The sequence below is a fragment of the Strigops habroptila genome, chromosome 7 (genome assembly GCF_004027225.2).
Source record: "Strigops habroptila isolate Jane chromosome 7, bStrHab1.2.pri, whole genome shotgun sequence".
In the NCBI taxonomy this organism is placed as follows: Eukaryota; Metazoa; Chordata; class Aves; order Psittaciformes; family Psittacidae; genus Strigops; species Strigops habroptila.
Window position 1 is genome coordinate 1,686,939 of NC_044283.2, and position 70,501 is coordinate 1,757,439.

At 54.8% G+C, this 70,501-nt stretch overlaps 3 protein-coding genes across 5 annotated transcripts in view; 1 reads left to right on the forward strand and 2 right to left on the reverse strand.

Moving 5' to 3' along the window:
- The window catches only part of SFXN5 (sideroflexin 5), a 101,038-nt gene extending 94,258 nt beyond the window's left edge, over positions 1-6,780 (reverse strand). For 2 of the 3 annotated variants that reach the window (XR_003992158.1, XM_030491414.1), the window contains exon 1: positions 6,688-6,780. Coding sequence is in view for 1 of the 3 variants with exons in the window: in XM_030491414.1 (XP_030347274.1) it covers positions 6,688-6,744 (57 nt within the window). In the remaining 2 variants the exon portion in view is untranslated. Of the gene's footprint in view, positions 1-6,250; positions 6,363-6,687 lie in introns of those variants that run through there. The other variant, XM_030491415.1, reaches the window with a different exon arrangement.
- Positions 6,781-14,498: 7,718 nt separating this feature from the next.
- On the reverse strand, positions 14,499-50,312 carry RAB11FIP5 (RAB11 family interacting protein 5). Its single transcript, XM_030491416.1, is given in 7 exon segments — positions 14,499-14,639; positions 14,641-14,808; positions 15,774-15,796; positions 15,799-15,965; positions 32,942-33,647; positions 35,433-35,872; positions 49,786-50,312. Coding segments are annotated over 7 exon segments (1,923 nt in total). The 5' UTR covers positions 50,163-50,312; the 3' UTR covers positions 14,499-14,597.
- Positions 50,313-61,206: 10,894 nt separating this feature from the next.
- Positions 61,207-63,290, forward strand: LOC115610758 (homeobox protein not2-like). The gene is given in 4 exon segments (XM_030492746.1): positions 61,207-61,447; positions 62,588-62,772; positions 63,160-63,243; positions 63,246-63,290. Coding segments are annotated over 4 exon segments (555 nt in total).
- The last annotated feature ends 7,211 nt before the right edge of the window (positions 63,291-70,501 follow it).

The window sequence follows — 70,501 nt, forward strand, 5'->3', positions numbered from 1 at the left end:
AGATGAGCTCTGAGGCAGAAGCTCTTCCCTGTGAGGGTGCTGAGGCGCTGGCACAGGGTGCCCAGAGAAGCTGTGGCTGCCCCATCCCTGGCAGTGTTCAAGGCCAGGTTGGACACAGGGGCTTGGAGCAACCTGCTCTAGTGGAAGGTGTCCCTGCCCGTGGCAGGGGGTTGGAGCTGGAGGAGCTTTAAGGTCCCATCCAACACAAACCAGGCTGGGGTTCTATGATCATCTTCTACTGTACATCATACATGAACTGCTTTCTTTTCCCATACCTCCTTCTGACCCTTTATCCTCCATCCTTTCTCCATCATTCCATGCCCATTATAATTTAGTAAGGGGAAAGCAAGATATTGCCAGCTCCCTACAAGGTTTGAACGAGACACACCAGCTCTGCATCCACCCAGCAAACCAACAGTTGTTAGGACAAGTGAATGGGATGAGATTGTTCCAGTATTTAAAGGGTGGCTACAAAGAAGATGGAGACTCCCTTTCTACAAAGATTCCCATGGGAAAGACGAGGGGTGATGGGCACAAGTTAATCCTGAGGGCATTCCCACTGGACACACGAGGAAAATGTTTCACATTGAGAACACCCATTGGAATAATCTCCCCAGGGAAGTGGTGACTCCCCAACACTGGACACTGTTAAGACTGGGCTGCACAGGGTGCTGGAACATCTAGTCTAGGTCATGCTGTGCCTGGAAAGCTTGGACCAGAACATCCTTGAGGTCCCTTCCAACCTGGGATTCCATGGCTCCGGGAGAGGACCAAGCCCTGGGGCACAGAAACAACCAGGCACCACTCAGTGAGCAGCACAGCAGCAGCTCTGCAGCACGCTGCAGTCAGCAAGACCCAGACTGAAGTGAGAATTCAGGATGGTTCCCTTCCAACAGGATCATTTCCAGCTCTGGCCATCGCCCTCATGCAGGGATGAAGCCTACAAGACACTCAGAACCTTGACCTTCAGCTCCCCACTATCCACCTATGGCCTTTTCACCATTTGATTCCTGCAACATTTGCTGTAGTAAACAGTTATCTGGAAGCCAAGTGAATAACACAAATTCCCTGTGATTAATGGCAGCTATTTTGGGACCACTTCTCATCAGCCTGCAGCAAGATGAAGTCCTGCAAAGCGGTTGGGAATATTAATTCCCTTCCATGGCACAGCAGTTCAGAGCAAGGACGGGAGCTGCACATCACAGACCCAGCTTACTAAAGATGCCAGATCCAGCTGATTCCCAGATAACAACTAGGAAGAAAACTACTCCTTGAAGGCTCAAGAAGTGTGAAGAAGGACAGTGATAGACAGGTAAGTGACTATTAGTAACCATTTGGTTATCACCTTAAAGAGGGTGAGGATTCCTTAAAGGATACCTAAAAGAGGGGAGATTGAGCTGGGATCTCAGGAAGTTGTTCCCTGTGAGGGTGCTGAGGCGCTGGCACAGGGTGCTCAGAGAAGCTGTGGCTGCCCCATCCCTGGCAGTGTTCAAGGCCAGGTTGGACACAGGGGCTTGGAGCAACCTGCTCTAGTGGAAGGTGTCCCTGCCCATGGCAGGGGTTGGAACTGGATCAGCTTTAAGGTCTTTTCCAACCCAAACCAGTCTGGGATCCTCTGATTCCTCAGAAGTGGGCAGCCCTGGGAAGAACAGGAGATACAACTTGCACCAATTTAATTGCAGTGTGATTTCAAACAGCATTTAATTAAGCCAGAGCAAGAGGCAGGCAGATTTTTGGGGTGGTGGTTGGGTTGGGTTTTTTTGAGCTAAAAACTCAGCCTTACGTCAGCTTTAAATTAATTAGGAAGAGATTTAAGCTGAACCAAACAAAAGTAGGAGAATTCAAGCTGCTGAGCAATGGGACTCTGGCAAGGGCCAGGCAGCAGAGCTGTGTAACTGCACACACGCTGCAGTGAGCCCAGTGCAAGCTTAGGTTAAGGCTGTGGACTCTGTTGTTTGATGCTCTCAGTTTGACTTGAAATATCAAAGAGCCTGTGTGGGCTCAGGAGTAGCTGCTGCATCTCAGTACCTTCAGCGACAGGTCTGAGCATGAATGGGAATGCACCAGGAAGCAGCATGGAAACCTTTCACTGGTGTTACACGGGGTTTATGTCTTGTAGGACAAAACACAAAACCAAACTCCTTGTTTAAAATCCAATCCTGGCTGATAGAGATGTAAAAAAGTCAAGGAATGGCTGGTTTTGGCAGGTTCTGTGAAGTTCCCAGATAAACATCAAGCCCAAAGGTGTCTGTATTCCCTTCTCTGCTCTGCAATTCACCTGCAAGCGTGTGTGCAGGACCCAATGGATTGTACAGGATAAACCGGGACAGCACATCTTCAGGGCTGAGAGAGTCATGTTTGGTGAGAGCAAACACCACTTTACACATTCCAACCCCATCTCAAGCTGCTTGTACACACTGGGATGGACTTGCATAGGCAAGAGTTGAAGCACTTATGAACCAAGGTGCTGGAGCGAGGCCAGAGGAGGCCCCGGAGCTGCTGCGAGGGCTGGAGCAGCTCTGCTCTGGAGCCAGGCTGAGAGAGCTGGGCTGGGGCAGCCTGGAGAAGAGAAGGCTCCTGAAGGGGACACCTTAGAGCAGCTCCAGTGCCTAAAGGGGCTCCAGGAAACCTGGAGAGGGGCTTTGGACAAGGGCCTGGAGGGACAGGACAAGGGGAATGGCTTTAACCTGCCCGAGGGGAGATTGAGATGAGCTCTGAGGCAGAAGCTCTTCCCTGTGAGGGTGCTGAGGCGCTGGCACAGGGTGCCCAGAGAAGCTGTGGCTGCCCCAACCCTGGCAGTGTTCAAGGCCAGGTTGGACACAGGGGCTTGGAGCAACCTGCTCTAGTGGAAGGTGTCCCTGCCCGTGGCAGGGGTTGGAGCTGGAGGAGCTTTAAGCTCCCTTCCAACACAAACCAGGCTGGGATTCTATGACAGTGATGACCTTTTAGGAGAGAAGAGTTCCATTCACTTTCTTAAGGTGGAAAATAACCTCACACTGAGCAGCACAAGGAGAAACGTTTGTGTTCCCATTGCAATACAGCTCTGGTTCCTCCTGCTGCCTGTAACTGGGCTTTTGGCAACCACAGTGTGCAAGCTGCAAGGCATTAAGCTCCTGAGAAGTGCATCTAATCAACAACATCTTTATCTGTGTGTTATTGCAAGGGTTATCTTGGACACGGGAGGCACACAGTGGTTTTGATAAGAGGGGTAATAAACCTTGGCTGGGCTTTAAACTCACCAGATTAAAGCATAGGAAGAGCAGGAAACAACAATTTTTAGCACTAACGTCCTCATGAGCCTGTTCTGAGAGGGGCATGTGTGAAGTTCGAGCATTTAAACCCTCTGCAAGGTCAAGCTCTGACAGCAGCACATCCCCACCAATGCTGTTAATGGTGCAGGGAGAGAAACGGCATGTGGGACCAACAGGATCAACCCTCCTGAGCACACCACGTGCTCCATGACTGTTTACAGAGCTGGTCAAGGGATAGAAGATGTTTATGGGGCTGGTTTGGGTTTGTTCCTCTTTATTTCCATCTCCTTCCTCTGAGGGATCTAAGATCTGCGGCTCCTTTTTATGTCCATGAGTTGTGCTTGTTGAGACGATCACCCTCAACCTCAGCTGGGAAGGAGACACCTCACTCTTGTCCTGTGCTTCCAGTCCTCCTGCACTAACCAGGACAACCTCATACTACTTTATAGAGGGCTGACCCCCATAAAAACATCAGAATTTAACCTCCTCCAGCATTTTACCCCCTTGGGTAGCAAACAGCAGCACCCACATCTTATTTACACCCTTGCTGTTAAGGTTTCCTCAAGTCTTCTGATAGAAAATGCATCTATTTTGCCACGGTAAATACCTGGGCTACAGGCAAAGACCCCAGAGCACTGGGAACACACATTGAACTCTGGCTTCAGAAGAAGGAGCACTGAAATCCTTAAGGAAAAAAAGAAGGGGGAAAAAAGTAGGGTATAGCTCACAAATCAGAGCTACTCATCAGAAAATTAAGCCCTTCTCACACATTCTCAAGCCTGAGAGTCCTCATTTCATCTTTCACCTAAAAATAGCCGGTTTCCACTGGGAGAAAGAGGCTCTTTCCAGCAAAGAAATCCAAAATAAAGGTGACTTGGCAGAACCCACTTGCCCAGATATCAAGAAAACCCAGTAAACTGCAAAACAAGGGAGGGGAAAAGAGGATTTCATAAGCTGCTAAGGTGGTGCCAAGGGAAGGAAACCACCCTGAGCTCCTCTGAACCAGATCCGAGTTTGCTCTCCAAGGGTTTTGTTCCTCACACACAACTTCTCCTTGTTTTCCCCCCGCAGGGATCAGCTCCCTGCATCACTTCCAGCCCCAGTTCTAGTCAAACCTTCCCTTAACCAGCCCCAGACCTGCTCCCAGCCAGTGCTGCAGAGGAAAATAAGTGCTGGCATCACACAGGGCTATGGCTGGAATTTAAGCAGCCACCTGAAGCGGCACTAATCCCTTCCAAGACAAGCAAAGCATCCTTTATCAGCCAACACCGAGATCCTAAAACCAGATAAACCCTTGCAAAGAGCCACTGAACAGAATGGGAAAGGCACAGATAGACAAGGATCTGGGTGTTTAAGAGCTGCAGATCCACTGGGCTCACCGTGTTGTTCCCCTGCACTGCGGAGGGAAGTTTGGTGGCAAACCCCAAGGTCAAGATGAGGGAAATCATAGAATCATGGAAAGGTTTTGGTTGGAAAGGACCTTAAGATCATCCAGTTCCAACCCCCTGCCATGGGCAGGGACACCACACACTAACCCATGTCACCCAAAACTCCTCCAACCTGGCCTTGAACACCACCAGGGATGGAGCATTCACAATATCCTTGGGCAACCCATTCCAGTGCCTCCCCAACCTAATAATAATAACTATAACCATCTGCCCTAGAGATGAACAACTTCAGTTCTGTTGGGTCGTGTGATGAGGGCGGGATGTGTCACAGGAAAGGAATAAAACCACTACAGAAGAGAAGGGGAATGATTGCCAATGCTCAGCACAGCCCTTTGGCGATGCACCCCCAAAGGACGCAGTCCCAGGGGTGCTTATGCCAGTGGGTTCCACAGCGGGGTGAGGGTTAATGCACCCAGCTCCTCTCCCAGGGGTGGCAGCGAGGAGGGGACGTCTCAGCTCCCTCACACACACCCCCCCCCATCATTAACATCCTGCCATAGCCCTCGAAACGTTTTCTAAATGTTGCTACAAGTGACAGTCGCTCCTTAATGAACAGAACGCACCGATTCTGTGCCTGACTCGCTGCCAAGTGTGCCTCGAATCATCTGTGGTGTCTAGAAGGGAGTAGCGTCTCCTCCTCCTCCTCCTCATCTCCTTATTAAAAAGCTCCATCTCCCCAGCCTGAGCATCCCTCGGCTCACACAGCCGAGCAGGCTCCTGCCACGGGGAAGTCACCTCTTCCTTGTGTTGCTCCAAGGAGGTTCCCTGCCATGTCCTTCCATACAGGTGGTGGGGAAAAGAGGCACGGAGATCCACCAGCAAAGAGCTGGCCCCTATGGGGAATCAGCAACTGGACTCCCAGCAACCCAAATGGGTGGCTTTGGTCAATTGCGAGCTGCAATTAGCGAGTCAGATGGTTGGCAAATAGTGGTCCTGTGCAGATTTCATGTGGATGGTGGGAAGAGTCTCCTTGGAGACTGCCCCAATAGTCACAGACACATATTAATGAGCAGACTCATTCTTGAGCTGGTAGCTGCAATGGCTCATTCCTCTCCTGAGGAATCCTGCCCAGCTCAAGAGCGACAGAAGGATGGTTTATGGGAATGAAGAGTGGTCCTTGTCAGCTGTGGGGTGGTAGGAACCCTTCAGAGTGCTTACGAACGAGCTGTGGAAGGCGGCAGCAGGGACGAGCACCTCTGAGCCCTGCACCAGCATCTCCTCACCCGGCTGCTGTGCTCCACAGACCTTCCTCACCATGCTCCAGCCTCACACACCGTCCCAAGCCACCTTCCCTCACCTCCAACACCCCACACGATGCCACTCCATGAGCATCAGCCTCTGCCCTGCCACGACCTAGACCCCATGGGGTGGCCAGGTAAACCCTTGGCACCCACAGCCCGTTCTAAGGCGGCCAAAGGGACAACCGGGGACCGGCTCTGGCTCCTTCACCCGTCGGCTCCTTCCTACCACCGGGACCCTGCAGTGGAGGCCCCGCTCCCATCCGGAGGCAGCTCCTCACCTCCCTACAACCCTGTGCTCGCCGCCCCGTACCGGAGTCGGTGGGAAGGCTGCGGCCACGCCGTGCGCCGGGACCCAGCCAACCCCGCTGCCCTTGTCGGCGGCCGCGGGGCTCGAACCCGCGGCTCTGGTGCTCCACGCTCGCCCCCCCCCTCCTCGCTCAGAGCCACAGGGGCACGGCGGGACGCGCCAATCACCGCCCGCCGCTGGAGCCGCCGCGAGGCGGGGGGCGGCGGCTCTGAGTGACACTAGCGCGGACCAATCGCGAGGGGGGGCTGCGAAGCAGCCAGCCAATCAACGCGCAGCCCCGGGGGAGGGCGGGGGCAGGGGAGCGGGGGTCTCTCCTCACCCGGGGTGGGGGGGGGTAGGGGGGGTGCGGGGACACGGAGCCGCGCACGGGGGTTGCGGGGAAGCGCCTCCCGCCGCCGGTCCCTGCCCTTCCCCGCTCCCCTCCCCGCGGCCGGCGGTACCTGCTCGAAGCGCGGCTTCCCCAGCTGGAACGGGGGATAGTCGGCCGGCTCCGCCATCCCCTCCCCGCGCCGCAAGCGCCACTTTAAACGGCCTCCCCCCGCCAGCCGCCGGGCCCGCCCCTCGAGGCGGCGCCGCGCTGATTGGCTGAGACCCACCGCAGCTCCCGCGGGGCACGACGGGAAATGGAGTCCGGCTGCTGGGACAGAGCGGGCACCATCGGCAGCCAATGGGAGGGCGCGGGGGCCGCGGGGCAGCATGGGAAATGGAGTCCGAGGGAGAACGTGAGGGGAGACCCCGAGGGGGGGGATCTCCTCAGGGCAGGAGAAGCGGCACGAACCGTGATAGAGTGTTTTGGGATGAAGGGAGCTTAAAGCTCCTCCAGCCCCAACCCCCTGCCACGGGCAGGGACACCTTCCACTAGAGCAGGTTGCTCCAAGCCCCTGTGTGCAACCTGGCCTTGAACACTGCCAGGGATGGGGCAGCCACAGCTTCTCTGGGCACCCTGTGCCAGCGCCTCAGCACCCTCACAGGGAAGAACTTCTGCCTAAGATCTAAATCTCACTTCAGATAGATTAGGAAGAAACCCCATGGTCAAAAATACAGGAGTGACTTTGGAAAGCTCAGCAAAACATGAGATAACTGCGTGCTGAGAGGAACTTGGTTCATTAGAACACTAAAATCACACCTGCTGAGATAAGGGACCTTTGCCCACAGACATTTAATCACAGGACATGTGCAGTGAAATATACACGGTGTCTTTAAACAGAGATGAGTTGCAGTTCTGGTGTCCTCAGCATCAGAAGGACGTGGAGCTGTTGCAGCGAGTCCAGAGGGGGCCACGAGGATGATCAGGGGCTGGAGCACCCCCATATGAAGACAGGCTGAGAACATTGGGGCTGTTCAGCCTGGAGAAGAGAAGCTGCGTGGAGACCTCAGAGCAGCTTCCAATGGCTGAAGGGGGCTACAAGGATGCTGGAGAGGGACCTTCATCAGGGACTGGAGTGATAGGACAAGGGGTGATGGGTTCAAACTGAAACAGGGCAAGTCTAGGTTAGATAGAAGGAACAAATTCTTCCCTGTGAGGGTGCTGCCACTTCCCCACATCCATTCTCCTTTTTATGAAGAAACAGCTGAATTTAGCAATCAACAGAGATGTCTGAAGCAACCAGGCAACAGAACTCTGTTCTTCCTGCCCTGAGAGCACGTACACCTCGTGGCACACACACACACGCTTCTGACCACTTCATGAGGGACTCACTCCAAAAAGTCCTTCCTCTTTTGAGCACAAACACTGTTTCTCAGTGACACGGCAGTCAGGAGATAGGTGGTGATAGAGGATCCACAGGAACGTGACGTGGAAAGTGGATGTTTGCCTTAAAGCTGGAATTGAGCAAATAATAACACGCAGCAAGGTGAAAGCCTAAAAGCTTCTGAAGAAAAACCCCTTAAATTTCATCGTTTCCTTGTGGAAATACATTGATGGAGCTTAACAATTGCTATTGACCTTTAAAATACGTGATTACAAAGAAAGAATTGGCAATCTGGGAATAAGAAGTTTACTCGGATGCAGATGTGTTTGCCTGTGTCCTCAGTGCTGGGATTTGTGGAGCTAAAGGAGGGGCTGGGGGCAGAAGGGATGTGTGTGAACTGTCTCCGGAATCCTCTTCTCTAGATTAGTGGGATAACAAGTGTCTGACCCTTCAAATGCTGCTGAAATTGTTTGGGGGATTAGGATCAATGCTCTGAGGAAGAGCAAAGGGTCAGTAAATAGAGTGGAGGGGAGGATGGAGCAGGGGAGGATGGAGCAGGGGAGGATGGAGCAGGGGAGGATGGAGCAGGGAAGGCAACCGGGGTGTAAGAGGAAGGATTGGAGCAGCAGCAGCGAAAGCAGCAGGTTACAGAGCAGGGCAGGAACAGATTTTCCATCTAAAGAGGAATTAAACAATAGACCTGAAAAATAAAACCCTCATTTTTTGCTGTACAGGATAAAACATGAACATAACACTTTGCTGTGGGGATGCAGCGGCTCTGCTTTATGGAACGTGGTGCTGATTCTTCTTGATTTCCTGTCTCTTCCCATCTGCAAGAACAGTTTCTGGTTTTAGGCTTATTCAGCACTGATCCCCTTCAATGCATCCCAAACCTCCTGCAGCTCTGGGTAGAAAAGGAGCTCAGAGTGTCCAGCCTGGCCTTGAACACTGCCAGGGATGGGGCAGCCACAGCTTCTCTGGGCACCCTGTGCCAGCGCCTCAGCACCCTCACAGGGAAGAGCTTCTGCCTTATATCCAACCTGAACTTCCCCTGTTTCAATTCAAACCCATCACCCCTTGTCCTATCACTACGGTCCCTGATGAAGAGTCCCTCTCCCTTCCCTCTAGGCAGGGTCTAACACTGCTCAGAGCCCTAAAAGCCATCCTAAAGGGAACAACAAACCCATTGTGCTGTGAGTAACGCTTCACGAGGCAGCTCTCCCTTGTCTAAGGGTTTCATCCTGCACTTCACAGCGCAGCCAAATCTCTCCACTTCCTAAGGATGATATCCCAAACCCCTCCGTCTCCTTGGAGGGGGAATCTCCCTCCCTCCCACCCCAGCCAGAGCCAGGGAACTGATACAATCCCTAATGTTGACACACTAAATGTTTGGTAACAACAGAGGGGAGAGAATCTGTTTATCTCAAACCCCATTTGGAGTGACATAAGACTATCACTTTTTTGGTTAAATACCAGAAAGAATATCAATTCTTTGGCTGATGTCAATCTCACCAGATCCATGGAGACTGACAGCTCATGTTTCCTGGGCTGGGGAAGGAGGAGGAGGAGGGGGAGCTGCTTCCTCACATCAATGACTGGTTGACAATCATGTTTCTTTCCATTTTGGTGGGGAAAAAGCACCCAACCATTGAGTGAGGGGCTCTGGACTGAGGATTGGGTGCAAGGGTTTGGTACCAGGGGGCTGCAGGGGTGGCCTCTGTGAGGAGCTGCTGGACGCTTCCCCCATGTCCAACAGACATGATGCCAACAAGCTCCAAGATGGACCCATCAGCAACAGTGGCAGCTCCTTTGGGATTATGGATTTGAGAAGGAGAAAAGAGCAACTACAGCTGGAGAGCGTAAGAACATGTGAGAGGAGCAGCCCTGCAGAGCCCAAGGGCAGGGCAGGAGAAGGCAGGAGGTGCTCCAGGGGTTCCCCTGCAGCCCATGTTGGTCCATGCAGAGCAGGGTGCAGGGAAGCCCACGCTAACCATGACCTTCCTGCTGCCTTGTCTTTGGATAGTCTTTCAGAGGATCACAGTTCAGTGCGTTGATCCCATGGAGCAGCATTCCCAGCATTCCCATCCGGCCTCATGGGGTTTACATGATCCACCCAGACAGGTGCTGAGCTCCTGATCCAGCTAGAGGAAAAATAACCCGGGATTAGAGCTGACAAAACGCTCCTGTTGGAGCAGCACAAGTGATTTAGGGAAGCTTAAAGGGTTCATTTGTCTGAAGGAAAAGGCATGAAGAAAGGAAGCTGCAGCCTGGAGAAGGGGAAAAGGTGGGATTAGGGCAGAGCAGCTGGAGATGCAGGGCTGAAGATCAGGGAGAACCCTCAGCACTTCATGCCCTCGAGGAGCAGGTACAAGTGCGTGTTCCATGAGTGCTGGTACTGATGGAGCTGGTTTCCTCACCAGGCACCTGAGGCTGCTCTCTCTGGTGGCTACAACACAGGATGAGGTCTCTCTCCATCTCTGGCAGTGTTCAAGGCCAGGTTGGACACAGGGGCTTGGAGCAACCTGCTCTAGTGGAAGGTGTCCCTGCCCGTGGCAGGGGGTTGGAACTGCATGAGCTTTAAGGTCCCTTCCAGCCCAAACCACTCTGGGGTCCTATGATTCATCCTCCTGCACACTGCAGTGGGTCTCCTTCCTCTCTTCAGCTGCTGATTTTCCACAAATCCTTAGGAATGTGATACCTGCTCCTGCTACACAGGGGCAAAATCAAGAGCATTAAGGGAGCCCCAGGCAGACCTGATCCTGCAGGAATCCTGAGCCAAGCTCCTGCGGTTCTCAGCACCCACCATCACAGAGTGGTTTGGGTTGAAGGGACCTTAAAGCTCCTCCAGTCCCAACCCCCTGCCACGGGCAGGGACACCTTCCACTAGAGCAGGTTGCTCCAAGCCCCTGTGTCCAACCTGGCCTTGAACACTGCCAGGGATGGGGCAGCCACAGCTTCTCTGGGCACCCTGTGCCAGCGCCTCAGCACCCTCACAGGGAAGAGCTTCCTCCTCGTTCCCATGTACTCCCTGTCCAAGCGCCATCAGCACAGACGCTGTTGTCAATAACTCACAAGTTTCTAGGAACAGCTTGAACAACTTTTATTTTTTCTTTAAAGTGCTTCAAACAGAAGAACAAGCTCTTTAGAAACATTAGTTGCAACTACTAAAACATGAACCACTCAGAACCCGCTTCCTGCCTCCATCAAGTACAGGGAAACCAATGAATCCAACCCCCCCGACGCTTCTCCCTCCCGTTTGGGGGTGCTTTTCCACCCCACATTTACAACACGGAACACACGGAGGTTTCTTCCCAGACACGGCCTAAGGCCGAGTCCACACGTTGCTTCAGCACCCACATCCCTTCAGGTTTGTTCCAGTTGAAGGATATTCCTTGGCGGTTCTTCTGGCCCCTGATTCCAGGCTGGAAGGGCCAGTCAAGGCATAAAGAAATCACTTGGCCAGAGTGTTTTAAGAGCAAAAGAACCACTCAGTTATGTGGTGGCAGCAGAAGCAGAGCTATGAGCAAGAGCTCCCTACCCAAGGCCTCGTGGAACAGCTTGAGCATGGGAAGAGAAAGACCAAGAGGCAAAACCATAGAGTGATGTTATGGTTGTGCTTAAAATGGAACCAGGGAGAAGCTGCTACTGGGCCACCCAAACCCTGCTGGGGTCAGTGAGGAGCAGCAGAGCTGGAGTGTTCCCTCCATGGGTTTGCGAAGAACATGAGGAGATCTGGGACATGAGCAACTTGGGAACGTTTCCCTGCTCCTTTCCCTCTACAAGGAAACATCCAAGTCCTAAAACCATTTCCCTCTGGTAACTTAGAGGTTTTAACGAAGAGATTATAGACTCTGGCTTCAGTGCTGTTGTGTGTAGCCACTTACGTATGCTCTTATGCAGAGAGTAAACTGTGTGGTGGGGGGAAAGAAACCTGTTTGCAGGACAGCGGAGTGGAGAAACAGAGAACGAAGACAGGAACAGCTTCAAGACACCTTTTCCCAAGCAGAAGTGCCAAGGTCCCCGCACAGGGCCCCATGGTGGCCTCTGGAGATGCTCTGCTGCCACCAAGCCATGTGAGAGTGCTTGAGCCTCCTCCAGGATGGCAGCAGAAGGCAGGTTGGGGACCGTGCTGCTCAGAGGCAGGTGTCAGGTATTGCTGACAGGGCCCGATCCAGCCCTGCTGAGAGGAACTTTGTATATTCAAGTGCAAAACATTCAAGCTTTGGAGGAGAGAAAAGGCCGAGCTAAGGCAGAAGGGGAACGTGCTGAAGAGGAGGGGGAGAAGGTGCAGTGAGCTCCTTATCAACATTGGCACTTGTGTGGGGGGAGCACCTACAATGCAGAAGTCTCGGGAAGCAGATGTTTGGGGGGGGAGCAGGGAAGCCAGTGTGAGAATCCAGCTCTGGTTTCCCCTTCCTCATTCCCAACTGACATAATCCTTCTCCATGCAGCATCCTTGCCCCTTCTGCCAGCCCTCCTGCCCATGCCATGCTGTTCTCCTGGTGCTGGGCTGGATTCTATCTATCCATGACTCCTCTTTGCCTGCTTTCAGGTCAAAGAGGGAGCTTCTCCAGGAGAGGAACTCCCAGAAAGGGGATCTGGTTCTCAGGCCACGGGTCCTCTTGATGATACAGGCAGAGAGAAGTTTCTGGTGCTTTCTACATTGGGAGAAACATCTTCCCTTGGACCCTCACATCTTAAACCAGAAGCAAAGTCTGCACAAGGGCAGAAGGAGCATAAAAACAGGGGTGAAGTGCAAAAGCCCCAATTGCCTCCTCCTAGGGGCAAAGGCCGGGAGGAATCAGGTAGGAATCAGGTAGGAATGAGGCTCATGGCCAGTATCTTCCCAGGTGACACATCCTCCTCCTTGTATGATGGGCTACAAGCTAGATATGACCATGATAGTGACACCAAACCTCCTTTCTCCTGCTAGTTCTCATCCCAACAGCCTGTTTCTCCCACCTCAGACTTCGAGCATGACCCAACACTGTCTTTATCCAGCAACAGTTCGTCTTGGAATGCTTGGCCTCCTCTTCCCCCAGTGTCATCTCTTACTACCTGCTGTCCATGCAGAACTCCTGCCAAAGTGACCCACGCACAGGGGTGGGAAGGCTCCACTGTCTGCACTTCAAATAAGCTCACCTTGCTCAGATGAGCCAGTAGCAGAGGGCAAGCTGCCCGAGATGGGAAATATTGGAATGAGAATGGGATCTCAGAGCCTTTTCTTGATAGGGAATTGCTACTGTCCTACTGCAAAAGGCACAGTTTTTCCATGTCCTCGTATAACTTGAAGGAATTAAGGAGGAAAGAACATGAAGGGTTTGAAAGAATCCAGTAACTCTGGGAGATGTGCAGGAGGGAGAAGATGCCTCATATGTCAATCTTGAGATCCACACCACTGACCCTCTGCCTGCATGGGCACCTTCTCCACCCTGGCAGAACAAGAGGAGCAACATCCTCTCTACACCTTTCCCCAGCATCTCCAAGCCAAAAGCTGCCCTGTCCTCCAGTGCAGCCAGGAGCATTGCTCACCAGCCTCAGGCCACCGTCCGTATGGCTGTTACACCACCTAAACCAGAGGCTTTGGGATGGTCACTCAACAGTCAGCAGCAAGAAGCATTCAACTCCCAAGAGAACTGGCCTACAGTATCTCCAGGTGAGCCCAGGCCACCACAGACCTGACACCAGAGCGTGGATGTGGTAAAACTCGAGGTGTTTGGTGCCATCACCGGCTTGAAGGAGGTCTGTGGTGATGACTGACCTGCCAGCTCTGACAGCGAGGGCTGGATGCACACCTAACCTAGCAGGGTGCCACACACAGAGGTGGTGGGTGCTCAGACACCCATCTCCACACACGAGCTTCAGTCCTGATGGTGTTTCCTGCTGCACTGAGGAAGACAACACCAAGTCAGTGGTGGGGGCAGCACTGGAAGGGGATTCCTGTGGACACAGGAGAGTTTTGAGCTGAGGAACTGAGGCAGCATCACGACTGTGCACACAGCAAAGGAACCAACACCACTCATGGTTGGGCAGTGACCTTGGCTTGAGTTCTTTATGGCCTCCAACTCCAGCAGCATCTCCCATATGGTCGGGTAGTGGCACAGTGGAGCCAGCTCTTCAGATGGAGACCCTTCATTTGGGGGCACAACAGGAAGGGAACGAGGTGTCCAACAGTAGCTCCTTCCCTTAGTTACCTTCATGCTGGTAGAGCCTGAGTTGAAGCATCCCTGATGTCTACCACTTGAACCCCATCCATCAGCCAGCGTACACCACTTCAGAGAAGAGATATGGAAGAGTGTGGGGCAGAAGAGCAGCAGCAGCAGGATGAAGACATGGGCAAGGTGGTTGCTTTCCAGCTCTCAAACGCCCATGGACCACTTAAAGCATTGGCAGATGAGCGCCTGAGAAGATGTTGCTCGGTCACGACAGGAACCTAAGGAGGCATTTGCCTCATGGGGAGGGCTCTGCTCCTCCCCATAGGGTGGGTGACAGCCCATCACCCTACAGCTCCCTGGAGCCAGAGCTGGGATAAGCTTGGGCTGGGAAGGAGCAGATAACCTTTGGCAAACAGAAGCCACTGGAGCCCTCTTGGAAGAGGAGGGGGAGTGCAGGGGTGTTTGCAGCGTGTTTGTTGGAGAAGTGCTGGTCTCTGGGAGAGGTTACTTGCTCTTGTTTTCTCCCAGTGGGATCTGGAGGAGTGTTTGGAGACTGTTCCATGATGCGGACCAGCAGCTGGTCAATGTAGTTCTCCAGTTCTTGGATGTGCTCCTCCTTCTTGCTCAGCTCCTTCTCCTTCTGCAGCAGGAGCTCGATGAGTTCATCGTGGGTCAAGTGATAATACTTGGCTGCCTGGTCCAGAACGGTGGGATCCTGGGGTAGAAACCGAGAGGAACATTCAGTGAGCCACAGAATCGTATCATGGAATGGTTTGGGTTGGAAGGGACCTGAAGTCAAATGAAAGCCCCTGTCCCCCAATAGATAAAGCTAAAGGTGGGGGCACAACAGAGCCCATTCACCTGCCAGCAGCTACCCCCCTTTCTGGGGCTTCCACTTTCCTCAGTCCTCCAGCAGCAGCAGAGAATTAAGAGCTGAAATCCCTTCAGGAGCTCCCAGAGGATGAGAGCTCTGAGGGATTCAGGTCTTCAGGTCTCCAAACAGGCTGGAGCAGCACAGGGGAGCAGGACCCAGGCAGATCCCACCCCAGGTAAGGTGAAATGCTCAGAACCCACAACATGAACTACCCGTGGAACCACAAAGGGCTTTCTGGGCACAGCAGGTTGTACTTGTCCTTCCACCCAGGTGAATCCCAGCAGCAGCGTTTTACAGGGCAGGTTGGAAGGCAAACAGAGCAGCAGTAGAGGAGGAGATGAGGAGGAGGAGACAAGGAGGAGAAGGAACCCCCATGACACCATGCCCACAGACATCTCACATGGGTGTTTTGCTTGCCTCAACACGCCAGCATTTGGAATACAGCCCAGTAAGAGGCATGAACAAGGCTCCAGGAAGCACTTTCCCCTCTGCCTTCAGGCCTTCCATCAGGCACTTATCCCATCCCATCCTCTCATCTCTGTGGGTAACCAGGCACTGGCACAACAAAACCCCCAAAACAAAGCAAGCAATGGGAGAACAACAGGGTGAGAAGGTCCAGAGACCAGGTCATGGAGGAAGAGCAACCAGGACTGAGGATGTGTGGGTTAACACACATGGTTCTGCTCACACTGTGGCAGGACCCTGTTCCACCTCCTCCCACACCAGCTTCCTCCTCCTCTGCCACCAGCTACGGAACATCTGGAGGAGGTGGGAACGCAGCTCTCCCCTCAGAGGGACGTTCCTACCTTTAACTTCTTGGAGTCCTGTCTTCTCCAGGTGAGCGGATGGGGGCCACAGGCTGGACACTGCTCGTGGTGACTGTCTTCAGCTTCTCCAGCCCATTGCTCAGAGCAGTCGTCAGGCTGGACCTGTGCTGCTGCTTCTTCTCACTGGAGACCTCCTGCACCGCAGCGCTGATGGGTTTCACTGGGTGAGGACTAAGGAGAACAAGGAGGTGGGACAGTTAAAAACCCTCCTGAGCTAGGGAGCAACACCCTGATACATCTCCCTAGGGTTCTCATAGGTTTGGGTTGGAAGGGACCTTAAAGCTCACCCAGTTCCAAGCCCCTGCCATGGGCAGGGACACCTTCCACTAGAGCAGGTTGCTCCAAGCCCCTGTGTCCAACCTGGCCTTGAACACTGCCAGGGATGGGGCAGGCCACAGCTTTTTATGGGGATGGGACCCACTTATCACATTTAGTCAGCTCCACACACAGCTCAGCTGCTCTGAGGAGGGAGAGGAGAGCCCATGTCCTGCAGAGCAGGGCAGCCCACAGTGCTCCTCTGGCACTATTTCCACCCAGAGGTGAGATAAGGAGCTCCAGGACATGTGTGTTCAGCTGAGATATGGAGCAGATCCCATGTCCTCACCTTGCTGCTCAGTCCACACTGAGGAAGAGTCCTGTGGGGTCAAAACTCCCACTACCAGCCACTGGGGAAGTTCAACCCAGCTGCAATGTCATCTGGGCTGCTACACCACTGCCCAGAGGGGGGGTTTGGGGTCCAGGAGCCCCCAGGTTAGTGTCTGGGGTCACCACTGATGCTTCAGGGATGCTCCTGCACCACTGAGCATCGGTTCCTGAACTGCCTCAGCCCAAGAGCTGCACTCACCTGCCTGGAAAACACCACAGAATTTGTCCCCCTCCACCAGGCAAAGGGAGGGTGAGGAGACTGTGTCTGAGGGCACCTTCTCTGCCACGTGAGGAGGAATTACAGTTTCATTATTTTGGCCTCACTCTTCACCCAAAAGATTGTTTCTGGGCTTAACTTTTGCTTTTCAGTCTGATGGAAAGAGAAGTGACCTGATGCTACTGTCCTGCAAGGAACACACAAGGAATCCTTGGCACCACACTCGGGATGAATCATACAATAGAATCATAGAATCAGCCAGGTTGGAAAAGACCTCTAAGATTATCAAGTCTAACCATGCCCAGCACTACCAAGGCCACCACTGACCCACAGCACTGAGGCCTCGGCTACACGGGGTGTGAACATCCTCAGGGCCGGTGACTCCAGCACTGCCCTGGGCAGCCTGTTCCAATGCCTGAGCACCCTCTGGGGAAGGAATTGTTCCTCAGCTCCATCTAAACCTGCCCTGGGGCAGCTTGAGGCCATTTCCTCTTGTCCCATCCCTTGTTCCTTGGGAGCAGAGACCAGCCCCCTCCTGGCTCCAGCCTCCTGTCAGGCAGTTGCAGAGAGCGATAAGGTCCCCCCTGAGCCTTCTCTTCTCCAGACTAAACCCCCCCAGGTCCCTCAGCCGTTCCTCATCACACTTGTGCTCCAGGCCCTGCTCCAGCTCCGATGTAAATTCCACCAGGAGCTCTCAAAGTCTCTGCTCCCACCAGATGCAGCAGCAAAGGGATAATCCCCAGTGCTGGGCATCCAAACAACGCTGCAGGAGCAGGGGGACCTCAGCAAGGTGGGCAAGCACAGTCTCTCTTTACAAATGGGGACCTCAGGGAGTTGGTAGGATGGGTTGGAGGAGGAGGACTGACACCCACAGTGATGGTGTGAGCTGTTGCTAAGCTGGTTCTGACACCTCTTGAGTCCAGCTTGTGCTTAATGAGCTTTATTTCTGCTTTGAAAGCTTTCAACCCTGCTCCAGGACTGTGATGACACCTTTGTCCCAGCCTCACCCATCACATGAGGCATCAGGTGGGTGGCCCAAGCCCTCAAGGCTGGTGTCTTCGTGCCATGTCAATGGTGACAGGATCAGGACACACCAAGCAGTCTCCTTGTCATGCCGACAAGGCACATCTGAAGTCCTCTTCAACCACAGTGATGCCTTCTGTCATCCATTTGCTAGGAGAGGACAGCAGTGGTAGCCACTGACCAGCTTCAACAAGCCGAAGGATGTCCTTGTCACTCCTTGTCAGAGGTGTCCAACCACATGGACAGACCCCAGGGTTCCTGGGCAGCTCAGAAGGATGGAGAGAGATCCTACAAACCGCTGTAGGAGTTCTCCTGCTCCTCAAAACACAGGGTTGGGGAAGCAGAGCAGCAGGTCAGCTGCTCGTCCCAGCCAGATCTGAAGATAAGCAGCTCCAAATGGCACCGTCAACTCATCACAGAATCCCAGAGTGGTTTGTGTTGGAAGGGACCTTAAAGCTCCTCCAGCTCCAACCCCCTGCCACGGGCAGGGACACCTTCCACTAGAGCAGGTTGCTCCAAGCCCCTGTGTCCAACCTGGCCTTGAACACTGCCAGGGATGGGGCAGCCACAGCTTCTCTGGGCACCCTGTGCCAGCACCTCAGCACCCTCACAGGGAAGAGCTTCTGCCTCAGAGCTCATCTCAATCTCCCCTCTGGCAGGTTAAAGCCATTCCCCTTGGCCTGTCCCTACAGACCCTTGTCCAAAGCCCCTCTCCAGGTTTCCTGGAGTCCCTTTAGGCACTGGAGCTGCTCTAAGGTGTCCCCTTCAGGAGCCTTCTCTTCTCCAGGCTGCCCCAGCCCAGCTCTCTCAGCCTGGCTCCAGAGCAGAGGAAGGCCCAAAGCAGCACGTGCCAATATCACCTCAGCACCTCTGATGTCCCCAATCCTGTCCCCTACAAGTGCCACATCACACCTCAAGTCACACACCAGAGTTGCCATCACTTAAGGAGCTGCCCAAGTGCTCCAAGGCAGTGGAGGCCCCAACGCGCTGTCATGGGCTGTCCTTTAGGTCCCACCAGAGGCACCTTCCCTGCTGGGAAGGCACCATCCCCCCTTCCCCACAGCGCAGAAAGGGGGATCCTCCACACACCCGAGTGTTACAACTGATGCTCCGAGCACCCACCTCACCCCAGCAGCACCAGCTTTGTGGTGAGAGCCCTTCCTCACCGCAGCACCTACAAACACAATCCCAACACGTGCTCTTCCAGAGGCAGAATTCCCTGGCTCCATCTTCAAATGCAGTACACCAGAAGCTGCTCCAGCCTCCTAGCTCCCTGTGAGCAGGTTGTGTCCCATCCAAACCAGGCAGGAGGTGCTGGTGTCACTCAGATATACAAGTCTACCACTTAGCTTCCCATTTTGGACAAGGTGACCAGCACTGAGCCCTCTGGTCACTTGGGAAGAGGACATGGGACCCTGCAGGACTTTCCATCCCTGGCACGTAATCCCAGCACACCAGATTCCCAATAATCCACACCAGCTATCCATACCAATCCGGGTTCCACTGCTCCTTCATCACATGGAAGAGAAAGACACTTTTGTCCCAGCTGAGCCTTAATGTCTGTTCTGAAGTCTTTGCTTTTTCCTTCCACCTTATTTCTACCCCATTTTTCTTTGCCTGCGTGTCACTGACCATCTTATTAAGGAGATGACTCCAGGAAAGGCAAACATGGGGACCTGGAAAAGGGCCCTTCCAGCTTTCCTCTCTCCCCCCATGACAATTATTCCCATCTCCCCAATCTTATGAAGTAGTGCAGAACCTCAGAGTCTTCCACAGAGACCTCAAAACTCTTCCAAGGTATCTCCTCCAAAGGTTCTTCAGTCACAGCAGCAAGATTCCACGTTTTACAGGCAGAGGAACCAGAGCAGAGACGTTCAAGGACTTCTCAGACACGCACCATGACAGGAGCCAGCACTGACATGATGACCAGCTCTTAGGACCAAGCCCCTTTTCCTCCCATGAGCCAGCCTGAAGATGACTGTGAGCATGTACCACCATGTACCATCCACGTGGAGTGTCCCGGGACTACATTCGTCGCCTAAATCCACCCTTTGGGACTGCAGGACACTTCTCTTCCATCTCTACCCACAAATTGTGACCCAGCTTATCTGTTGGAGGATGAATAATCCAATTGGGAATGATTTGAGGATCTGGCCTCCATGAAGGGATAAAACCCCAAACCAGCTCCCAGCCCCATCTCCTGCTGGTCTTTGCTCCCAAGGTCATGTTGGACATCAGACCCTCACTGAAGCCAAGGAGGGATGCCCATGCAGAAGGGCTGGAGCTCAGCTAAGTTCTGCTGTCCCCATCTCCTGCCTCCCTCCCCAGGCCCACGACCAACACTACTCTTGGGCCAGGTGGGATTTTATCATCTCAGTGTCCCCACGAAGCTCCATTTGCCTTCTGAGGTTGATCAAATAAATCCCTGCCAGAAGACTCAGGTCTCCATGTAAACCATAAGAGCTTGATCCTTGATACTCTGGGCAGACAGAGCCCATGACCATCTTCTCCTGCCCAGGCGGACCAGGGCAAGGTGCACCAAGAGAACTCAATGAACTGAAGGACACAAGAGTCCTCACCCTCAACTCAGCATCTTTCTCATGGCATTTCTACAAGCCCAAAGCTGACCTGGGAGGAGAAACAGCCCGTTCTTTCCTTGATGCACCACCACGATACCTCCCCTTCCCATTCCCATTCTCCTTAAGGCTAAATCCCTTGGCTTCATAACCAATGGGCATCTCTGCAGGAGGAAGGGGAGATGAGCATTTTGCCACCACCTTGGTGGCACCGCTTTTGTCTATGGAGAGAAGAAGGTTTTTAGTCCCTGATGGTCCTTTAAAAAGGAAAGAAACCAAAGGTGAATGACAAGGGAAGGGGCAGGAGCTGTGCACATGCCATGAAGGAACTCATGAGAGCATGAACAGCTGGAAGCAATCCTGGCAGACATGGAAAAGGCACCTACTGCAAGCACAGGGAAGATGATGGAGCCAAACTTAGCACCGAGTGCAATGCGGATGCAGTTCTGCTGCGTTTTCAGCTGGGGCAGGTCTTGGATGCATCAAACCATTTACCTTACTTTAGGGCAAGCACAGGACACCAGTGGCCATTCCCCATGATCCAAGAAAGCCAAAGCTTCAAGCTGGTCAAGCCTGGACTCTCTGGGACCACAGGAAGGTGAGGGAAGAGTCCCTGCAGCAACACATGGAGCATCCTCCTTGGTGTCAGCTGCTGAGGGGTCCACTTACCAACCCCGTTGCTAAGAGCAGAAGGGAGACAGGGTTCACCTCTACCAAATACAACATCCCTTCGCCTTCCCCGGAATGCTCACCTGGAAATCTGCTGGAAAAAGGGCTTCTCAGCTGGCTGTGTCTCCCTGGGCAAAACCAGGAGCGCTGAAGCTTGTGTGTCCCCGGGCTGTGGCATAGGGCAGGGCCGGGCGGCTGCGCGGCTGGTGGCGGCAGGGCAGGGGCAAGGGAAGTCAAACTGCTCTGGGTTAGTTGCAGCCACGAGGAAAGGGGTGGAGAAGGCCAAGGGCTGGTGGTCATGCAGGAAGGGTTTGCCTAACACGTCCCCGGGGAGGTTAGTGGGTTGGAAGCTTTGCCCAAGAGCTTCCTCTTGGAGGCTGGAGAAGCTGGAGCCTCCTTGAGCAAACCTTTCGGGTAGGACAGGTTGAACAGGGACAGGGTCTGGTGGCTTCTCCACAAAGGGGTTGGTTGGGGTGTTTGGGCTGAGTGCTGGAGCAAAGGGGTTTCTCGGGGTTGAAGGATCCTGTTTGTGCCTCTCCTCTGCCCCAGGTGGCTTCCAGAAATCAGCCTTCTTGAAGTCTATCCCGGGCTCGCTGCTGGAGGGGCTGCCCTGCTCTGCCTCCCAGGGAGGAACAGCCACTGCCATGGGGTGACACGGCTCACTCTGACCTCCTGATTGCCCCATGGGGCCGGCCACCAGCTCCTGCTGCCCCTCACCATCACCCCGCGCCAGCTCTGGCTGTGGTGGGCTCTCCCCATGCTCTAACCTTTGGGGTCGTGGTGCCGAGCTGAGACCCGCGGGGTGACCGGCTGCTTCCTGCTCTTCCAGAGCTGTCCAGAAGATTTCCTGCTGGGCCAGGTCTAGCTTGGAAGGTGGGTTTAGACTTGACATACTGAGGTCCTCAGGGAATGGCTCCTGTTTGGAGGCCACCTCCCACTCGGTCCCCATCAGAGGGGATAAACCCGACTGGCCTAATCCATCTAGGGAGAACTTTGATGGGCAGGTCTCAAAGTGCTCAGCTGCGTCTGTCTCATTCATCTCTGATGGGTCTTCCCTCAAAGAGGTGTCCTCTTTTGCCAGCTCGTGAGCTCCTGCCTCCAAATGAGCTGTTGAGTCCACAGTGGCAGATTCCACATCCTTGGAGACTGGGAATTCGCTCCCAGCTACATCCAATCCCATTGTGGGTGGGCTGGGAGATGCTGGGACAGAGGGCTCACTGCTTGGCAGCTCCACCTCTGCCTTTGGGCCCTCTATCTCTTCCCATTGCTCCTCACTGCCTCGTTGTGGGTCGCAAGCATCTTCCTCCTCACCTTCCCCTCCACCTCCCATGGCTGCGAACCACCTCGGAGGTTTGGGGTGGTGGCGCGGTGGAGCTGGCCACCATCTCCTCCTTCTCTTGGCTGCCTGCCCATGGGGAGAGGACAACCTGCCTCTCCCGAACGTCAGAGCTGAGCTTCACACGGCTGTCGCTGGCCTCGAGCTTCATGCTGGCCTGGAGCCGGTACACCGACGTCCGGATGTCGAACGCGTCCTCCTCACCAGCAGCACCCTGAGGCTCCATCCCGGGCTCGGGCACCCCAGGGAACCGTCGTGGGGCCACATCTGAGAGCACCCGCGGGGGCACGGCCACCACGTTGCTGCCCGGCAGGGGCTCGGAGGGCAGCTCGGGGCTGAAGGTGCTTCTGGGCAACACGCAAGCGGCGGCGCGAGAGCTGCTCTTGGCCTCGAAGGTGCCCTCGCTGAGGAAGGCTGGACGTGAGCTGAACGTGCTCTCCTGACCCACGTGCTCCTGCCCTGCCACGCTCTGGGTGCTCTCTGATGGGTCAGGAGTGGTTTCGGTGGCTATGGTCATCCAGCCGTTTGTCCCTGCACTAGAGGGTTCCTCCTCATTGCTGTCCCCTTCCTTCCTAACGCTGTTTGGAGCACTCAGTGCTGTCGAAGCCTCTTTCTCCCCTGGGTTTCCCGATGCAAACGTGGTTGTCCAAACTGTAGGAGTGCTGCTTTTCCTCCTCCTTCCCATCGACCCCACAGACACGGGGCTCAGCACATCCTCTATCACGGTGGCTTCCTGGGTTGTGCTCACCAGGTTTGCCCCAACATCTAACCCAGAGAAGTTGGTCCAAGCCCGGAGTGTTGCGGGTATTTCAGTGCTGATCTGTGCATCAGCCTTTTCAAACGCCTTTGTCCCCTTCTCCTGAGGTGGCTCCGCTGCTCTTTCTGTCGGGCTGGCTGCACCAGGATCATCGATGAAAGCCATGCCCTCTGCTGCCACCGAGGCAAAGAAGTTCTCCTTCTTCAGCTCCGGTTTGAGCCTGCTGGTCGCAAAGGCATCGAAGGTCTCGTCCCACTCCGAGAGGGGAGGAGGGACCACGGGTTTCTTGTCCGGTGGAGGAAGGTCTCCTTGGGATGGGGGAGTTGTTTCTGGAACGGGGACACCAACGCTTTGGGCTGGAGACTCTCTCTCTGGGTCTTTATGTCTTAGGGAGGCAGAGGGACTGGAATCCTCAGAGGAATAAAAGCTCCCAGCGACCTCTGGAGAAGCACGCGGCCCAGACGGGAAACTAGAGAGAAAGTGAGTAGGTGAAGGAGAATTTAGTACCTGGTCAGCGAGGAGGTCCTCAAAGAAAGGATTGCTCTGCAGGGAGTTGAGGAATGGGTTGGTAGGGGACAAGCATCCGGATTGACCGTCTCCAAGAGCGGGAGAGAGGTTAGTGCTTGGCATGCTAGCGAGATGGGCTACAGCAGCAGGAGCAAACTGGGCAGGGGAGCAGGGAGGAAAATGAGAAGGAGCATCTGAGCTGGTTTCTACCTGAGGAGACACTTCCAGGCTGTGGAGGGAAGACAAAACAGTCCTCCTGGTTAATGCCGTGACAGAGCTGTAAGCACACACCACACACACTCCAAAGCAATGCAATGATCAAATAACGTTCTCGTCTCTCTGGTTAGGCAGAGCAATGAGTATGGAGTCAAGGCATGGAAAGGGCATGCACGACACACAGAAGAGGGCAGCCCTTCACCTAGACGTCCTCCACACTTCCCCTTCCTACCTTAGCAAGCCCCAAGACTCTGGAGCCAAGAGGTTTTCCCACCTCCTGCAGCCCAAGGGCTGGGCTCAGGGGGCTGGTGTGTACCAGGGGCACGTTGTGCTTGAGGGCTCTTGGATTGGGATTACTTGAGCCAGGAAGAGCACCCAGGAGTGAGTCTTTCCCAGTTTATCCCAGTGCTTTGTTACCTGTCCGCCAGCACATCAGGGTGACAGCAGACCTGATGGTCCCTCTGGCACAGGAGGGAGCACATGGCCGGGATGTGGCCCTGGATCCACTCCTGACTGCCCAGTGTTCCCTCATGCCTTGCATCCCATCACTTCTGGCCTGAAACCCCATGGGGGATCCCAAGGACGAGGAAGGGATCCAGCACACCTCAAATTCACACTGTCAGGCTCCATCTGCACCTCACCCCATGTCAGGCAGCCGGTTCCTTGCTGCCTTTCCAAGAGGGACTACACTGACCTTGCTTTGGGATTCACTGATCTTCCTTTGGGATCTCCTCTGGCAATGTGCATCACCCCTAAGGAACTCACCAGGTTGGGGATGATCGTCTTGGTGGTTTTCACATCCTGGTGTGGACACCCCATGCCCCAACCAGTGCTCCGAGTACCACATTCCCTCCTCCTGAGCCCCCATCCCCTTCACTCACCCCTGCCAGGAGCAATCCCAACCCCAGGATGGGAACACCCAGCACCAGCAATGAGCTGCCCCATAACCGAGTCAATGGGATCACCTCCTTCTGCACCAGCCACCACAGCTGAGCTCCAGAGAGACCCCAACCTTGGTTTGGGAGAAACATGGACATTCATCGGCCAGCACTGGGCATGGCAAAGTTTAATGAGGAATTCATGAAGGAATTGCTTTGCCAATACACATGGGGTACATCCAGCTCTGGGGGTGCACCATGGTATTCCCTGCCTCACCCAAGCTGCTGGTGGGGATCACAGGAAGAGCATGGTCAACGGGCTGTCAAATGGGAAAGTTGCCTGGAAAACTCTTTTCATGTGTTACAAGGATGCACAAAAGCCTCGGGCACGTTTTAAAGCTCAAAAATGCCATCTTGAGGCAGAAGCTGAGGATGGGTGAAGGTGCAGCAGAGAATCATAGGATCATGGAATCAACCAGGTTGGAAAAGAGCTTCAAGATCATCCAGTCCAACCATTCCCAGCAGTGCCAAGGCCACCACTAACCCATGGCACTGAGGCCTCGGCTACACGGGGTGTGAACACTTGCAGGGATGGTGACTCCAGCCCTGCCCTGGGCAGCCTGTTCCAATGCCTGAGCACCCTTTGGGGAAGGAATTGTTCCTCATCTCCATCTAAACCTGCCCTGGGGCAGCTTGAGGCCGTTTCCTCTTGTCCCATCCCTTGTTCCTTGGGAGCAGAGACCAGCCCCCTCCTGGCTCCATCCTCCTGTCAGGCAGTTGCAGAGAGCGAGAAGGTCCCCCCTGAGCCTTCTCTTCTCCAGACTAAACCCCCCCAGGTCCCTCAGCCGTTCCTCATCACACTTGTGCTCCAGGCCCTGCACCAGCTCTGGTGCCCTTCTCTGGCCCCGCTCCAGCACCTCAATGTCTCTCAAAGCGGGCAGGTTCTGTGCTGGCCGTGCCCTGGACCATGAGTGATGCACGGATGGACAGGAGCCCATGCCTACTGCAGCAGGGCTGTAGGACCCGTTTCTCCCTGCTCCTGGCAGCTTCACAGCCCCCCTCACACATATCTTGCAAGCAGCTACCTTCAAAAGTGCCTATTTGTGCAATCAATGCCACCAAAGTCCCTCCATCCCAGGTTTTAGGTAGGTAACACACACTCAGCAAGTGGCAAAGGCTTAACTCCTGCACCCATCAGACACTACACAGATACTTCTGAGCAGAACTAGCAATTCAGGCACAAAAACACCCATAAAAACCTTCATTTCCACCCAAACCTGCAGCACACTTGGTGCTGTGGGCAGAGACAGCTTGTGGGTGCACTCTCCTGCTGTCACTACAGAGCAGTGGTGGCCATGGCCAAATGTCCACCCCAGTCCTCACGGAGTCCAGCCATGTTCTGCTATGTCTCCATGTCCTCTCTGGGCACGTACCTCCACAGAGGGCACCTCTGAGCTGCCCAGCTCTTCCCGGGTGCCTGGAGCTCTCAGTGAGCACAGAACATCTCCAGGAGAAGCGATGGGAGAAGTTGATGGAGAAGGTGATGGATCTTCAGGCACAAACCACAACGGAAAGACCAGCTCTGCTTGGAGCCAACCTGTCCACGCATGCTGTGATGGGCAGGGACACCTTCCACTAGAGCAGGTTGCTCCAAGCCCCCGTGTCCAACCTGGCCTTGAACACTGCCAGGGATGGGGCAGCCACAGCTTCTCTGGGCACCCTGTGCCAGCGCCTCAGCACCCTCACAGGGAAGAGCTTCTGCCTTAGATCCAACCTGAACTTCCCCTGTTTCAGTTTGAACCCATCACCCCTTGCCCTATCACTCCAGTCCCTGATGAAGAGTCCCTGTCCAGCATCCTTGTAGCCCCCTTCAGACACTGGAAGCTGCTCTGAGGTCTCCACGCAGCTTCTCTTCTCCAGGCTGAACAGCCCCAACGTTCTCAGCCTGTCTCCATATAGGAGCTGCTCCAGCCCCTGATCATCCTCGTGGCCTCCTCTGGACTTGCTCCAACAGCTCCATGTCCTTCTGATGCTGAGGACACCAGTTTTCCCTCTCTGCTGGAGGATGCTCAGGGAAACCAGGAGCTGAGGACGGCGAATTCCTCTAGAGGGAAACCTCCGCCTGCAGCAGCCTCGTGGAAGATGATCTTTGCTGCATTGAAACGCTGACTCACCCTCCTCCTCCTCCTTCTCCTCCTCTTCCCATAGCCCAGCACACAGCTCTGCCAGCCAAAATAAATAGCTGGTACCTTTCTGCCCTCATTTATGTGTTTGGCAGCACTTCACAGGCGTGTTTTAGCCTCTCGGCATTGAAAAAAAAAAAGAGAGAAAAGAAATCTTGCTGAGCAACCCCCTGATGGAAAAGTCTATTGGAAACAGCTTGTTCAATGCAGGGGTTTTCCCCTATGGATTGCAGCCTGAATTCCAGGCTGAAGGCAAACACCCCAGCCCTGCAGGCATAGGGCACTGGCCCCAGCCATCGCAGCCCATCTGCAACAGGGTGGGTTAATCTGCACCGTGGAGATAAAGGCAATGTGCTCCAAAAGGCAAGGTTTGGGGAGGGCAAGGCTCAAGTCCAGCTAGAATAAGCTGAGGTTAAGAGCTGCACTGAAGCTCAAGTGGAAAATCCCTTCTAGGAGGGCTGGAGCATAGAATTCCAGCCCGGTTTGGGTTGGAAAGGACCTTAAGATCATCCAGTTCCAACCCCTGGCACAGGCAGGGACACCTCGCACTGGACCATAGCACTCACAAGCTGCTTTTGGCACCATTTCCCTGTGGACCAGCACAGAGCCAGGGCTGGGATGGAAAACCAGCAGGATCAGGGTGCTGGAGGCCCCAGCAGCAGCTTCAAAGCCTGGCAGGGATCAGGAATTTCCTCCTATCGGATTGGTGTGGAAAGGGCTGGGATAGGCTATGGCAGCCCAGGACATTTTTGGACAGGGTGGGAAGGAGTCACAGGATAAAAGCAAACGCTGCCTTCAAACAGGAATTCTGGAGGTGAAAGGAGTGGCTTTAGGTCTTTGTGTAGTAACTGCTTTGCTTTCCCCTTGGTCCTCTCCAGTTACAATGGACACATCCTGCTTTATAGATGTGCCCCCAAAACCACAGGGATAAATATATAGCAGAGATGGGATCTGGGAAGTGGGAGCCCAGGTAGGTGCAAACTGCCAACCCCAAAACCTGCTTTCCATGGAATCCCAGCCTGGTTTGGGTTGGGAGGGACCTTAAAGCTCATCCAGCTCCAACCCCTGCCACGGGCAGGGACACCTTCCACTAGAGCAGGTTGCTCCAAGCCCCTGTGTCCAACCTGGCCTTGAACACTGCCAGGGATGGGGCAGCCACAGCTTCTCTGGGCACCCTGTGCCAGCGCCTCAGCACCCTCACAGGGAGAGCTTCTGCCTCAGAGCTCATCTCAATCTCCCCTCTGGCAGGTTAAAGCCATTCCCCTTGGCCTGTCCCTCCATCCCTTGTCCAAAGCCCCTCTCCAGGTTTCCTGGAGCCCCTTTAGGCACTGGAGCTGCTCTAAGGTGTCCCTTTAAGGAGCCTTCTCTCCTCCAGCTGAACCAGCCCAGCTCTCTCAGCCTGTCAAGAGAATGGTTTTTAACCTGCAAACAGCACCAGTGCTGTTATTTTTACAAGAGAAAGCACAATTTCTCCTTTCTCCTATTGCCAAGCCTGAGATGCGGCCTCCCTTTATCATCCCAATTCACTCCGCAGGAAGCAGGACCTGTGGAGCTCTGATAACATTGGAGGAAACCCTCAAAATAGTTAAACCAATTGTTTTAGCCTCCACTAAACCTGCTGAGCTTCTTCCTTACACACAACCCTGGGCCACACAACCTTAAGAACAACAAACCCCAAAGAGTCTTTTATTCAGGCCTCCAAAGAGCAAACACCATCTTCCTGCTGCTGCCATTGCAGGCAGTATCAAAGCCTGGTGGGTTTAGCAAAGCTCAGCCTTTGGGACCTGCTTCCTTGTGCAGTCAGTGAATAAGCAGCTGTAAATAAGTGCTGCTGATGCAGCAGCAAAAACCTGCCCGTAAGAGAAGAGAAAAGCTCTTTATAAAGCAGAAGTTAAACCAGAACCTTCCTTCTTTTAGAAAGGGTCTGGTTTTGCAAGAGGTTCAAGACGGGCTGTGCCAGACTTGGCTTAGCTGGAGGCTGATTTCAACCTGAGCTTTGTAAAGCAGCTTTCTAATTAGAGAGCTTTTAACTAATGACAGGTTGAGCTCTCTGGCCTTGCAGTGCTGTCTGCTTTTGATGTTCCCTCCATCCATTTGGCTCCGGGTGAAAGTCGACCTATCCAGTGGGCAAAGAGCGGGGGGAATGCTGCTGGCTCAGCAGGTAGGGAGCTGCAGGGCTGAAGGTTCCAGAATCAGGAGAGAAAGAAGGGAAAATCCCTTCTGCAGGTAAGTCACAGACTTAAACTGCTCCATTCAGAGGCTGCTCTCTCTACAAGGCAAAGGTTCATCATGGAATCCTAGAATCCAAGTGCAAGGGACCTCAAGGATGTTCTGGTCCAACCTTTCCAGGCACAGCATGACCTAGACTGGATGTCCCAGCACCCTGTCCAGCCCAATCTTAACAGTGTCCAACGTTGAGGAGTCACCACTTCCCTGGGGAGATTATTCCAATGGTTGTTCTCAATGTGAAACATTTTTCCTCTTATGTCCAGTCGGAATGTCCCCAGCAGTAACTTGTGCCCATCACCCCTCATCTTTCCCATGGGACTCCTTGTCAAAGGCAGTCTCCATCTGCTTTGTAGCCACCCTTTGAACACTGGAACATGGTGACAAGGTCTCCCTGAGCCCTCTCTTCTCCAGGCTGGACAGTCCCAGCTCTCTCAGCCTTTCCTCATCCAGGCTATGATCCATCTCCAGCTCTAGAAGCTCCTGAACAGCTGCTCCAGATGTGGGTGGACATGCACAGAACACCCACTGCTGCGTGTTCAACCACACACCATGGTTCCACACACCCATGGAACATCTGATGGCACCAAACCATATGTTCAACCTGACACCAGCAAGACCTCAAAAGCTCTTCACCAGCTTTGCCTTGAATCAGTGACGTGCTCCACAAGGTCATGCAGTGTAAGGAAGGAGAATAAAACCACAGAAGTTGAGAGTTGTGTAGAATTAGAATGAGTTGTAACTAATGGCCAGAGAAATGAAGGCCCAGGAAAGCCAGAGCAGAGACAGTGCATCTCCCTGGGATGATGGAAAGGCCATTTCTGCATCAAATGAGACTCAGTCACCATCTTCCACTGCCCAGTTTGGGCCATATGAAGGAAAGCATCAAGATCCTGGGTTATTATTGCTCAGGAGTTTTGTAAGTGTAATGAACCAGCCCAACTCGAATTTAAGCTCTTAAGATTCTCCTTCTGGCTTCAGCTGGACACCCCCAAGCATCACTTGGCTTTCTTTTAATCCCAGAGTGGTTTGGGTTGAAGGGACCTTAAAGCTCCTCCAATTCCAACCCCCTGCCACGGGCAGGGACACCTTCTACTAGAGCAGGTTGCTCCAGGTCTTCATAGGGAAGAGCTTCTGCCCAAGAGCTCATCTCAGTCTCCCCTCTGGCAGGTTAAAGCCATTCCCCTTGGCCTGTCCCTCCAGGCCCTTGGCCAAAGCCCCTCTCCAGGTTTCCTGGAGCCCCTTTAGGCACTGGAGCTGCTCTAAGGTGTCCCCTTGAGGAGCCTTCTCTTCTCCAGGCTGCAGTTTAAGCTCATTACTTCCCATTTTCAAACTGCAATTCAAGCCCATTCAGCTGTTTAGAAACACTCCAAAAGGGGCCTCGGTGAATTTGTTCCCTCCAGCCCGAGCTGCTTCAAAGCAATTCCTATTTTTGGGAGAGAAAACCCCAGCTGGAGGAGCTGCTGTCTCACAGCTCATCCAAGTTCCTCCTTTAGAAGACAAGCATCTGCAGGCAGGGTCCTGAGCAAACCGACTCTAAACCAAGCTTAGCTTCAGCTTAGCTTGAAATTACACTGTGAGCACTGAAGTAGGTTAAAAGAGAACAGTGAAAACCCTCTGGGAAAGGAATAACACTGGGAATGGCTCCAGCAGCTGCCATGGAAGGGGATGGTTGTTAGAAACCAGCAGTGTTTGAGGGCACCTCTGTGATTATCTGCTGGGTTGGATGCTACAGGGATGCGGGAGCCCATTTACACCCCTGCCTTGAGGACAGCAGTGTCTGTTGGGATGGAAGTGCTCACATGTGGGGATAGAACACATGGAACACGTCTGCCTCAATCCCAGAGCTGCAAAGCAGGAGGGAACCTGGGGATTCCTCACCCATTTAGCATGGAAAAGGCTCCAGAGGGGGATGCAGAGAGCATCTCCCATCCCATCCCATCACAGGCTCACAGTACCGCAGTGTCTGGCTCAGGCAGCTTGTGCAGTCACTGCCTGAACACAGAAGGGCTTTGATGGGTTTGTGTTTCATACAGGATCTGCTATTCTAGGACTGAAACAGCAGCTTTGTTATCACAAAATGAACTAAAAAGGACTAAAAGAACAATCTCGAGAGGTTATATTCTGTCCTTCAATCACAGCATTCATAGAGTGGTTTGGGTTGGAAGGGACCTTAAACCTCATCCAGTTCCAACCCCCTGCCACGGGCAGGGACACCTTCCACTAGAGCAGGTTGCTCCAAGCCCCTGTGTCCAACCTGGCCTTGAACACTGCCAGGGATGGGGCAGCCACAGCTTCTCTGGGCACCCTGTGCCAGCGCCTCAGCACCCTCACAGGGAAGAGCTTCTGCCTCAGAGCTCATCCAAAGCAGAGATCAGATTCCTTTAGTCTCATCTAGAAACAAACCTCGCACACTGGGATGTGATGCCAAATAACCACCAGGGCTCAAGTCCCCTGGAAATGAAAGATCCATATGTGGGAATGATGCTTCAGCATTCCCAGGACCTCGTGTTCATCCCTCTGCTGCTGGAGCAGCTCAGGGACAGAGCCCACATCCTGCCTGGTCCTTCCTTCCCCATGGCCTCAAGGGAAAGAGCTCCAGGCCCTGGGAGATGGGGTGTGATGGGGAGCAGCTCTGCCCAGGCACTGCAGGACTGAGCCTCCCCAGCCCTTGAGGCTCCTTTTCCATCCTCACACCAACAGCTCATCCTCCTCTCGAGGTACCTCCTGTGCCCCACAGCACAAGGACACGCGTCCTTCTGTCCTTGGGAAGGAGGTGGCAGCATGTTCTTGTCACCCATTGGCTTTAAAGACCCCCCCTATAAGCACATCATCATCTTGTGGGGTGAGAAGACAACAGCTTTGGGGCTGCCCCTGGTCTGAAGCCACACTGAGCCATGTGCTCGCCCTCCCTCAGGTCTGAGCAGCACTTGAAAAGCAGTTGAAGCTGAGGGAATGTGGTTGGGTTGGATAAACCAGGAGTGCTCTCCTCATGAAAGGAGGCTCAGACTGAATTAAACCCCTTCTGCTTAATAAATGAGAGTCAAGTCAGCCCAGATTAGGAAAATCCCAGAATCAATCAACCCTGGAGATTCAACCAGCTCACAACTGTTGGGTCTTTTCTCTGGCTGCTTTAACCCCTTTCCTCCCTCTCACTGAGCAATGACACCACCACATTGGGCTCCCCATTGACCTCTGGACCCCCAGGAGCTATAGGGATGGACACTGGTGACCCACCAACGCGATAAAGCCCACGGAGAAACAGCACCACCACCACGTTTTGTGTGCCATGAATCCAGTGCTGAGGATTTGGGAAGTGATGAATCACCACACAAAGCAAGAACGATTAGAGATTCCTCACAGGAAGAAGAAGGGAAGGTTGGGATGGGATGGGAAGAGGAAGGAGCAAGGATGGGATTAGTTACTTCACAAGTATCATCTTAAGGTACCAAAGTACTGCACCCCCAAACTGGACCAGAAACACAGAGGGGTAGGGGGTTAATCAATGTCATTCCATGTCACTGTGTCCCACATCCTGCACTGACTGATTGCCAGGGAAGCTCTTCTAGCTAAAGGAGAATGATCCTTTACTTTGAGGCCACGGAAACACTTGGCATGAGCACACCGAGCCTCTGCAGAGGGAAACATCTCCCTCTCCATGAAGGGGATCCCTCCCTTTCCCAACACAGCCCAGGAGGGCAAATGGAGGTGGTTTGTGGCAGAAGCCAGGGGAGGATTCACCCTCCCTTTGAGACATTTAAGATCAAGAAGCATTTCCCCCACTATCACCTTGTCTGAGCAATGGGGACCAGTCCCCTGCTGATGCTGGAGGGCATTTACCAGCTCAGTGTTGAAGACACGAGACTGGGGCACCCAGCTCATGACCCAGGCATCAATACACCCATCTCACTGACCTGGGTTTCTGAGGAGACTCCTTTGAACCAAACCAGCTGCTGCTCTTACTCCTCTCATCTCCCCCTGTGTGGATGGATGAGCCATGGGAAGATCCCCCTTTCTCCCCTTGCCCTTTGCTCCCTGTGTCATTCTTATTGCCCCCATGGTGGAAGAGGCCGCCCTTTGCTTTCTTGTCTTCCTTCTTGGTGTCCTCAGCTTGCTTGTCCTTCGTTGTGTCCGTGGAGAAGACCATGGGAGCTGCAGCTTGAGTTGGTTTGTTCTCCAAGCGACTGTTCTCTTCCATCCTGGCTCTGCCCAGATGGTTGCTGAGGGTGACGGCTTTCGTGGAGACCCTGAGCTCCTCCTGCAAGGCTAAGCTGGGAGGAGACGGGATGAACCTGGGCTCGTCTCTCTGCTGTGTCCTCTCAAAGCTGCCGACCCCCCAAGGCACCTCCTGGGGGTCAGGATGGAGGGGAGCAAAGCCAAAGCCCTCCTCCTGCCGCCTGGGAATGCCGGAGCTCTGGGGGACACACACGGGGCTCTTTGGTGCAGGCTCGTCGCTGTAAACGTGGCTCCCGTTGATGCAGAGGGAAGAGCGGGACACGGGATCGTTCTTTGGCTTCAGGCTTTGGATTGCTTTAGGCTCCAGGACTGGGCTCACCTGGGAGACATCGTCACTGAACGCTCTCTTGTGGGTCAGCTTTGGAGATGGCAACAGGTCTTTCACTGGGGGGAAACCAAACACAAGACAGAGGTGAGGCCACCTGAGTAACAGGTAGGACAAACATCCTTATCTTCTACTTGCAAACACTAAAGAGACCTGTGAGATGACACCAGCTTTCTCCCTCCCAGGCTCTCACTGCATAATTAAACTACTAGAAATGCAAATTACAGGTGACAAGTATGTGGCTACACAGGTTGTACAATGTCCTTCCCCAGAACATTACCTCCCACTGCTGGATCCAGAGAGGAGTCTCTGTAAGACAACAAACCCCTTGTCTGAGAGGATCTGAGATGGATAATAAATGCAAGAAACTACCCACAAGCTACTTATGAGATAAGACAAGGGGGAATGGCTTTAACCTGCCAGAGGGGAGATTGAGATGAGCTCTGAGGCAGAAGCTCTTCCCTGTGAGGGTGCTGAGGCGCTGGCACAGGGTGCCCAGAGAAGCTGTGGCTGCCCCATCCCTGGCAGTGTTCAAGGCCAGGTTGGACACAGGGGCTTGGAGCAACCTGCTCTAGTGGAAGGTGTCCCTCCCTGTGGCAGGGGTTGGAGCTGGATGAGATTTAAGGTTTCCAACCCAAACCACTCTGTGACTCTATGAGGGGGTTTTGCTTCCATGTGATTTAAAGTTTTGCATTGAATGAAAGATGAGGAATCTCTGAGCTCTACTCTTGTATCCTGCATGTCCAGCGCCTGCTCCTCCCTCCCCTGTCTGACCCTGTGGCTATTGCAGCACTCAGCAGCTTTTAGGGAAGAGCTTTTGACAAGGATTGCCTGGACTTCATGTGCCACGCAGCCACTGTCCCCTCCTCGCAGGGGACACGGCCTCCTTCGTGCAGATGCTGGGGCCAGACCAGTGTCTCCATCACACAGCAGAAACCAAGAGGCATCACACGTGCAGCTTCACCAGCACAGTGAGGAGCAGCACCAGAGACTGCCACCAAGGTGGGGATTTGCTGTCTCCAGCCAATTAAACCACTTCATGATGTATTTGGTTTCCAAGCAAGAATTAACTCTCCACAAGGACCCTTTTTGTTTGCAAATCGCCGCTGTCCGAGCACCAAGAGCTGTAACACCAGGAACCAGCCACTGCCTCAGGCCTGAGGTGTCCCAGCAGACAGCCAGCAGCAGGGCAGTGCCCTCTCCCAGGGGCTTATTGCTGTGACTTGCTTTTAGGAGACACAGAAGAAAAGGTCCTAAAGAACCCTCAAAGCCCACAAGCTCGTGGCGAGCTGAAGGGAGAACGTGGCAACAACCAAGTCAGGTTGTTCATAGAGTATGAAAAGCAGCATCTTAGATGTCCTCCCACGTTGCTGCCAACACATCATAGAATCCCAGAATCCCAGAGTGGTTTGGGTTAGAAAGGACCTTAAGACCATCCAGTTCCAACCCCTGCCCCGGGCAGGGACACCTTCCACTAGAGCAGGTTGCTCCAAGCCCCTGTGTCCAACCTGGCCTTGAACACTGCCAGGGATGGGGCAGCCACAGCTTCTCTGGGCACCCTGTGCCAGCGCCTCAGCACCCCCACAGTAAGGAGTTTCTTCCTTATATCCAACCTAAATCTCCCCTGTTTCAGCTTAAACCCATCACCCCTTGTCCTATCACTACAGCCCCTGATGAAGAGTCCCTCTCCAGCATCCAAAGGGAGATCCAAAGATCTCAGCGGGTTTGTGCAGGATGTAGGTAAGCAACGAGTTAAGAGATTTGCAGGAAAGCCTCAACAGTCCCTCACAAAGAAAGGGGGGAATAAAAAGGGGGAGAGGGAATTTAACCCATTATCCTCTTACCAGAGCGCTCCATGGACACACTGCTGTGTCTGCTGGGGGATCTGGTTACTTCAGGAAGATTTGAGGCCAAGCCCAGGCTGGCAGAGGAGATGGTGCTGTCGGATCCCAGGGAGGTGTTGGATTGAGTCAAGGATGACTTGCGGAGCTTGTTCTTCAAGAAGAAGCCCTTCACTTTGGATTTCTTGCCCCCAATGTCGTAGTCATCCTCCATGTCAAGGCCACCCATGCTGCTGGGGATGATGGCAGAGGCTGACTCCAAGTCGTATTTCTTCTTGCCCTTCACCTTGTCCTTCAGCTTGCCAAAGGGTGACCGGGGCTTGTCCTTCATGGACAGGTCGAACATGCTGGCTGTGATGTTGTTGCGTGTAAACTGGATGCACACCAGGATCTCACCACGTTCCTTCTCCTTCTTCCCAGCCTTGGAATGCAGTTTGTGCCACCTGGAGCCAGAGAGGAGAGGAAAGGAAAAGCCCTTAGAATCACAGCATCCCCAACTGGGTTGGGTTGGAAGGGAGCTTAAAGCTCCTCCAGTTCCAACCCCTGCCACGGGCAGGGACACCTTCCACTAGAGCAGGTTGCTCCAAGCCCCTGTGTCCAACCTGGCCTTGAACACTGCCAGGGATGGGGCAGCCACAGCTTCTCCTGGCACCCTGTGCCAGCGCCTCAGCACCCTCACAGGGAAGAGCTTCTGCCTCAGAGCTCATCTCAATCTCCCCTCTGGCAGGTTAAAGCCATTCCCCTTGTCCTGTCCCTCCAGGCCCTTGTCCAAAGCCCCTCTCCAGGTTTCCTGGAGCCCCTTTAGGCACTGGAGCTGCTCTAAGGTGTCCCCAGAGCACAGCAGAGGGGCAGGATCCCCTCCCTGAGCTGCTGCTCACGCTCTGGGGGTGCAGCCCAGCACACGGGGGAGTTCTGGGCTCAAGCACCCACTGAAGCCAGGTCATGGGGAACTTATGAACCTTCTACTTCTCCATTTCACCACGGAACCACATTCACACAGGGCAGCACAAAACCCAGGCCATGAGGAAACTGTTTCTTCCCCACAACTGTTACCAATCCAGTGCCCTTCGCTCCCTTCTCATCCCATGAGATGCTCCATCCTTCCGCCCTGGATCCAGGCACCACTTCCCAGGGTGGCAGCAGCAGGATGAGCAGGTCCCCAGCACAGCCCCTGCAGCTCTGATCCCTCACTCAAAGCATGAGCATTCCCCTTGACAAGGCACAAGGAAGGCTGGAGGCTCAGGACGGACCCCATTTCTCCATGCCATGTTCCATGGAGCAATGAAACACACAGCAAAGGGAGGTGGCAGATGTTTCTAGACCTCGTTTAAGAAATCCCAATGATTTCCCAATAAAGACAAATCCCAGCAGTGTTTTATGGCCTCTTTAAAAGTGAAGTCAGTGAAAAGATAACAAAACTAAGGGAAGGAAAATGTGAGGGCTGGAGACGGGTGTGAGCACACTGAAACCACCAGGGAGAGGGGAAAACATGAACTGCAGCCTCCAGAGGTTTCTGAGTTCCTGCTGGGGGAGTCATCACATCCCAGACAAAGGGAGGACATGGAAAACCTGAGGAGCCTCCACTGCACCTTGGGAAGGAGGCACAAACCCTTCATTCCTTGCTGGATACAGCACAGCTGGAAGCATCCAGGTCCTTCAGCACACAATTCAGATGCCACCAAAAGGCAGGAGGGACGGTGCTGGGCACGGACATGGGGTTAAATCAGGGAATGGTTTGGGTTGAAGGGACATTAAAGCTCATCCAGCTCCAACCCCTGCCACGGGCAGGGACACCTTCCACTAGAGCAGGTTGCTCCAAGCCCCTGTGTCCAACCTGGCCTTGAACACTGCCAGGGATGGGGCAGCCACAGCTTCTCTGGGAAAAGTCTGTGCCAGCGCCTCAGCACCCTCACAGGGAAGAGCTTCTGCCTAAGAGCTCATCTCAATCTCCCCTCTGGCAGGTTAAAGCCATTCCCCTTGGCCTGTCCCTACATCCCTTGTCCAAAGCCCCTCTCCAGGTTTCCTGGAGCCCCTTTGGGCACTGGAAGGCTGTCCCCATTCCTATTCCTACCACTTGCTATCCCACCCCCTTCCAACGCCCACTGCAAACTGTCCGTACCCGGCTTCAAGCCTGGACACATCCAGACATGCAGAATAAAATCCATGGGGAAAAAGCAGCATTAACCCTTTCCAGCAAGTCACAGCAGCAAAGAGCCTCCCAAAGAGGCTGATCCAGTGCCAGGGAGCAATCGGGAAGCGGGAGCAGGTGAGTCAGATGGACACTTCCCGGAGCAGCCGGAGGGAAAAGGCTGCTTGGAACAGGCTGTGGCCACAGCGCATCAACTCCAACATTGTTCAGCTTGATGCAAGACCTGGATGAGGTTCAAGAGGGAAGGGCTGCAGCAGCCTGCCCGCTGGGAGAGCAGGGATTTGGGAGCTGAATCATTCAGCTGGGAGAGAAAAAGAGGCAATCTTGCAATGGGTTTTATATCTGTGTCATAAATAGAGCGAATCTGGGTGGATTAACGCAAGGGAAGAGAGGAGCTGCTGAGGATGAGGCGATGGAACAGCCCCCAAGAGCTCAGCCCACATGGATTTACTCTCAGCATCTCCCATCAGTTAAAAAGTTGAGGTCATTAAAGTGAATTTGATGCCTTTGAAAGGAGGAGCTGGAAAAGCTGGAAAACCTGATCTGCTCCAAACAGTGTGCGGTGAAGGAAAAGCCTCTGCTGCTGCTGGCGCTGGATTAAGGAGCTATTTTAGTTCCCAAGACCTCCCCAGCAGTCAGGGCAACACCTCAAACAGGGCACGGGGCTATTTTTAGGCTGTGCTCTAAGTTTATGGGTGTTTGGGAGGATTAAGTTGTTCCATGTTGGGTGTTTCTGAATGAATCAGTGGAAACAGGAGGTGCAAACAGGGCCTCAGCTGGGATACAGCAGGAGGCTGGGATTGGGGCTGGTTTTGAGTCCCAGCTAAACACAAACTCCTGCTGCATCTTTTTGCCATTAACTCCATGTCACATCCCTCAGTTTTCCATGTTTCTTCCATGAATTGCCCTCAGGGGGGAAGCCATGGGCGGGATTCTGGATTGAGGCCACCCAAATCCCTATCTCAGAGGGGAACACGATCAAAACCAAACAGCTTCTGCTCATGCAAACACTTTTCCAGGTCTGAAATAGCTGCCACGGGCTTCACAGGCTCAGACCAGCTGCTCTGACCTGAAGTGGGTTATAGTAATAGCCAGTGGAAGAGGTGCTGGTACCAAGAAGCATGGGGAGATCCCATGGCAGGAAGCTCTGCCACTATGTCCAGCACCCAGGACTGGAGGGACCCACTTCCCAGAGGTGTTTGAGGCCTCTGGTGAGGAGGTGTCACCAGCTTGGCTCCAGCTCCTCACTGCACAGGACATGCAGGACAAGCCACCCCATGTTGGTGGATGATGGTGGTGGAGCTGCTGGAGCGAGGCCAGAGGAGGCCCCGGAGCTGCTGCGAGGGCTGGAGCAGCTCTGCTCTGGAGCCAGGCTGAGAGAGCTGGGCTGGGGCAGCCTGGAGAAGAGAAGGCTCCTGAAGGGGACACCTTAGAGCAGCTCCAGTGCCTAAAGGGGCTCCAGGAAACCTGAAGAGGGGCTTTGGACAAGGGATGGAGGGACAGGCCAAGGGGAATGGCTTTAACCTGCCAGAGGGGAGACTGAGATGAGCTCTGAGGCAGAAGCTCTTCCCTGTGAGGGTGCTGAGGCGCTGGCACAGGGTGCCCAGAGAAGCTGTGGCTGCCCCATCCCTGGCAGTGCTCAAGGCCAGGTTGGACACAGGGGCTTGGAGCAACCTGCTCTAGTGGAAGGTGTCCCTACCCGTGGCAGGGGGTTGGAGCTGGAGGAGCTTTAAGGTCCTTTCCAACCCAAACCAGGCTGGGATTCCATGATTTCCACCCATCACCTACTGCCCACCTCCAGTGCCAGGCTGTGCTGCTGGGACACCTCAGCCCTGGCCACATGGAGAGCCAGGCTTGCTCACAGACACCTCCAACACAACCCGAGCAGGGAACGCAGCTCAAACCAGCCTGAAGACACGAGCTGCAGGTTCAGCTACAAAATCCTCCTGTATTCTCTCCTCTTCCATCCCACGGGTCCAGCACCATCCAGTGCCTGCTTCCAGCACCCCACCATTCTGGATATGCATCCCCCAAAGGCACGTCCCAGCATCACCCCGGGATCTGCCATCCACGGATGCTGTGCCAGGGGATGTCTGCAGGGGGAAGGAAGCAGGAAGCTGCCCCAGCACAGAGAGGAAACCTCAAACAGAAACTCATTGCAGATGTCCCAAAAAAAGGGGAAGCTTGAGGCCATTTCAAGCTCTCGGGCAGCTCCTGGGATGGGAAACATGCTCCAGGGCTTTGCAAGCTGCCATCCCACTCTTCCCAGCCCCCTGCATTGGCTCTGCACGCCCATGTAGGTCACAGTGTGTAATCAGCACATCCCAAATGCTTCCAGACTGCTTCAGTTTAAACCCTTTCTATGTAAAGGCTCCTCTCTCCTCCCACGAGAGCCAAGGAGAAGGGTGGGACATGCAGGTTTGGGAGGAAAGGCAGAAAGCATCTATATTTATAGCTGCTGTTGCCAGGATCAGTGGGAGCAGCAAAGGGAAGCAATGGAAAGGAGAACACAAAGCACTGCTCCGGCTCCCGGCCCCCACGTGCTTTCCCTCCTCCTCCAGCAACATCCCATTCCGGAAAGGCAGCAAGTGCTGAGCAAAGGGAAAAGCATCCTGGCATGGAAACGGGAGCGTAGGAGCCGTCTGTGAAGGAGGGAAAGGGGGATGCTGTTGGGGTGGATTTGCTCAGAGTCGGTGCCTGGTTCACACTGTCCCCTCGCCTCTGCTCTGCGTCCTCTCTTGGGGTGCGGGTGACTGTTTATGGAGCCCCCACTCCCACAAACCTGCTGTTGGGAAGGAGCTCAGTGGGAAAATGCCTGGGTTGTGCTTTCTGCCTGTCAAGGAGAGCATTTGTTTGGGTTCACGAGATGTTTGCTCTGTGTGGGCTGCCCCTGCATGGTGCTGGGGTGCGCAGGAGGACACAGAGCCTGCACAGACCATGACCTGAGGCTTTCTGTCGCCTTCCACATCCTCCTCCTGGTCAAGCAGCTCCTTCAGCCCAAAACCAAGCAGAGAGCCCCCAGCCCATCACACAACACGGCTCTGAGATGCCACGTGCACCATGAGGCCACCATCCTGCCCTGCTTTCAGGGAGGATATGAGTCCTTCCGAGCAGGACATGGGTCATTCCAAGGAGGACGACCTTAGCTCTCCCATGGGTCTGGTTGGGGTCTCCAAGAGATCCCCACCTCACCCCACCAGACCTATCCAATGCACCCCAGGTACCTTCAGCAATGGTTCTCCAGTTTCTCTCTCAGACTGGTCCCAGTGCTTTACCTGCAGTGAGTTCAAGAGAGCTTCCTTGGGTTAAGTCCCTCGGTGACTCGCGGCGCTCATGGATGCACGGAGGGAAGGATGCACAGATGGAGCGTTTCTGGAGCCATCAGGTGCGTCCCAAAAGCCCCCCACACTCAGCGCTGTCAGGGTGGTTGATGTTCACCTCAAAGCGAGCAGAAACACTCCTGCCCCACACATCTGAGCCTCCTGAGCTGCAGCACAGCATCAGCCCAGCGGGGAGCCAGCGCCTCTTCCCTGGCCGCAGCAGCCTGGCTCCTACTGCTGATTCATCCCTGCAACAAGGTCAAGCTCAGGAGCAGAGCCCCACGTCTTGAATCCAACACTATTTGGGCCTCTACAGCAGGACAGAAAAGAGAAAACACAAAAGGAGAAGGGGCACAACCTGACACAAGCCCCTCCATGGGCACGAGGCACTTTGGCAAGCCAAGAGCTGAAGCAGCCCTATGGAAACACATAGAATCCCAGAGTGGTTTGGGTTGAAGGGACCTTAAAGCTCATCCAGATCCAAGCCCCTTGGAACACCTTCCACTAGAGCAGGTTGCTCCAAGCCCCTGTGTCCAACCTGGCCTTGAACACTGCCAGGGATGGGGCAGCCACAGCTTCTCTGGGCACCCTGTGCCAGCGCCTCAGCACCCTCACAGGGAAGAGCTTCTGCCTGAGATCCAACCTGAACTTCCCCTCGCCAGGAGGAACCTCAGCACCCAAGAAGGGAAGTGTAAGGTGGAAACAAACCAGCCCCGGGGAGCTCTGTGCTCCCCACTGGTGCTGGGGGGTTCTGCAGCATAGGTTGGGTTTGGGGCTGCTTTTGGAAGTGATCCCTGGAAAGCTGCTAAAACACAGCTGGAAAATCAACACAGGGAAACCATGGAAAATCTGATTCCCCCCCCAGATGGGGAAGAAAGGGCTCAGGTGGCTGAGGGGGGAGAAGTTCATCCCTCCAAACGTTCCTCTGAGCAATGCTTGAAACCAAACTTGACCCAACCCCTCTCCAGCATCTCAACCTGCTCCTCTGATGGGTTCCAGCTTTGACATGACCAATTCAGCTGCTCCAGAGGGGCTTGGCTAAATGGGATGTCAGAACTGAAGAGCAGGAGCTGTGGGTGGTGAGGAGGACAAAAGGATGTAGCTATGGGCACGGTGGTGGTGCTCCAAGTGATGTGCTACTGCAGCTGGAGCATGGGACAACCAGGATGAGAAGATCCCACCCCTGACTCACCCGTGCCCCATGCTCTGCTCTGCCCTATCCGTGCCCTGCTGAAGGGCTCATCCCATGGCTCTCAGGCCAGGGACAGAGCTGTTGTCACTCCAGCGGGACCTGACAGCAGGGAAACCTTCAAGGCATGGAGAAAACCAGGGATAAGCCTATCCCTGGTTGTGTCACAGCTCACCGGGAAGCCTGGTGCAACACCCAGGCTGTGATACAGAGCTGGGCTCCAGGCATGTATCCTGCTCCATGCACAAGGTCCATCCTGACAATGTCCTGAGCATCCTCATTCCTGCATCCCATCCGGAGCGGTACCCCACAGCATCCTTCTGCTTCACACCAGCACCATGGCTGTGGGGGAACTGGGGTGACCTGCAGAGCCCCAAACAGAGGCCCTGGACACAGAGGATGCTGCTCATCTGTCCCCAAATCTGCCCCTACAGCCCCTGTGCTGGCAGGCAGAGGCAAGCAGGGGTGTGATGGCATGGAGGGGCACACGGGAGACACCAGGGATGGAGAAGAGCCACCAGGCATCAGTGCTGGCATGAGAACAAGGGTGAACAACTCCATCACAAATCAATCCAGGCTATGAAGATCAGAGCTTCCCAGTCCCTCGGGCAGGATGGGAAGGCAGGAAGAGGAGGGAAGACTTAAGGAGCTGTAAAACAGAACATGAAACATTTATGACTGGAGATAGAGCAGGAGATGGAAAATCATCTCTTAAAAGGGCACCGGAGCTGGTGCAGGGCCTGGAGCACAAGTGTGATGAGGAACGGCTGAGGGACCTGGGGGGGTTTAGTCTGGAGAAGAGAAGGCTCAGGGGGGACCTTATCACTATCTACAACTGCCTGACAGGAGGATGGAGCCAGGAGGGGGCTGGTCTCTGCTCCCAAGGAACAAGGGATGGGACAAGAGGAAACGGCCTCAAGCTGCCCCAGGGCAGGTTTAGATGGAGCTGAGGAACAATTCCTTCCCCAAAGGGTGCTCAGGCATTGGAACAGGCTGCCCAGGGCAGGGCTGGAGTCACCGTCCCTGCAAGTGTTCACACACGGTGTAGCCGAGGCCTCAGTGCCATGGGTTAGTGGTGGCCTTGGCACTGCTGGGAATGGGTGGACTCAATGATCCTAAAGGTCTTTTCCAACCTGGTTGATTCCATGATTCCATGAAGGTCCCTTCCACCCCAAACCACTCTGGGATTCTGGGCTTGCAAAGCACAACAAGAGCTGCTCTGCAGGTTCCTCTGGTGCTGAGGAACCACTTCACACACAACCCAACCTGCACGGGATGGGCAGGAGAAACGGGATTTTGCTCTAAATCCTTTTCTACTTCCAGCTGGGAAGAGCATCATGGAGAACCCAGTACCTGGAAGCAACACAAGCTTGGGAATGTAGAGCCTGTTCTCCAGAGAGGAAACCAACCCCAAGGGCTCCCCACAGCTTAAGACACCCAATATAGCATCGAATCACAGTAGAGCAGTAGTTGCTCTACTCATACACCTTTATCCCCAGTGGATTTGCTGGGGAAGAGACCCACAGGCTGGAAATGCAGAGCTGGGGATGCCATGGGATGCTCCTCCAGGAATGGGGCTCCCAAACCCTCAGCTGGGCTGGAAAATGCATCCCACTGGAAAGCCCAACCTCCCATCCCAGCCAAGCTTGTAAGAGAGCAAGCAAATCCCTGTGGATTTACAGGGATTTCCTGAGCACAGGCTCTGACAAGCCCTGGGACAGAAAGAGAGGTTGCAGCAGTGGTTTAAAAGCCATTTCCACCACACAGACCACGGGTGGGAAGGATGTGAAGTGTTCCCTGGACTCCTCATGTCAAGAAGGCCCTATTGGGGCCTGTTTTCCCTTCATGTGGACACCAACATGAGCCCATCCATGAGCCAGCTGCAGAGGATGGGCAGAATAACCCAGCCTAGACCCTGCCCTGGAAGCAACCCCAGTGCAAACATATTCTCCACACCAAGAGATGCTCTCCCTCTGGTGACGGTGACAAAGAAGGGGGATGTCTCCCTCAATGGAGCAGGACCATGAAGAGCATCCCCAATAACTCCTCTCCTGCTGCAGATGCTGCCTTTGAGCCACCCAGTTCATCCCAACATGAGGACACATCCCTTTGGGGGGGTGATAGGATGGAGAGCAGAGCTCACCCCATCTTCCTGCTCACCAAGGAGGAAGGAGTGGCAAGAGATAAGGGAGGGAATCACCTTGGAAAGATGAATTGAGGTGGTGAAGGAGGTGAAGAACGGCCTGAGCACCAGCTGAACTCAGCACATGCAATAGCACCAGCTCCATCTTCAACTTGAGCTTTACACCAACGGGTTTGAGGTGTTTTCTGAGCTGGATGAAGGTTTTCCTGCAGCTTCTAAGGGAAAAAGGCATCTGGAAGCAGTTGTGAAGGATGTGAAGACATGTGAAACAGAGAAAGAAGCCTCAATCTGCAGCTTTTGGGGGTTTAAGATGCTGGAGGGTGATGGATCAGCGCTCTTGGCCACCCCTAGCCCAAAGCCAACGTGCCAGACTTGCAAAGCTGGGCTCAAACTGCTCAGATAGCTTTTAAACACCAACAAAAGCAGAGCCTGCCTGGAGCAGAACAGAGCAAGGGCCTTGAAGCAGCACTGGAAACTGGGTGAAAACGGGGTTAACTGGGCTGGTAGGAGCACCATTAAGCCCTGCCACCAGTTTGGAAGCAGCATCGTGCTCTGCTTTGGGACAAACACTTGCCTGGGCCTGGCTGGTCACCCAGGACCCTGTCCCAAGGCCTGGCTGTGCCCTGCACACAGAGAGCATCCTGCGCTGGGTTTTGGCAGGACCAAGCCTCTCCTCGCCCTGCTCTGGGGTGTTTCAGCACAGGAGGGTGTTTCCTGGCTCTGCAGAGACACAACAACCCTTCAGAGCTGCCTTTCCAAGCCCACAACAAGGATTTCATCACAGTTCAGGGTGTCCAAGCAGCAAACTGCTGCTGTCAGGACCTTCACCAGCACCTCCGAGCACAGCAGCTCCTCAGAGGAAGGCTCTGTCTGCCCTTGCATTAACACTTTCCATCCCCAAACTGTCTCTGAGCAGCTATTTCCTCTCTGCCCTGTATCAAGGTTTCTTCCTCTCCTTGGTTTCAGGATGCAGAGCAGTGTTTTCCTGCTCTAATGATCCCCATGGATTTAAGAGAAGCCTTGGAACAGTCTTTCAGTGCCTAAAGGGGCTCCAGGAAACCTGGAGAGGGGCTTTGGACAAGGGATGTAGGGACAGGCCAAGGGGAATGGCTTTAAATTGCCAGAGGGGGAATTGAGATGAGCTCTTGGGCAGAAGTTCCTCCTTGTGAGGGAAGTTCTTTACTATGAGAGAAGCTGTGACTGCCCCATCCCTAGCAGTGTTCAAGGGATGGGAAACCCCTTTTCCACTAAGATTTACCCCAAAACTGAGCTCCATCAAGACATGGAGGAGAGAAGGAGCCCCGGTGGCCTCAAAGACTTCAGCTAAAGAAGTTTCACAGCCAAAGGAAAAGGTTTTGTACCCCGATGGCTTCTCTGCTGATGGAGAGTGAGGAGGAGAGTGTGTTATTCCTGCAGCCAGGATGGAGGAGCTGGGGCTGTCCTTGCACAGCTGGGAAGGGACAGGCACAAGGCTGGTTCTGCAGCTCTGACAGCTCCACAAGACAAGTTCCCTGTTGCAGGGACACCACTCGCTGCTGTTGCTCCCTGTCTGAGGCAGCGGCCAACACACAACTGCAAGTCACTGCAGGCAACGGCAGAGCCAGGATCACAGCTCCTGCTGCTGCTTCCCATCCCCTTCCACAGATCCCAGGGCTCCAAAGCCTGGAATTCCGACCTCTGGAGACAGAGCTCCAGCAGAGCTTCACCCTGCAAGGCTTTAACCTTTCCCATTGGGAGATCTGAGGGAAAGAAAGCAAAGTAAAATGGGATTTCAAAGGGGTAAAGAGGAGGACAAACCGACATGTCCATTGCCCTTTCCCACCATCAGCCATGGAGCAAAATCCTTTGGGATCCTCAGAGCAAGGCCCAAAGTCCAATCCCAAAGGCATTATGTGCATCTCCTGTCCCCCAGCACTGAGCTCCCACCACACCACACACCTGAGGGATGCTGGAGCATTATCCAAGGGGAAGGCACAGCCTGAGGGGTGTTGGATGGAAGCTCTGGTGTCGCTGCAGCTGGAGCTGCATTTCCACCCTTCCCAAATGCCCTGTGACAGGGATGGATGGGGAGGAAAAGCAGGATGAGCCCCTGCAGGGGCCTGCAATGGCATTTCCTGGCTGTCAGGAAGCAGAAGTGATAACTGCACAGAGAAACCCTCTTCTTCTGGGCTGAGCCCTTGGTTTGGAGGGGTCCACTGAGCACCCACCGAGTGCCAGCAGCACTCAAGGACCCCCTGTTATAGTGACAGTCATCATGCCAGTATGGAAGTAGTTCATTGCATGGTCTCATCCTGCTGATAGATTGGGCTTTGGGCTCCCAAAACATGAGGCAGGACAGAGAGCTGCAGGTTATGGGAGGGAGAAGGGAGGACCAGGAGCATCCTGCCCATGCAGAGCCATAGCACAGGGGGGTTGATGCAGAAAGGATGGACATCGGGCACTCAAAGGCATGGGTGGAACATAAAAGCACAAGTGGAAAGGGAGAAGTGATGCTGAGCACTGTTGCTTTCCTTGCCAAGCCCCAAGCCTCGGAGCTGAGTGTTGGACGAGCTTTGGGATGCCCCAAAAAGGCCGAGAGGCTGCTCCTGTGCAAGCCCAAGAGCTCATTTCCTCGTGGGCAACACACTGTAATGACAGAGATGTTCAGTCCAACAAAGCAGCTCAGAAACATCCTGCTGCTTCCTGGAGAAGAGTCCAAGTTGGACGGAACATTTTCCATCGAGCTGGAAAACAAGGATGAAATCCTCACAGGTTTCCACGTGAGCAGGAAAACGAGAGCGAGGGCAACACACTGACAATTGAGGCTTTTGGGAAGCAGGAGCCCATTCCAACTGGCAACAGCTTCGTGCCCAGGAGCAAGGACTATAAACGGGGTCCTAAAACCAGTGTATGGCAGAGACTCAACTCCTACATCCCTCCCTTGAGGGCAGCACTTATCTCCTCTGCACAGACCTGGGTGTGCTCCATGGTGTGGTCCTGGAGCTTGTTTCGCTCCAAATCTGGGACTAAAAGTTCCTCCGAAACAAAGCTGGTTGCAATGGAAGACATGGGAATGTGGTTGGAAGTTTATGGAGGTCTCATAGAACCAGGGGCTCCCCCCAAGTCTTCTCCTTCCCATCTGGACAAGGGATTCCTCTCCATGATGAAGTGCAGCCCCTTCCAAACAGCTTCCACTCATGGGTGAGTGAAGGGAGATGCTCAGGGTGAGAGCTCCCTGGCGTGTTTTCCATGCTCATTTCCACCAGGAGATAAAGCAGGGAAGATAAAGAGCCTGGAAAGCCCTTGTGATGCTGACCAGCACGAGGGGAAGTTCGTTTTCCTTATGCAAGCAAAGCTCCAGGAAGGGAGGGAAGGAGACAGCAAAAAGCCTGGAATTCTCCTGCCTCACTGCCCTGACCCCCTCCCTTGTGCTGCAGTAACGGTGTGACAGCATCCAGCCACGTTGGACATTGTTCCCACGGGATTAACAGCCCTTGACAGCGAGACCTTTGAGACAAGCCCATGGCCTCAACCTCCTGAACCCTTCACAGCTCCTGCTGACGGGAGCACAACGTTCCTGGAGATACGGCTCCTGCCCCGACTCCAGCTCCCGGCGTTCCCCAAACCACAGAGAGGATGGAAAAGTTCCCGTGCCAAAACCCAACCCGTCTCATCCCGAATATCCAGGGACCAGCGCTCGCTCCGCAGCCTGGGCAGGACCCTGGTTTGAATTAGGCCTGGAGGATCCCGATCCAGCTCCTCCACCACCTCCCGTTCCCCGGGCAGGGCTAATAAGAGCAAACCAAGCGCTGCAGGGGAAACAGCCACCAACTCCAGGGTTAGTCACTTTTCCTTTGGGAACACTCCCATTTTAGGGCAAGCAGGCGGCTCCCGGGGCTGCGGAGGGAAATGAGACACGTCTCTCCACTTTTCCAAGCCTTTTCCATGCTGATCCCACTCTCCAGGAGCGGGCCTGTGCCCTAGGGAAGAGGAGGAGGCTCCTCCCCACGCCTGTGCATTAGGCAAGGAGCCAGTGGAATTCCTGGGGTCTGGGAATGGCAGAGTGGTGGGGATGCTCCCACAGGCACACAGCAAAGCTCGTCCCTAAAGGAATTTCATCCACATTCCTGCATTCCTCTGCTTGGCAAAGGCTAGGCAATGGTATTATTGTTTTAAATCCTTTAGGAGGAAGAACAGCAAATCCTCTCCAATAGGGATTTATGCTGGAAGCAACACAGGCATGGCGGGTCAGCCCCCGGAATTGAGGGAGCCTCCTGCAGCAGCTCCGTGATAAACCAGGTCACAGCCCCACCACAGCCATCAGAAGGACAAAGCACCACATGGATCCGTGCCACAGCTTCCCTGGAATGCCAGAGCCCAGGGGGACCCTCCTGGGATGAGGAAGGTCCCTTGGGACCCATGGGAGAAAGGATCCTGTGCCTTGTCCCACACGACTCCCTTCCAGGGTTGATAAGAGCCACCTCATCCTCCACAACACACGTGATGTCCTACTCCCAGCAACGTCCTTCCTGGAGCATCCACAGGCTCCTGTGATCCCTTTATCCTGCAATGCCCTTCCTGAGTCATACCCAGACCTCAGGGCACCCCAAACCCTGTGACACCCTTCCCAGGCGTCCCCAAGGACCTCCCCATTCCTTGTGACACCCTTCTTGGTGCATGCACAGCCCCTGGGATGCGGGATGAGCTCCTCAGAGCCCTTCCTGGGGCATGCCTGATCCCATGACACCCTCCATAGGGTGCCCACGGAGCCGGTGATGCCCATAGCACCCTTCCTGAGGCACGCACACCCCACCTCCTGCACTGCCCTTCCTGGGGTACACACGGTCCCCATGATCCCCTGTCCCCAGTGACACTGTTCTTGGGGTGTTCAGGGACCTTCTGACACCCTACATCCTGCAAAGCCCTTTCTTGGGGCACGCGTGGATGCCAAGATGCCCATCCTGGGTATGCAGGGATCCCACCGCACCCATTCTGGGCATGCTGGGACCCACTGACACCCATTCTGGGGCACACTGGGACCCACTGTTATCCATCCTGGGCACACAGGGAGCCACTGACACCCATCCTGGGTATGCAGGGACCTCACAACACCCATCCTGGGGCACCAGGGACCCCAAGATGTCCATCTTGGGCATGCTGGGACCCACTGACACCCATCCTGGGGCAGCAGAGACCCACTAACACCCATCCTGGGCACACAGGGATGCACTGACACCCATCCTGGGCACACAGGGACCCATTTACACCCATCCTGGGCACACAGGGACCCACTGACACTCATCCTGGACATGCAGGAACCCCACAACACCCATTCTGGGGCACCGGTGACCCCATAACACCCATCCTAGGGCAGCAGAGACCCATTTACACCCATCCTGGGCACACAAGGACCCCACAACACCCATCCTGGGGCACCGGGGACCCTATAACACCAATCCTGAGCACGCTGGGACCCATCTGCACCCATCCTGGGCACACAAGGACCCCCCAACACCTCTCCCCGACACCCCCCCCCGCTCCCCAGGGCCGCGGGGCGATGCCCGGCTCCCACTCACCGCTCGTCGGGCGCTCGGCCCTGCTGCAGGGCGGGCTCCAGCGGCACCAGGGCCTGCCCGAGGAAGCGGTCCATGCCCACCAGGGCCCGGTGCATGACGGTGAGCAGCAGGCCGGGCCGGGCGGCGGCGGCGGGCTCGGGGGGCAGCTCGAAGGCGCACTCCTCTCGCCATTCGGGGTTGCCGGTGCTTTTCTCGGCCACCGAGGTGCTGTACTTCTCGCGGCCCAGCTGGATGACGGTGTACGCGTCGCTGGTGCCCGCTTTGCCGCCGCCCTTGCACCGCAGCCCGCGGGCCCGCACCACCGTCACCTGCACATGGGTGGGCAGCCAGGCCGGGGACCCCTCCGCCGGCAGCGCGGCCGCACGGAGCAGCGCCATGGCGGGACGCTGAGGGAGGGAGGCGCCGGGTGGAACCGGACGGAACCGGACACAACCGGACCGGCCGGGCCGGACCGGGCCTGGCTCCGCTGCCGCAGCGCGAGCGACACCGGCCCCCCCCGCCCTGCTCCGCTCCGCTCCCCCCCGCCCCGGCACAAGCCCCGCCCCCGAGCGGGATGTGGCCACGCCCCCAGCTCCCCGAGGCCACGCCCCCCTCGACGGGGCGGGTCTTGCACCGGGGGGCGTGGCCACGGCACAGCCGCGATATGTCGCGACAGGAGCGACATCGGCCCCCCTCCTCCGCCTCCCGCGTGTTGTTCCCGGCCCGTTTCCCTCTCTCTGTCGTGTTACCCTGCCCCAAGACGGGTGTGTGTGTACGGGCTCGTGAGCAAGCATGCGTGTGCATGTGTGTGCATGTATGTGCGTGTGTGTGCATGTATGTGCATGTGTGTTTGTGTATGTGAGTCCGTGTATGTGCGTGTGTCCGTGCATATAGAATCATAGAATCAAGTAAGTTGAAAAAGGCCTTTAAGATAAGTAAGTCCAATGTATGTCTGCGTGTGCATGGGTGTCTGTGCATGTACATGTGTGTCCGTGCATGTTCACGTTTGTCTGTATGTGTACATGTGTGTCCGTGCATGTGTGTGTGCATGTGTGTGTGTATGTGTATATGTGTCCGTGCATCTGTGTGTCCGTGCATGTGCGTGTTTGTCTGTACATGTACATGTGTGTCTGTGCATGTGTGTGTCCGTGCATGTATGTGTGTCTGTGCATGTGCCTATGTGTCCATGCATGTGCGTCCATGCATGTGCCTGTGTATTTGTGCATGTATGTGTTCATACATGTGCATCCATGCATGTGCATATAAGTCTCTGCATGTGTGTGTGTGTTCATACATGTGCGTCCATGCATGTGCATGTGTGCCCGTACACGTGTATGTGTCCATGCATGTGTGTGTGTCCATGCGTGTCCATGTATGTCCATGCGTGTCCATGTATGTCCATGCATGTCCATACCCGCACCATCGCCGTGTGCAGACACAGACCGGGAACACTCACTGCAGCCCCCCGCCCTACCAGGGTCCTGCCGAGCCCCCCCCAGCCCCTCACACGCTGCTTCACCCTCCAGCACATCCACACGGGAGCAGCTTCCCGACATCCCGACACCATTCCCGGCCCGAGGCTCACCTCGCCCCGCCACCAACCTTCCCCCTTCCCAGCCGCCTTTCCCACGCCGCATCCCTGCGGGGGCCCCAACCCTAATACGCAATTAAACCCCCTCCGCTGACCCTAATAACGCCATTCCATGTCCAACCCCGACATTCCCGGCCCCTGGAGCAAGGTCACACCGATCCCCCCTCGCTCCGAGCTCGGCACGGGCGGGCCGGGTGCTCACGGTCACGGCCCCGGGGCTCTGATGCCGTCGCGATAAGGGGTGTCCGGGGCAGCCCCGGTTAATGGGACGGGGCTGGGCTGCTCTGCTCTATCGCTCCCATCTAACACCAACCCAACACCTTCAGCTTTGGGCTTAATTCTGCTTCACAGCCCTTCCCCGGGGGCCGGGGGTGTCCGTTCCGCTCGGATGCAGGGACACGGGGTGCCCTGATGGTCCTTTTGGGATTGCTCCAGCTCCTTCGGGATCCCAGCACCCCCTCTCCTTGCTTTTGGGGCTTTGCATCGCTCCAACTCACCCCAAAGAGACCAAAACTAGAGTGCTGCTAAACCACGTTCTGCCCCAAAAAGCCCCCAAACTGTGGGAAATAGGGGAAAAAAAACCCTCAGGAACATGTATACTTTCCCATAGGATGTGCTGCCCCATCCCTATTCAAATCTGACATTAAAATATGCTTCATAGAGGAATAAAAACACAGGGAATTTCTTATCGCCCCCGAGATGAACTGAAATCCAATTATCCCACCAGGCTGGTGCCCGGCCCTGCTCCGCTGCCGCCTCTTATCCCTCCTCAGCATCTGCTTTTGATTTTGCCTTCTTTTGATTGTTTTCTCCCCTTTTTTCCCCTCCTCTCTGATTATCTCTCCTCTCCTGCATCTCCTCTTCACCGCTTTCCATCCCGGCACTGTAATTGGGGTTCTTGTTCCGTCTCCACCTTTCCCTGCCCCACTTCCCGGCTCTTTTCTAGTCACCTCTTTGTTTTAACCTACACTTTTCCATCTGAGGCATGAAGAGGGGGTTTAATTACCCCGGAAATCGAGGAGGGTTTGAGTTATTCTGCTCTTGGATCACAGGGAAAAGGGGTTAGGGGCAGCGCTGGGGCCGTGTCACTGCCTTATGGGTGCCCTTCACGAGCCTGGGGTGGGTTAAATTCTGCCGTAACTTTTGCTTCCACTTTAATTCTTGTTTTAAACTTTAGTTTTTACTTCAACTTTAAGATTTCCTTCAACCTCAATTCTTTTCTTTAAGCTGCTGCTTTGCTTAACATTGACTTTTGCTTCCTTCTCCCCTCCAGCTCCCCCTCTCCTAAATATCATTGTAACAGCATCCTCAACAAGGGCACCAACAAGGAGCTGGAAAACGATGCTGATGACATGATTTTGCTTTTCCCCCCCCATTTTTGGTGCAAAATGTCACTCTATCATGGTTACAACAGCAGTGGCCGATGCTGTGCACCTCCAGGAGCTTCCCAACTGGAGCTGACCCTTTGGAATGGGAAAGGCACGACATTGGTGTTGCAAAGGAATTGTATTACATGAGAGTGAAGGAAAATGATGCTGGGAAGTTGTGAGATGGGTCGGTGTTGACCTGGGATTTGTTTTTTGGGGTGGCAGCAGGTGCTGGGATCATCCCCCCTCGGCTCCTTTGCTGGTTGAGTTTGGTTTATGAGAAGCTCTTCCCTGTGAGGGTGCTGAGGCGCTGGCACAGGGTGCCCAGAGAAGCTGTGGCTGCCCCATCCCTGGCAGTGTTCAAGGCCAGGTTGGACACAGGGGCTTGGAGCAACCTGCTCTAGTGGAAGGTGTCCCTGCCCGTGGCAGGGATTGGAGCTGGAGGAGCTTTAAGGTCCCTTCAACCCAAACCACTCTGGGATTCCATGATGACTGAGACCCAGGGTGGGAGCAACTGCACCATCACCTGTACAAAGAGCCCTGGAATTGAGGGGAAGAGATGAAAGATGAGCCAAGAATTGGGGATTCAACACCCCAAATCTCCACACTAGTAACGTGCATCATAGAATCACAGCGTCCCAGGCTGGTTTGTGTTGGAAGGGACCTTAAAGCTGGACCTTAAAGCTCCTCCAGCTCCAACCCCCTGCCATGGGCAGGGACACCTTCCACTAGAGCAGGTTGCTCCAAGCCCCTGTGTCCAACCTGGCCTTGACCACTGCCAGGGATGGGGCAGCCACAGCTTCTCTGGGCACCCTGTGCCAGTGCCTCAGCACCCTCACGGGGATCCTCAGCTCTAACCCACAACCAAACCACCCCCAATTCAGTGGATGGACACATGGCTCACTTTTAACAGCAGCCCCAAACCCCTCTTTGCTCCATTTTTGGGGGGTGACAAGCAGAATACGCCCTAAAAACAAGTTACAACAGTGATTAGTGGTGTTTTCCCACTACTAAATCCCAACTTGCAGCACAGGAATGGCAGGAGGGAGATGGGGGGGGGTGTGAGGCTGAAACCAAGACAAATAAAGAGTTCAAATGGGAAACGATTAAAACTAAACTCAACTAAAATAAATGGAAAGCGGGTGAGATAAGGCCCGGGCGGCCTCGCTGCCTATTTAACATTCATTGGATTGAATAATCAGGCTTCATTATCTCCAATTGCTGCATATTTGCCCTCAAAATGCTAATTTGGAAGTTGGCTGCGAGCGCCGGTTGCCTATTTTGACTAAACTATTACTTGGCTTTCTTGGATTGGCCTTTGTAGCTCCGGGGGCATTTCCCTGTGCGAAGCGAGAGGGAAATGAGGGGAAAAAAGGTAAAAAAGGAAGAAAAAAGCCTCCCCTTGACATTTATCAGAAGCTTTCTATGGGAAAGCAGCGCCCTGTTTTGCTTAGAAATGGCATTTTTAGGCCTTCCAGTGAAATTAGAGGCGTTATCAGCGTGGGGAAGGGGGATGGAGGGTTTATCGCTCATCTCAGGAAGGGAAAGAGGAGAAATGATTTGCTTTTATTCTGATTGTTTGCTTCCCGCAATTCCCCCCCTTCCCTATCCCTGTCTCCGTGCCCCCCGTCACCCCTTCGCCCTCTTGTTTGCTTCAGGGAGGTGGGGGGGTTTAAATCAAAGCTTTGGGCTTTATCCATCGGATCCCACACGGCAAATGAACCCTCGGCTCCATTTGATCTCCGGGCGGGATTCAGAGCATCAATCTCTTTATGTTATTACCCTTTCTAAAAGTCAATCAATAGATAATAAGGTGGGAAGAATGGGCAGGAGTTAACCCCCCCCCCCCCTTCAGAGCCGAGGATTAGGGTTATTGAAGGGCAATTGCTTCGGAATCGTTTCAATCCGGCGTTCGGGATGCCGGGATTCATTCCCGGCTTAGCCACAGCACCAATGGCCACCCCCAAATGACCCGTTTCTCATGCAAACCCCACGCCAGCCCCCCCAAAAGCTGTTTGCAGAGCAAACTGCAATTGTATGGGAGATTAATGGGGCTTTGAGGGGCTGGGGGGAGGCCAAGCAGCATTGTTGACAAATAAGGGTGGAAATCCGGCTCCATCAATTCCGCAGGCACCTCTGGATTTGGCAATGACACTGCTTTTGACTTTCCTGGGCAGGCAGATGGATGGGGGGGGTTCTGAGTTGCTCCCAGATTTTGGGGGCAGATGGTAGCACAAAAAGGGGGGATGCAGGGATGCTCCAACATTCCAGCCCCAGGGAAATCAGAGAGATGCACCTTCAGCCCCAAAAGCAGCACATGGAGAAGGACAAACCTCGACCTGCCCATCGCCCCCACTTGATGTTGTCCCATGGGATGGTGGGGACAGGCACGGCCTTAGGGTGCTGCCTGGGAATGTGCCCTTTTTGGGTTGATAAATGGGGTTTGGGGGCTGGTTGCAGCCCATGTGTGTTCTCCCAGTTAGTGATGGGGTGAATCTGTCCGCCTTGGAATCAGCCAACAAGTGGGATGCTGGTGATGGAGCCATCCCCATGGAGTTCATGTGGCTTGGCTGAAGTCATGCAGCTCAAGTGGGGTTCCAGGGCAGATTTCAGACCCTAAAAACACCCCTGCTATGGGCACACAGGGAGGTGACGGTACCCTTAGTGTGCCCTTGGCTTGCTTGGGTGCGATCATGCTTGAATATCATAGAATCATGGAACCATGGATTGGTTTGGGTTGGAAAGGACCTTAAAGCTCCTCCAGTCCCAACCCCCTGCCCCGGGCAGGGACACCTTCCACTAGAGCAGGTTGCTCCAAGCCCCTGTGTCCAACCTGGCCTTGAACACTGCCAGGGATGGGGCAGCCACAGCTTCTCTGGGCACCCTGTGCCAGCGCCTCAGCACCCTCACAGGGAAGAGCTTCTGCCTCAGAGCTCATCTCAGTCTCCTCTCCTTCCTCCACATCATCGCCCAACCTCCTTGCCCTGTGCTGTGCCAGCTCTGGAGTGTCCAAGCCTGGTTTGTCCCATCCTGATGTCTCATCCCAGTATGTCCCATCCCTCTGGTGTCCCAGCCCATTGTGCTATTCCCGTGTGTCCCACCCCAGTGTCTCATGCCATTGTCCCCCATTCCACTGTCCCAGCCCAGTGTGTCCCATCCCAGTGTTTCCTACGCCAGTGTGTCCCATCCCACTCTCCCAGCCCAGTGTCCCCAGCCCAGTCTTCCCAAGCCCAGTGTCCTTCATCCCACTGTCCCACCCTGCTGTTCTGTCTGGTGTGTCCCAGCCCAGTGTCTCCCAAACTGGTGTCTCCCAACCCAGTGTATCCTAGTGGGTCCCCCAGCCCAGTGTCCCTCACTCTGCCGTTCCATCCCAGTGTGTCCTATCCCAGTGTGTCCCATCCCACTGTTCCATCCCAGTGTGTTCCAGCCCAGTGTGTCCCACTCCGCTGCCCCACCCCAGGGTGCACCATCCCAATGCCCCTCAGCCCGTTATCCCCCAGCCCAGTGTCCCCCAGTTCACTGCCCCAGCTCGGGGTGTCCCATTCCCGCATCCCACACCCCGGTGCCCCCCGTCCCGGTGTGTCCTATCCTGGTGCCCCCCGTCCCGATGTGTCCTATCCCGGTGTCCCCCGTCCCGGTCCCGTCCCGGTGCCGCAGCCGCAGCCGCAGCGCGGTCGGGCAGTGGCCTCTGGCGGTCAGCGGCGGAACGGCCCCGACCGGACCCACCGGCACCCCCCGAGACCCTCCCGGTCCCCCTCCGGGACCCCTCGGGACAGCCCAGGACCCACCGGGACCCCTCGGGATCCCACCGGGACCCCACCAGGACGCTGCCCGCCCGGTACCTCCCGGCTGGGAGCTTCACTAACTGGGATCCTGGATAACTGGGATCCCCGGTGAGGAGCGATCCCCTCAGCAGGCTCTGCACTAATGGGCATCCCCGCTCATTAGCAGCTTGCTAATTAATTGGGGTGTTTGGTGATGGGGACTCTCTTTAACTGGGAGAATTCCTGCTGACTGGAATTGTGCTCACCGGGATGCCTGTTAAGTGGGATCCCTGCTAAATGGGATGCTCGCTAACTGGGATGCCCACTAACTAGCATGCTTGCTAACTGGGAGCTGGGATCCCTGGTAGCTGGGATGCTCACCAACTGGGATGTCCACCAACTAGGAATGCTCACTAACTGGGATGCCCACTAGCTGGAATGCTCACTAACCGGGATGCCCATTAACTGGGAAGCTCACTAATTGGGATGCCTGCTACTGGGAATGTTCACCAACTGAGATGCCCACTAACTGGGATGCCTACTAACTGGAATGCTCACCAGTTGGGGTGCCCACTAATTGGGATGCCCATTGACTGGGAAGCTCACTAACTGGGATGCCTTCTATTGGGATGCCCACTAACTGGGATGCTCACTAACTGGGATGCCTGCTATTGGGATGCCCACTAACTGGGATGCTCACTAACTGGGATGCCTGCTATTGGGATGCCCACTAACTGGGATGCTCACTAACTGGGATGCCTGCTATTGGGATGCCCATTAACTGGGAAGCTCACTAACTGGGATGCCTTCTATTGGGATGCCCACTAACTGGGATGCTCACTAACTGGGATGCCTGCTATTGGGATGCCCACTAACTGGGATGCTCACTAACTGGGATGCCTGCTATTGGGATGCCCACTAACTGGGATGCTCACTAACTGGGATGCCTGCTATTGGGATGCCCATTAACTGGGAAGCTCACTAACTGGGATGCCTTCTATTGGGATGCCCACTAACTGGTATGCTCACTAACTGGGATGCCTGCTATTGGGATGCCCACTAACTGGGATGCTCACTAACTGGGATGCCTGCTATTGGGAATGCTCACTAACTGGGATGCCCACTGACTGGGATGCTCACCAATTGGAGTCCTTACTCACTGGGATACTGGCTAACTGGGAAGCCCGGTAACTGGGATGCTCACTAACTGGGGTGCTGGCTAACTGGAATACTCACTAACAGTGGTGTTTGTTAGCTGGGATCCCTGCTGCTGGGCTGCTCCGCATTTCAGGTGCCTTTGGGAATTGCTCCCAGCTGCTCCGAGCAGTGGAGTTTTTGCTGGAAGCAGCGGCTTTGCTGCTGCCAGCATCCGAAAGAGCTCATATGGAGCAGGACCATCAACAGGGCAGGATTTGTCCTTAGCCACGAACCTCATGAACTCTAAACTGCCATGAAACAGGAATAATGAAGATGATGGAAAGAAAACCCCCTCAGATTTCCTTCAGGTGCAGGGAAAAGTGCAAAACCTTTAAGGAATTTAAGGAAAACTCTGCCATCCTGCTTCAGTTCTTGAAGGCATTTCTATAACCCACTTGTCTGCCGGGGGGGACCCATCCCAACCTGGAGGGACCCATCCCGGCCTTGGGGGGACCCATCCCATCAGTGAGCCACCCATCTCTGCTGCAGAATTCCCCAGTTTGGGATACGGTGTATTTGAACCCGGATCATACAGCTATGGATGTTACTTGCAGAAGCTCCTGGACAAGGGGTTCCCCAGGTCAATCCCTTGCAGGGTTTCAATAGAAATGATATTTTTCCTTATTTTTATTCCCTATGGATCATCAAACAGCCCCTGGTGATGGCAGTGACCGGTGCAGGACTGAATCCTGCTGGAAAACCCTCCCTAGAGCCGGGTCAGGTCTATGGAGAGAAGCAGCGGAGCCGCATATCTTAGGATGCTTAAGGGAGGGCTTTGCTCTGCATCCCAAATCCCGGTGGTGAGACCTTTAATAACAAGCAAGGAAGAGCGGATTTCATTAACTGGGAGGTGGGATTCAGATGAATGATCCATGGGACCATCAGTCAGGCCTGGATCCTCCTCAGCCACTTGATGGCAGCGGGTGTCTGAATGCTCCATGGTTTTCCCAGTGATTTTAGCTGAATTGGTAGAAAATCCTCCTTTTCCCTGAAAATTGGGTGTCCACAGCCCCCCCAGCCCAGCCCAGCAGATGGGCAATTGGATACAAAGGGATTTTGTGGAGGAAACACTGGGAGATGGGATGGATGGACAGAGGGATGCTGCAGGACAGGGGATGGACACAAGACCAAGGGGGGGTCCTGGGGGTCTGGTGTCACCCCGAGGGACATGGGGGTGACCCTGGAGGCCCCATTGCTCCGCAGACACAATCCACACCAGCCCAGACAGGGCCCTAAGGAGCAGCATTGATATTCATGAGCTCAGGAACTGCAGCCTTGGGGCGAGTTTGGCTCAGAATTAAGCAGGAGCCATCCCTGGGGTCACATCCCTGCTCTGAACCTGGACAGAGATGAAAGGAGATGGGTTTGTGAGCACTGACCCCCCCAATTCCATCCCTGTTGTCCCCCTGAATTATTAACACTCCCTCTCCATCTCTCCAGAACAGGATTTTCCCACCTAGTTGTCCCAGTATCCCCATTTTGTCCCGTTTGGTCCCCATTTAGCATCCCAGCCAGCACAGGGGTGCAGAGCACCCCCAATCCTGGGGTCGCCCCACTTCAGGGGGGGATTTGCTGAGCTCCATCAACCAGAAGGAGAGGAAATAGGGAATAAACCAAGGGAAAGCACCTCCTGACCAAACAGGCTCATGGAGCGGGGCAGGGGCCTCCTGCCTTTTTCTCTCCCAGTTCAAGATGAATTCAGACCAAATAAGCCCAAATCTGCCTCTCCTTCATCTCTGTACCCCCAAAAAGGGTCTTTATTTGCCCCCACCGCAGTGGCTATGGGGTGAAGACCCATAGATGAGGTGGGGAACGTGGCATTGTGCCCATCACTGGCTTCTTATGGCTTTCTTTGCCGTAAAGTCACCCCTGGGAAGCCTTTGCCTGGTGGTACCCGGCTCAGACGCGCCCTTGGACCATGGATCTGAGGGGTCCCCATCCCTGCCCCATCCACGCAGCTGCAGAGGATGCTCCACACCGGAGCAAAGCCCCGTAATGACTTTCTCAGTGATCCTTTGGGATGATTTTCCCAGCTTTGGGAGCTCTACAGGCGTGTGCTGGGCCCTGGGGACCTCATGAAAGCCAAACGTGGGGTCTGCTGCAGTGCAGATGTGGGTCCCAGCCCCCCAACTCCCCTGTGCCCCATTTCCTCCCCCATAAACCCCGAGCCCCAGTGGAGTCCTTTGACCCGGGCTCACTCCCCGCCGGGCCCGGCCCGAGGTGTGACTTTTCCCAGCTCATTAGGAAAAGCTGCGGGATTTTAGGAATCTCAGCCCCTAATGACCATCTGAATCCCATCAGCAGAGAGGGGGGAGCTGGGGGGTGCAGGGGTAGCCCCACATCTCTGCCACCACCTCTCAGAGCATCCTTGGTACTGTCACTTTGCCTCGCTGGTGGATTGTGCCCCCCCAAATTCAGTGGGGTGCATGGTGTTGGGATGGAGTCAGAGAGCCAAAGGTGGCCTTGGGGTGGCACTGCCTGTCCCCTGGTGTCCTCTGGGAGCCTGGATCCTCCTGCCTGAGTATTACAGGGTCAAAGTCACCCTGGGAGGGGGACAGGGGGGTGTCCCCCCCAGGGGTGGGGGGACGCAGCAGGGGCACCCCACTGAGGACAGGAGGACATGGAGGGAGATAACCCAATTGAGAGCAGGGGGACAAGGAGGGGGACATCCTTATTGAGGGCAGGGGGACATCCCCATGGAGGGCAGAGGGACCGGTGGGGGGACAACCCAGTCAAGGTCAGGGGGATATGGGGGGCACAACCCTGTCAAGGGCAGGGGGACATGGGAGGGGACATCCCCATGGAGGGAAGGGGGACATAAGGGGTGACATCCCCATCAAGGGCAGAGGGACATGAGGGGGCACATCGCTATTCAGTGCAGGGGGGACATGAAGAGGGACATCCCCACCGAGGGCAGGGGGGACATGGGGGACATCCCCACTGAGGGCAGGGGGACATCCCTATGGAGGGAAGGAGGACATGGGGGACATCCTCATCAAGGGCAGAGGGACATGAGGGGGGACATCCCCATCAAGGGCAGAGGGACATGAGGGGGGACATGCCCATTGAGTGCAGGGGGGACATGAGGGGTGACATCCCCATCGAGTGCAGGGGGGACATGAAGGGGGACATCCTCACTGAGGGCAGGTGGACATCCCTATGGAGGGCAGGAGGACAAGGCGGGGGACACCCCAGTCGAGGGCAGGGGGACAGGGGGGGCAGATCCCCACCGAGGGCAGGGGTGACATAGCACGGACACCCTAGCTAAGGGCAGGGGGATATGGGGAGCATCCCTATGGCGGGCAGCGGGACCTGGTGGTGACAAACACCCCAGCCGAGGGCAGGCGGACACCCCGGTGGCTGTCAGGGGCCATGGGGGCACACGGGACCGTCCCCGCCGCCGCCGTGCGACGCCGCCGCTCCCGCCCGCCCCATCCCGTCCCCTCCGCCCCCCGCGCTCCGCTCGGGCCGGGCCAAGCGCCCGTATAAAGGCAGCGGCCGGTCCCCGGGCTCGGTTCCCGCCATGCCCGGCCCGGCCCCGGCCCCGGCGCCACCCCCCGGCAGCGCCTTCACCATCGCGGCGCTGCTGGGACGCGCGGCCCCCCCCCGGCCCGTCCCGCTGCTGCCGCCGCCGCCGCCGCCGCTGTGGGAGCTCCCCTCGGGCCCCGCCGCCACCGCCGCCCGGGTCCCGCCGCCGCCGCCGCCGCCCTGCGCCGCCTGCAGCGGGGTCCCGCCCGCCTGGGCAGCCCGGTTCGGGGCTACAGGTACCGCTGCGCCCCTATGCGGCATCCCGTGATGGGGACACCCCCTGATGGGGACACCCCCTGATGGGGATGTCTCTGAATGGGGACATCTCCGAATTGGAGACCTCCTTCTGGCTCCCCAAGGGAGGACATTTGGGTACCCCACTCAAATGGAACTCTTCCAAGGGGACCCATATCCACCTCTCCCATGGGGATGTCTCCAAATGGGGACTGCCTTCCTGCTCCCCCTTTTCCTGAAGGACCCACATCCACCTCTCCTATGGGGACACCTCCAGATTGGGGACCTCTGTCTGTCTCTCCAAGGTGGGGGCCTTGGATCACATCTCCAAATGTGGGATCCTGCTCAAGAGGACCTCTTCTGGGGGGACCCATATCCACCTCTCCCATGAGGACACCTCCAAATGGGCACTGCCTTCCTGCTCCCCATGTGGAATTCCCTCTTCCATGGGACCCACATCCACCTCTCCCGTGGGGACATCTCCAAACTGGGGACCTCCTTCTAATCTTTCCAATGGGCAACCTTTGGTCACCTCTCCAAATGGGAGACTCCTCTTAAAGGGATCTCTTCTGGGGGGACCTGGGACCCATATCCACCTCTCCCATGTGGACAGCTCCAAATAGGGGAGCGCCTTCCAGCTCCCCAAGGGGGACACTTTCTTGTGAGGTTAAAGCCATTCCCCTTGGCCTGTCCCTACAGGCCCTTGTCCAAAGCCCCTCTCCAGGTTTCCTGGAGCCCCTTTAGGCACTGGAGCTGCTCTGAGGTGTCCCCTTCAGGAGCCTTCTCTTCTCACAGCACCCTCTTCTGCCCCCCAAATGAGACCCTCTGGCCTCTCTCAGGGGTCATCTCCAAATGGGGGAGCTCTTTCCACCTCTTCATGGGGACTCCTTTCAAAGGGATTCTCTCCAAGAGGGACCTGTATCCACCTCTCTGAGGGGATCCTCTGCAAATGCGGGACCTTCTCCCACTTCTTCAAACAGGGGACCCCTCCAAAGAGACCCCTTGAAGGCGATCACCTCCAAATGGGAAGATCCCTTCTACCTCTCCAGGAAAGGACCATCAAAGGGGGGGACCCCACTGTAAAGTGGACCCCTCCAAGGGTGCCTCTTCACCCTGACCTCTGTTCTCTCCCTCACCTCCAGGCTTCTTGATCTCCAAGTGCTCTTTGCCCATCTTCAAAGCCAAGAGTGGCAAAGCCAAGCGGGTCCGGACCATCTTCACCAGTGACCAACTGGCGCGGCTGGAGAAGGAGTTTGCGCGGCAGCAGTACATGGTGGGCACGGAGCGGTGGCTGCTCGCCTCCTCCCTGCACCTCACTGAGGAGCAGGTAGGTCCCACCATGCTCCATCTCTCACCTGCTCCACCAGCAGGTCCAAGGAGGCTCCCAAACTGTGTGGCAATGGGTGGGATCTGGGCCATGTCCCTCAGCCATGAGGGTAGTAACTGCAGATAGTTCATATGGAATGGGTGCCAGAGGGGAAACTGAGTCACAAAGTAAGTGGCCATGTGGAGGGTTGGACTTGTGTCCATCTAAAGGATGGACCTTCACCACTGGCAGGTCCTAACTCACCAATGCAGGCTCAGCTCATGGGTTACAGGGGACAATATTCCATCTTGAGGGACACAGTGGGCACTGACTGAGCTATGAGGGTTTAGCAGACCACGGCCCCATGGAGAAACCAGGTTTGAAAGCCAAGTTCTGCCTCTCCCTAAGGTGAAAGTATGGTTCCAAAACCGGAGGATCAAGTGGAGGAAACAAAGCCTGGAACAGCAACAAGCCAAACTGGCCAGAATGGGTTTGGCCACTCCACAGAGGAGCCCGGACTCACAGAGCCACCACGGTGAGGAGGACAAGGACTTCCCAATGGAGCCAGAGGATGGGCAGGAGGACATGGTGTCCTCCAGCCCTGGCTCAGGGGCAGCACCTGCAAAGACTGTGACAAAGAGCTGCTGAACGGCCCCTTGGGGTCACTTTTCCATGTATTATACGGATGTATCATAGCTGGCAAGGAGCGGATCTAATATATACGGGGAGCAAGGAATTTTGGAGTGGGAAATAAATTATATTTATGCAAGTATTGGGCTTGTCTTTGAAGGAGGAGGAGGAGGGATAATGCATGGAATCATGGAATGGTTTGTATTGGAAGGGACCTTAAAGCTCCTCCAGTTCCAACCCCCTGCCACGGGCAGGGACACCTTCCACTAGAGCAGGTTGCTCCAAGCCCCTGTGTCCAACCTGGCCTTGAACACTGCCAGGGATGGGGCAGCCACAGCTTCTCTGGGCACCCTGTGCCAGCACCTCAGCACCCTCACAGGGAAGAGCTTCTGCCTCAGAGCTCATCTCAATCTCCCCTCTGGCAGGTTAAAGCCATTCCCCTTGGCCTGTCCCTACAGGCCCTTGTCCAAAGCCCCTCTCCAGGTTTCCTGGAGCCCCTTTAGGCACTGGAATCCAAGAGGTTTGGTCCACATGCTCCATGGGAGCTGGGGAGCTCCTTGTGAGGATGCAAAGCAAGTGAGTCCCAACATCCCTGCACCTCCTAGATAGGAGCATCAACAGGGACATTGGGGCAGCACCAGCTCCTCCAAAGTGTATTCCTTCCACGTCTGCTCTGGGCTTGGGGCTGGAGGAAGAAAAGACTCAAGTGGAGGGTTTATTTGAGCAGGTGTGAAAGGTGATACAAGGAGATGGGGGACAGTTAAGAAGGGGACAATGCAAAGAGAAGGGGATAATATAAGATAGGCATGGTGCAAAGAGAAGGGGACAGTGCGAGGAGAAGGGGGATGACGAAAGGAGAGGGGACGAGGCAAAGAGAGGGGATGATGGAAGGAGAGGGGATGTGGCAAAGAGAGGGGGATGATGGAAGGAGAGGGGACAGTGCAAGAAGAAGGAGATAATGCGAGGAGAGGGGGCAACACGAGGAGAAGGGAATGGTGCATGGAGAGGGGGAATTGTGCCAGGGAGAAGGGTACAGTGCAAGGAGAAGGGGATGAGGCACCGAGAACAGGATATGATGGAAGGAGAGGGGACAGTGCAAGGAAAAGGAGATGATGCCAGGAGAGGCGGATGTTGCAAGGAGAAGGGGATGTTATAAGAAGGGAATGATGCCAGGAGAAAGGGATAGTGCAAGGAAAGGGGACAATGCAAGAAGGGAACAGTGCAAGGAGGGGACAGTGCAAGGAGGGAGGGACAATGCAAGAAGAGGATGGTGGCAGGAGAAGGGGATGATGTGAGGGAAGCTGGCCTTTGTCCCGGCTGTTTTCAGAGCTGGGATTAGCCGGCGGGACTCAAAGAGCCCAAACTGTGCCGGTGTCTTCCCATGTCTGCTGGTTTAACCCCCTAATCTCACATGCTGGCGGGTTTATTGCAATCAGCCCCGACACAACAGGGCTTAGGGGGATGTTTAATATCTCCCAGCCAGGGGCCGAGCTGATTGCCAGAGTTAAGTTGTTCTCAGGACACCTTTAATCCCTTGGGAGCTGGATCGGTGCCGTGCTCCTCTGGGGCAGGCAGCAGGGAACACATCCCTGCTCCAGGGGATGCTCCCCAGGGTCTGCCTGGCTCGGACCCCTCTGTGGGCAGTGTCCCACTGGGAAAATGACTTTAATTAAAGCTGCTGGGCTTGATTAAAGATGAATTAAATCACGTTCCATCCCTCTGGCACCTTGGGCTTTTCCCATGGTGGCTGATAATCCTTGAGGGTTTTGCTGGTCCCTGGGGATGCACTGGGCTTTGTGTTCCCTTTCCTACCTGCCATGGGACTGTGGGATAAGAGGAAGGCCATCCCCTGCCTTCCTCTCACCAGTGATTAACCTGTTTGCACGTTCCTCAGGGTGGGAAGGGAGCATATGTACAGCACAAAGCAGCTGATTACTGCTCCAGAGGGGATGAAAAGGGCCAAACCCCCAGGTCTGGCCCTGATAATGGAGTTGATGGTTTGTGGAAAAGCTGGATGCAGTTGGGGAATTTTATGCCCTGACAAGCCCCTGCCTGCCCTGGCACCCTGCGGAGGGGTTAGGAATGCAGTTTCCTTCTCCCATTGGGAATGTCTCCCTCTCCCGTCAGGGTCTTGCACCTCAGCCCAATGCCTGGCAGCTCGACCAGGACACATGGATTGGGATCAAACCCAGGCACAGCAATTTGGCACCATGGAAAATGAGGAGGGGAGATGCTCCCAGAGGTCTTGGGTTGGATCAACCCACCCAGGACAGAGCTTTGGCTCCTCTCACCCCCCAAGGAAAGATGTGCAGAAGAGTTGTGAGTCCTTACCCAAACCCCACACTATCCCAAAGACCTCACTAGTCCCTTCCCAATCCTGTGTATCCCATTGCCCTCTTAAAGATGCTGTTTCTTCACCTGCCTGTAAAACACGAGTTGGTTTTCAGTGACAGATAATTACCTGGGAGTGAGAATTAAGCAGCCTCACTAAGAAGATAAAGGTTATCTGCTCAAGATGCAGCACTGAGCCCTCCCCAGCACATCTCAGCCCCATAGATAAGTAGGTGGCTTGTAGGAGGACAGGTAGGTTGTGAGACAGGAGTATTAGGGTGGACTATTTGCCCAGCGTGGTCTATGTGTGGATAAGATGGATGGGTGGATGATTTGGGGATGAACAGGGCGCTGGTGAATAGGTGCAAATGGGTGGCTGGATAAACGGGATGGGGAGATGGATGGAGATAGGGGAAGTTATCCCTTCTCCCGGATAACTGGGTGGAACTGCAGCATACAGGTCCTCTGTGCCCCCCTCCCTGCTCTCCTTCCTGCCAGGATTATTCCTGCTGAGCACATGGAGATGGACACGGTTTGTTTGCACCCATTGAGTTTACTCAGGAGGGTTGAAGTTTGGAGGATGGAGCAGCAGGATCCATTCAGCCACCCAACCCCTGTGATCCAGCCACGTTCCCAGGCACCTTTTGCATCCCTTCCCCAAGCTGGGAGCCCTCTTTTCCTCCTCTGATGGCCCCATCATGCTCTATTTTGCTGGTGGTGGTGGTGATAAATGAGATTATCATGTGCTGAGGATGGTCGAGGCAGGTTTAAGGCAAAGCCTGACCCGAGCTGGGACACGGGGCGCCGGGTCGGCCATGCGTGTTTCCAGGCTCCATCTCATCGTGTAATCTTGTTAAATGGTCAGGGAGCATTTCCCTGCTTCTCCCTCCCCTTTAATTCCGGATTGAAACATCAAATAACATTCCCAAGGCTGTCAGGCAGCTCCGACAGCTCCACGGGGCCTGGTTTCAGTGGGAATGAAACAAGACATCAGGAGCAATGCAAGGAAATGCCACAACATCTCACCTTTAGGAGTCTTTCTGGGATGAGTGTGTTCCAAGTTGCCTTGCTCAGAGTAAAAGCGCTGATTCTTTGCATTAAACTCCAAGCTGGAAGCATGAGAGGCTGAGAGAGCTGGGCTGGGGCAGCCTGGAGAAGAGAAGGCTCCTGAAGGGGACACCTTAGAGCAGCTCCAGTGCCTAAAGGGGCTCCAGGAAACCTGGAGAGGGGCTTTGGACAAGGCCCTGTAGGGACAGGACAAGGGGAATGGCTTTAACCTGCCAGAGGGGAGATTGAGATGAGCTCTGAGGCAGAAGCTCTTCCCTGTGAGGGTGCTGAGGCGCTGGCACAGGGTGCCCAGAGAAGCTGTGGCTGCCCCATCCCTGGCAGTGTTCAAGGCCAGGTTGGACACAGGGGCTTGGAGCAACCTGCTCTAGTGGAAGGTGTCCCTGCCCGTGGCAGGGGGTTGGAGCTGGATGAGCTTTAAGGTCCCTTCTAACCCAAACCAGGCTGGGATTCTATGAAAATAAGGGTGAAATGGGATGATCTGCCTGGAATTGAGCAGGAAAAACAGGCGAATAAGGAGACCCCTCATGTAGGGTGAGCATCGCAGTGGCCAAAATCTCTGGGTTTAAAAATCCTGGGTTTAAAATCTATTTATCCCGCAAAAAGAAACACAGGGCTCTGGACCAGGATGTAAACTGGGAAGATTGGGAGGAAATCCCTCCCCACCTCGGCTCCCAGCCATGCTCATGGCAGGACCTGCCAGAAACCAGTTTGCTCCGTTTCTATGGAACAAGCTGTTAGGAAAAAGAGAAAGAAGGATGAAAATTGCACCATCTCCTCCTTTGCAAATGGGTTGTGGCACAAAACCCCTTGGCCCTGTGGCAACGCCACCCCAGGCTGGGCTTTCATAGGGGTGCACTGGGGCTTTGGCACTGGGGACCCTCTGAAACGGTTGGGTTTTACTTTCCAAAGTTGATTAAATCATTAAATCAAATAAGTCCTGATGGAACGGGATGAATATGGGCTCTTACTGGGACATTTGGGACTGGCAGCTGGATAAAGCACTCCTCATCCCTGCTAAAACCTGCTCCTGGGGCTGACTTGTGCTGGGATGCTCTTGTGCCTCAGTTTCCCCATCACAGCCTCGGACATGGATACATGGATACGTGATGGTATCACTCAACTCCTGTTTCTGTGCGCCAGGTCTGATCCTGCTCCACATCCCTGCCAAGAGCCGAGCCGGATCCGACCCTCGCTCTGCCTCATCCTTCCCCCACCCCATCTCTATTGATTTAATAAGATGGAGAGGAATTAACGGGGCCGGAGCATTGGAATAATGCAAGATGAACAAAGGGGCAGCGCTAGCAAAGATGCTGCCAGGTTTTAATGATGAGGCCGGGCAGATCCCCTGCTAGCTGTCCCTTTGGAGTGGCGATTAAGAACATACTGTTATTGTTAAGGCAGAGAGATAAATCCCTGCACCGTTTCTGATGTGATCAGCCGGGGCTTCTCCCTACAATTTGTGATCCTATTGTAGCCGGTGTTTGCCCTGGGCAAGGAGAGTCTGGGAACCACTTATGAACCATCCTTTGGTCATTAGGCTCCTCATTAGGAGAGAACAATGCGGGAGAAAGAAGATAATTGCAGGAGCAGGGGCTGATCCTGCACTCGGGCCCGTACCGGGGCTGCCTCAATGCTTAGTTTGTTCAGAATTCCCAATTAATTTTAAATGCCTGGTTTCGGGATGCTCTTAATACCCGCGATTGCAACCCCTGGGAACAGGGTGCTCAGGTCTGGGCTTGAGGGGAGCATCCTCCAAAGGGTTATAGCTGATTTTTGGGGGTCACCCAGGCTTTGCTGTCAGTTGGGTACAGCCCCACCATGGACTCAACCCAAGCTGTATTTGGAGGGACACCAGGCAGATGGGCTCCCAGCAGCCGGGGAGGATGAGGGTGGTGGGATGCAGCAGGTCCTGCTCCTTCATGTCACATCTGGCTGAGATATGAGGCCAGATGTGACACAGAAGAGCCCTGCTTGGATTGCGGACATGTCCCCATGGATTCTGCCCCAGCCCAGGTTGGCCTCACTGCAGCTGAATTCCAGTCTTGCCATGTCATCCTGGGTGATGAACGACAGGAAATCCCTGAGGCTGTGGGGGGAGAGGTGCTTTGCCCCATAAGCTTGGCAAGAAGAGGTCCTGTCCCCATCCCCAGGGATACGGTGCAGGGCTCCGTGCCCTGGGGAGGAGGGGGAAGACTTGTAATTCCTCTCAGGATGCCTGATATTATCAAGTGCTAATGAGACCTGGATGGGGCTGAGGTGCTTTGCAGGCCATTATCCCAAATTAACCTGACAATGCAGCCGGGAGCAGTGTCTGAAGGGCGGCCGTGGTGTGTATTGGCTGTCTGGCCTGGAGAGAAAAGGATGCTCCTGCCCTGAGCAGAAAGCAAGGGCCTGGAATTCTGCAGGTTTTCCATTGCATGAACATGTTGAATCAGCTCCCCAAGAGGTTTGCCAAGCAAAAGATGGGATAAAGTGATAGGGATGATGGGGATGAGGGCGGTCTCCTCTGCAGACCAGCGTTTGGGATAACACTAGTCAAGGAAACTCATGTTTTCCCAAATCCATGTCAATCCCATGCTGCTACCCGCTTTCACCAGTGCTTGGGAAGTGGATTAAACTGGGGAGCACTCATCTGCAAAGCAACCATGGGCTTGGAGCAACCTGCTCTAGTGGAAGGTGTCCCTGCCCGGGGCAGGGGGTTGGAACTGGAGGAACCTTAAGGTCCTTTCCAACACAAACCAGTCTGGGATTCTCTGATTCCCTGGAGCTGGTGGCTGTTGCTGTGCTGGGCTCTTGCAGGTGGACACATGGGGCTGGCAATGCTCTTGTCACCTGCAGCCAGGGCTCCCATTGCTGTATGACACTCTCAAAGTGCAGACAGTGTCGTGCCATCGCTCCTGTCCTCAGCACAGCTTGGGGCTGATAAAGGGACACTGCAAGTGGCCGAAGATCCAGAAGGAAAAGTGAACTGTGGCTGGATCTGGCTGGAAACAGGAGAGATGGGGTTTGCCAAGAGCTCCTGACAGCAGCACCTTGTTCTGGAGCTCTGCAGCTCCCCAGCATCTGGCTGAGGGTGGCAAAGCCAAGGCAGGGCAGCACCCAGCACCCCGAGTGTTCTCAGTGCAGAGAGCACACACAGTGATACTGCTACCCTGAGTTACTTCTCTTTTCTAGACTTTATGATGAAGGAACGAGTATGTATCACTTATTCTGTATTAATCATATTCTGTATTGAGTCTGTATTGATATGTATCAGTTATTCTGTGTTTAATATCTGAAGGGGGCTACAAGGATGCTGGGGATGGACTCTTCATCAGGAACTGCAGCGATAGGAGAAGGGGTGATGGGTTCAAACTGAAACAGGAGAAGTTCAGGTTGGATATAAGGCAGAAGTTCTTCCCTTCCCACTTCTTCCCCTTCCAGGGGGTTGGAACTGGATGAGCTTTAAGGTCCCTTCCAACCCAAACCACTCTGGGATTCTATATTCTCCAGGGAGAAACCCCATGCTCTTCTTTTTGCAATGAAGGCAAATTCCCATTGCCCTCTCTCTACAGGATTCAGTGGGATCTAGCTTGGAAAGAGGCAAATCACCACCTTCAGAAGCCACATGGTTTGGGAATGTTCCTCACTGTCTTCTTATTATCGGATTATCATATAATCATGGCATGGTTTGTGTTGGAAGGGACATTAAAGCTCATGATGTTCCAACCCCCTGCCATGG